The 62316-nt window shown below is 38.5% G+C and overlaps 3 protein-coding genes, 1 long non-coding RNA gene and 3 pseudogenes across 5 annotated transcripts; 3 read left to right on the forward strand and 4 right to left on the reverse strand.

Moving 5' to 3' along the window:
- Nucleotides 1-12675: 12675 nt before the first annotated feature.
- LOC147509202 (uncharacterized) lies at nt 12676-13752 on the reverse strand. The gene has a single exon (XM_086597734.1). The coding sequence runs from the start codon at nt 13750-13752 to the stop codon at nt 12676-12678; it is 1077 nt and encodes a 358-aa protein (XP_086453860.1).
- A 474-nt stretch (nt 13753-14226) lies between these two features.
- On the reverse strand, nt 14227-16584 carry LOC147509203 (uncharacterized). Its single transcript, XM_086599198.1, has 3 exons — nt 16302-16584; nt 15327-15875; nt 14227-14652 (listed from the first exon to the last, which is right to left on the reverse strand). The coding sequence occupies exons 1-3, from the start codon at nt 16405-16407 to the stop codon at nt 14228-14230; spliced, it is 1080 nt and encodes a 359-aa protein (XP_086455324.1). The 5' UTR covers nt 16408-16584; the 3' UTR covers nt 14227.
- A 186-nt stretch (nt 16585-16770) lies between these two features.
- On the reverse strand, nt 16771-21136 carry LOC147509204 (deoxyhypusine synthase-like; annotated as a pseudogene). The gene is made up of 9 exons (XR_015218426.1): nt 21112-21136; nt 19854-20997; nt 19605-19772; nt 18945-19163; nt 18668-18754; nt 18063-18168; nt 17756-17991; nt 17335-17481; nt 16771-17220 (listed from the first exon to the last, which is right to left on the reverse strand). The product of XR_015218426.1 is annotated as a deoxyhypusine synthase-like (transcript).
- Nucleotides 21137-21267: 131 nt separating this feature from the next.
- LOC147509205 (deoxyhypusine synthase-like) lies at nt 21268-23862 on the forward strand (annotated as a pseudogene).
- A 10454-nt stretch (nt 23863-34316) lies between these two features.
- Nucleotides 34317-35285, reverse strand: LOC147509206 (uncharacterized). The gene has a single exon (XM_086597736.1). The coding sequence runs from the start codon at nt 35283-35285 to the stop codon at nt 34317-34319; it is 969 nt and encodes a 322-aa protein (XP_086453862.1).
- Nucleotides 35286-42978: 7693 nt separating this feature from the next.
- LOC147509207 (uncharacterized) lies at nt 42979-45834 on the forward strand. Its single transcript, XR_015216520.1, has 3 exons — nt 42979-43132; nt 43221-43341; nt 45397-45834. It is a non-coding gene; the product is annotated as an uncharacterized LOC147509207 (long non-coding RNA).
- Nucleotides 45835-54407: 8573 nt separating this feature from the next.
- On the forward strand, nt 54408-55364 carry LOC147509208 (uncharacterized; annotated as a pseudogene).
- Nucleotides 55365-62316: the final 6952 nt, after the last annotated feature.

Consider the following 62316-nt stretch of genomic DNA (forward strand, 5'->3'; position numbering starts at 1 on the left):
AAATTGGGATGTTGTGAGTCTTCAAAAATGAAAATTCCAGCGAGTGTCACTGTAGAAAATATAGAAGAAAGTATTACCTTTGATTCTGAAAATGAAAACAGGGTTCAAATTTATGTTTCATTGGATTTGAACTCTCGAACTTAACTGTTTTTAATGAGAAATATCAAGAACGGAGAATTGGGAAGAATTGAAGAAACTGGATGGAAATTGTGATTTGGTAAAATGAAAACAGGGTTTAAATTTATGTTTCGGTTGGTTGGCAAAGTATTTGGGAATATCAGGAACGGGGAAAGGAGAAGACGAACGAACGATTTACTTTTTTTTTAATTGGAAACCGCGAAACGGTGTCTTAAATGTTTTAATTGTGAAGTCATTGAGTTTTATAGTTCTGGAAATGTTTTAAATTACCGATTTACTCTTCAAAAGTGAAGTGTAGAAAATTTTGTGGGTGAAACTTTTGGGTACCCTTTTGATTTAAAAGATTAGGTTAAAACCAAGGATATGGGAACTAATAAATGGCTGGCTAGTTTTCCCATTATATATATATATATATATATATATATATATATATATATATATATATATATATATATATATATATATATATATATAACCATGCAAAATAGTACCATTTGTATGTATATATAAATTAATATATAATTCATGACCAGTTAACTGCATATATATATTTACAGTCGTATTCACATGATTCATGCATATTACTAACCTAATACGCAAAATATAGTCCATTAACTACAACATAATAACTACATACATGTGAAGCATGCAAAAATATTTAAAATTTGGAACCTGCAAGCTTCCCGCAAGTCCACCAAATAAAAGAAACGTGCATAACAGACCAAATGTTTCACAGTAAGCTTAGTGATTGTTATAGCCTAGTTTCCAGGTCCTAGCATTTGGAACCTGTCAGTACAACCAAAATCGGAATGTTTATCAATAGCAAAAATGCGGGAAATTTAAAAAAAAAAAAAAAAAATGAAGAAAACAGAAGAAAAAGAAATATATGAAAGGATGAGCGTGGGGGTTTCCCTTTGAGCAATTCAGGTTACAAGCTAATGTGTCCTTGGGTCTTTAGAATGGCAGCGGCGCCATTTGATCTTAGCACTTTTCAGTATTTTTAGAAATTTACTTACTATGTGCTAAAACTCAATAATTCCTTACTCACTATTTTTCTTTTAGAATGTCAATCTAGTTCGAGTAGGGATTTCATTCCAACTTCTAAGACAAGAATCTAAATGATCACAACTGAAATCTACACCTTGGAGAACTAAGTGAGAAGGATTTGATAGATAGACTTTTTTTTTAACACAAGTTATCTAAAATTTGTAAGTTTGTTTTGTAGTTAAATGAAAGAGAGAGAAAGATAGGGAAGGATTAATCCTACTCATGCAAGGCCTAGCTACAAATCTTTTAGAAACAGGTCACTACCATCTCAAATCCCTAACATAATATACCTATCTCTAAACATATCATGCTAGCATGTGGAATTGAAATGATATTTCATCTCTGAAATATCATTCCAACTCCTTGTTCTACTTTACAACAGTTGATCAGATATTTGTCAATCTCTGTCATTTTGGGACAGGATGAAAAATAGAACCTAAATCTTTTAAGTAGTGATTTTGGAATCCTAAATTTGTAGCCTGGTCCTCACATGAGCATCATTAACCCTCCCCTTGGGAGAGCTTTAGCTCATGATCCTAGGATTTGATTAAAACTAAAAGTAAGATAAGTAAAAAAAGATAGAAAGAAGAAATGAATACAAAGCCAACTAATTACCTAAGGAAAACAGAAGTTTTTATTCAAGAACTAGAAGGTATAGTCCTCCATTAACAAGTTACAAGCTTTTTTTCTTAAAACTAAAAACTAAAAACTAAAAGTAAAGACATGGAAGTAAATGAAAAGTAAAAGTCAAGGAAGTAAAAGCTCGCCAATTCTCAAAATCAACCCCCTTTACGTAAGAGAGCCTTTTTCTCCTCTCCCACGTAAAACACTCTCCTCTCATTTATTTTTCACTTATCCACAACTAATCCCCATTTGACACCTTTCATTTTTTTAGATAAACATCACCTAAATCCAACCAACTCATTAACTTCATGCAAGGTGTCAAATTTGCACCAATTATTTGCACCTTTGTCTTGACTTGCATGATGACTCTTCAAATTTTATGGGCCCGCCTAATGGGTCCACGTGCAGTGTCCAGTGGTAGTCCGGTCTTTTGGCATTTTTACAACTTCCTGCCTATGCGTAGAGTTCGTCACATTGATCGTCGGAGCAGCTCACTCGTCACATTCGGAGTCCTGGTTCAAGAGATATGAGCTTCGGAAGTTTGACGCTTCTATGCACGTAATCCCATTTCTGACTGGAGTCTGTACTATTTGAGTCTTTGGGCTTTAGTCCGGATTTATTGGGCTTCACATGGGCTTGATCGGAAGGCATGTGTATACTCCCTATTCCGTGCTTAAATGCTGGCTTTATCATAATTTTTACAATAGTTGCTCCAACCTGCAAAAAACACGAAGATGCGATTATTTCATGATTATTAAGCACAAAATTGACCGAAATGTTATGTCTCTACAAGTTTTTATAATACAGTTTTGGGTGCTTATCACCATGCCAGATCATGAAGAAGATATATACAAAACCTTACTTCAAGCCAAACATCAACAAGGTGATCGCAATACCAGAACGTCCATACTACCATTTCCACAAACTCCACCACCATGAGACCAATGAATGTTGGAGCCTCAAACACTACCTCCAAGACTTAGTCAAAGAGGAAAAACTAAAAGAGTTCCTGCCAGAAAGCGACCTCAGGCATAAGCTGGATGCCAACCGCCACAGAAGCAGGAGCTTGAGCCATGAACGACCTGCTAGCAGAAAGAGCAGGAGCAGAACAGCCCGACTATCTAAATCTCCAGGTCGGTTGAGGCACAACAGGAGACAGCACTCCTCCGACCATAATGAGGAAAAGATAATCAACATAATTATAGACACCTCCAACAACGAAACCTCAGGTCGTGAAAAGCGTAAGCGGGTAGAAGCACTGCAAGAAATCTACCACCTCTCCCACAAAGCTAAGGTGATCACTTCTACCAGCTTTCAAACAGCAACAACCGCAATTTTATTCACCGAGGATGATCTAGACAAGGTGTGCCTACCCCACAATGATGCCCTGGTAATGCATGTCAAAATTAATGGGTGGACAGTCAAAAGAGTCCTCATTAATCCAGGGAGCTCCTGCGACATCCTTTTCTATCAAACATACAAGGACATGCACCTGCCAGACTCAGTGATGATATAATTAAATGCACCACTCTATGGGTTCAATGGAAACCGTATTGGTGATATTGGAGACGTCATCTTACCAGTCTCCATTAGAGAAAAAGATGACATGGTCAAGACCTTAACACATTTCAACGTGATCGATGTCAAGTCATCCTACACTGCCATCTTAGGACGTAGGTGGATCCACAAGCTAGATCCAAGCAGTTCCATCCACTTTGCACCAAGTGCTGCGGTTCTCCGGACCCCGAGGCATCATGGAGTTTAGAAGCAACCAACTAGAGGTTCATCGATGCAATCAAGTCAGCGCAAAAACCACGGCCAAACCTCAGGTTGTCCAAACAAAAGAAAGCCTAAAGCTACAAGATCATCAAGCTTCCATCCCTCTAGCATCAGCAACAGAAAAACTCAAGGGGAAGCAAGCACAAATTGAACCAAGAGAAAAAGCCAATCTGGGCACAGAAGATGACCCAAAATTTGTTTATGTAGAGGCTGATTTAGACCCCAAGCTCAAGGAGCAACTTGTGAAATTTCTATCTCTCAATAAAGATGTTTTTGCTTGGTCATATATCAATATGCCAGAAATCGCCCTCAGGTCGCTTGCCACAAATTAAATGTAAATCAATCCAAATATAAAGCCTATCAAACAACGACCTAGGAAACTTGCACTCAAATTTTAAAAAGCCATAAACGAAGAGATAGAAAAGCTCAAAAATGTTGGATTCATCAGAGAAGTCGAGTACCCAACCTGACTAGCTAACATCGTAGTCGTTCCTAAGAAAAATGGCAAGGTACGACTCTGCATAGACTTCATCAACGTCAACAAGCATTGCCCCAAGGATAGCTCCCCCTACCAAGGATCGACATATTGGTAGATCAAACTTGCAGACATGAACTCCTATCGTTCATGCCCGCATACAGTGGGTATAATCAGATACCACTAGCAGAGGAAGACCAGGAGAAGACGTCCTTCATAACCGAACAAAAAACGTTCTGCTACAACGTCCTACCATTCGGCTTGAAGAATGCTCGTGCGACCTACCAAAGACTTGTCACAAAAATGTTCAAAGATTTGCTGAGCGACACTATGGAAGTCTACATAGACGACATGGTAGTCAAAAGCGAAAAGGTTGGCGATCACATTTCTCACCTACAAGAAGCCATTGAAAGATTACGCCAAAACAAGATGAAGCTCAACCTAGCAAAATGCGTATTTGGAGTAGCCTCAGGGAAATTCTTAGGGTACCTCGTTTCACAAAGACGAATTGAAGCAAACCCAGAACAAATACGAGCTTTCCTTGAAATGCCAGAGCCAACTTCCAACCAACAAATTTACAAGTTATCTGGTATGGTTTCAGCCCTCAACAGATTCATCTCACGCGCATCCGACAAGTGCAGACCATTCTTGCAAATACTCAAGAAAGGCGCAACATTCACATGGACAGACGAATGCCACAAAGTTTTCAACGACCTGAAAGCTTACCTATCAACTCCGCCCGTCCTGTCCAAACCAAATGAAGGAGAGACACTGGGGTTTTACCTTGCAACTACCGACTTTGCCATCAGCTCGGTCTTTTTTCACAAAAACGAGGGAATCGAAAAGCCAGTCTACTTCACGAGAAAGACATTGGCAAATTTAGAAAAGCATTACTCTCCGATGGAGAAAACAATGTTGTCTTTGTTGTACTCTACTCAGAAGTTCGGACCTTACTTTCAGGCTCACAACATCAAGGTCATAACATATGTACTCATCAAACAAGTCTTCAGTTCTAACAACAAAACAGCCCGCATGGCCAAGTGGGCTGAAGAGCTCGAAGAGCATCACATCGAGTTCGTTCCCAGAACGTCTCGCAAAGGCCAGGTCGTTGTTAGTTTCCAAGCTGACTTCCCCATCGAGGATGTCAACTGGGAACCTGAGCCCATTACTTTATTCCATCAACGAACCACCCCAGACACATGGCACCTCTACGTAGATGGAGCGTGCAATAACAGCGGTAGTGGACTGGGGGCTGTGTTAACTTCACCAGAAGGAACACAGCTACAAAAGTCAATCAAGATCGATTTCGCAACATCCAACAATGAAGCGGAATATGAAGCATTAATCACAGGCCTCTGCATGGCACAACAACTACAAGTCCAAAAACTCAAAGCTCACAGTGATTCACAGCTAATCAAGCAAATCACCAAAGAGTATGTCACAAAAGGAGCAAACCTAGCCAAATATGCTCAGGTCATCAATGACGTCATCAGCTCGTCAAAATATTCTCCTTGGAACACATTCCCCGAGAAGATAATAGACATGCAGATAGTTTGGCTTTCTTAGCCTCGAAAACCCAAGAGGCATGTCCCAGCACAGTCTACATTGACATCCTGGAGAGGCCCGCCTACCAACAAGAAAGTGTCAACAGCCTCACAGACTTTTAGCCCTCATCCGAAGAAGAGATCACTCAATCTTGGATAGGCCCATTTATGAAATTTCTCTTACATGGTGAGCTCCTATCGGAAGCAAATAACGCTCGTGCCATACAATTTCGAGCTCCCAGATACACCGTAATCAACGGACGCTTGTTCCGTGAATCTGCAGGAGGACCCCACCTACGGTGCATAACTCCACGAGAAGGCTAACTCATCTTCGACAAAATTCACAAAGGCAAATGTGGCAACCATGCAGGAGCAAGATCTCTGGCTCATAAAGCAATCGCCCAAGGATATTATTGGCCAGGCATGCACATTGAGGCAAAGAACTATGTTCTCAGATGCTACCAATGTCAAACATTTGGACACAACCATCTAAGTCTAGCACGAGAGTTGATCAACATAGCCAGCCCATGGCCTTTTCATATGTGGGGGCTAGACATTATGGGACCATTCATCACAAAAGAAAACATTACTCAAATACGTCCTAGCAGCCACAGATTACTTCACCAAATGGGTTGAAGCAATCCCACTAGTTCAAGTCAAAGAAGTCCATGTCATCAATTTCATATGGACTAATATCATCACAATATTTGGTCTACCCCACACCCTTGTCATGGACAACGGAACCCAATTTGCTGGCATGCAAGTCAAGGCATTTCTACAAAAATGGCGCATCACTCAAGCATTTTGTACACCTAGATATGCACAAAGTAATGATCAAGTAGTAGCCACCAACAAATCAATCAAAGAAAATCTCCAAAAGAAGTTGGAGAGCAAAAGAAAAGCCAATGGCCAGAACAACTCGAGAACATTTTATGGGCATACAGAACAACAGCCAGAGCCAGTACCAATGAGTCTCATTTCACACTTTGCTTCGGAACAGAAGCAGGCATACCATCAGAACTCACAATCACAACCATATGATCCGACATCGTCGAATCAGGAGAAAATGACAACATCTTAGCCAAAGAAGTCGATGAGAAAATGACAGCTGCAATATCCCTAGCTCGGTACCACCAAACGATCCAACGATATTACAACAAGAAGGTCGTCCCACAATCTTTCCGAGCTGGCGACCTAGTCCTCAAAAAGACACTAGCTCCAGCCAAGCTTGACCCAACATGGGAAGGCCCTTACATTATTCACAAAGTCGTTGGAAATGGAGCATACTGGATCAAAACTCAGCTCGATAATACGCTTCCCCGAATACAGCTTTCCTCAAGCATTTTTATCAATAATCTTTCTCCAGATGTATCAATCAATATGAATAAATTTTCATCAACATTGTGTGTACAAATGTCATCTTTGCATTACAATACCACGCATCTTGCACTAGCTACCCGATTTGAGACATCAAAGTATCAGGTCGTACACTAACACCAAAGTTAAGTATGACTCAATTATAATTACCACACAGTGGTTAATTACCAATCAAATCCAACCCACAGTCCCCCAAAAGGACCACAAATCAACTTAACACCAACGTCAGGGTTAAGCATGATTCAACTGTAATTGTCACGCAAATTATCAGTCAAATACAAACAAACATAGGGGACCCCCAAAAAGACCCAAAATCAACTTAAGGCCTTTAAAAGGGTTAAGTTCGGCTCAATTATAATTACCACTCAAAGGCTAATTATCAGTTAACAATCAGTAAGAAGTTCCCCCAAAAGGAATGACTCAATCAATGCACACACCTAAGGAAACGAGGAAACCTAGGTGATAGATACGCTCATCTATCAGGTCGTGAACCGAGCAATTACGACCTACAAACATCAGACGATCTAGCATGGTTCAACAGGTCATCAAATAACAAAACACAAAGCAGGAGAATCAATCACCACAAAATTCAAACACAATTACCGACAAGTAAGTAATTTAAATAATTTTTACTTAAATACAATTTTGGTTAGATACTAGAGGCCCCCAGATTATCCTGGAAAAACGACCTTAGCATCCCCATCAAAAAATAGGAGTTATCAGTATAAAAAGGAGTTATAGCTCAAAAATTTATCCACTATCAATCAAAACTACAAGAAGAGCACAATCACTTAACACAGGGAAGATTCTCCACATTCAAAGGGTCCAGTGGGCCGCCCTTTCACCAATAGGGCCACCAGCTGGATCACCACTGGCATTCCAATGGGCTTACACATGAGGATTCCAATGGGCTTATGATAAATAAAGAACGCCCACTCTAAAGTCCAGTCTGCCATTGGGTTTCACCTATACGCCTCAAAATGTTCAATTTTTCTGTGTCTTCATATGGTGGGCAGCGTTATCCACCAAATGGCTGTAACCTCAAGTAAGAAAAGAGGTGTGTTTATTCATTTTTCCCATTACATTGTTTTCTAAAGAAGTCTGAGCGTACATTATTTCTGAATCCAGTAATGGCAAATATACTCCTATCCATCACCCATGGCATACATTTTTTATGCTTAACTTTTTAGTAATAAATCATCAATTGAATTGATACCGTGAATAGAATATCCCCAATATCATTAGTATACAACTATACATTGATATTTTTCGATAGATCACACAAAAGTCACAAATTTACTGTTGATATATCAAATATATATATCGTGAGATATCAATATGAATGGCTTAATTCTCAATAGATATTGCTGTATATTGTTCTATATGACTGTATTTTGTACTATGGTGTGTGGTGTGGAACAAAATAGTAGTGGAGTAAATTTAGGAAAAAAACATTTTTATTACTTCAATGACAAAGATCCCTATTACAAGAACAATTTCGAACTCAAAATCCATAGAAATGAACCTAATTAATTGGTACATAAAATTGTTCTTGGACGACTGGCTTCTTCAAGGGCATTTTGGCCCTCCTTCCTGAGTCTTCCAATCATTGTAGCAAGGACATTCCTCCTTATTCCCGTATGTACCAGAGGGGACACATAGACATTTGTCGCAACACTGGTTGCAGTAGAGCAAACATGGTTTCTTGTGCGATGTGGCAGAACATCGATACTCACATGCCCCTGCACATTCTGAAAGTAAAATATCAAAGTATTAGATCGACCATCACAAAACCACTTCGACATGATTATGATCTTACATGTACGCTCTAAAGAGGTTGGATATAGCTCGAGGAATGGAAATTATCCTAATAATGTATATGTATACCCACATTTCACGTAGGCTACATATATCTAAATTGTAAGTAAATCAAATCGTTGAGAAAAACTTCACTAGGATTATTCGTAAGTTCTTGTGATCATGCACGACTTATGTATTATCCGGATCCATACATGGAATTTATCATGTAGCTAGCATACTTTTACTGAAATTATGAGAGTTTACAGGGTAATGGGTCACATACGTGCTTGTGTGAGAGATCCTTCTCCTCCAGCCTGAACATTTCACAAAAAACAAAAATATAATTACATTTAGATAAAGAATAAAATAAAAATAAGGCACCAGAATTTACAAATGGTTAATAATTGGGGAAATGCTAGCTTCGTTGCGTATATGCGAATATGCAACTTTACCAAAATACAGTCTCATAAGGGATTTGAAATATCTAGTAGAGTATATTGGAATCACAAGACAAAATATAGTTGTTTTTACAGTGGAATACTAAAATATTATAATGTTAGTGAATTTACAGCAATTCTGCAAATTTATGTCAATATTTTCTTTAAATTTTGTTCTTAAGCAATTATTGAACCTTTCAATCCTTCATATATCCAACCAGAAATGCGAGAAAGAAAAACATAATATAAGTAGAAGCTCACACTTGAGAAGCCCATTGACAACAACAAGGTAAAGAAAATAACCAAAGAAAAAGTAAGCAATGAGAAACCAGCCATTCTCTCTTTGTTAATTGGATAATTGGAGAGCTAGTGTATTCTTGTTGTTCTAATGAGCATTATGTCTCTGTAGGCTTATATAGATGTTGAGAACTACCAACCTTCATTTTGCCACATCTCCATATGAGACTACTTACCCAGTATTGCAATATTGCAAATTTGCAATCTATGCTTTAAATGCTAGAATCTTAGGAATTAGTATTTCACTTTTTATAGATATTTACCATTTACATGGTCGCCCAAATTAGCCATGCTTTTTGCTTTAATGGCAAGAATCTTAAGAATTTACTATTGAGATATTCACCATTGCAAAGGAGCACAACTTGCAAATGGTGAGTGACCTGGTAAGCAGCTTTATGCAAAGGGTGTACTAGTAGAGCACCAAGACACCACCTATTATAGATTCCACAATTGATGTACTTCGGGAGTATCACAGAAACACCTAACCAAGGCTAACTATATATATGCTAATGGGGGTTTTTTTTTTTTGAACTAGATTAAGGGTTATGGTTGACCCTGACCTGTATTAAAATCTCATATAAATCTTTGCATCTCTATCCTCTTTTACATATACGCTAAGTTTCTCGTCAAGAGGAGGTATGAAAAAGTTACAAGATTGATGACTAGATATGCTAGCTAAATAGTCAGTAGCCCTGTTCGATTCTCTGTAAACATGAACCACAGACGCAGTGCAGGGGCCCGTTCATGAAGAAAGTACCAGGTTTAGGCAATACCATGGTGGTGGTTCCTTATCTGTGAGTATTCTTATAGCTCTGAGAAAGTCAGTAGCTACTATAATCTCAGACTTGTTTATCTATGGGCACCCTTGCAGCCCAAGCAGAATGCCCTTTAGTTCTTGGTAAAGTACCAACCTCAACCCTCCTTCACTTAAAACCTCCCCTTCACTGTCTCTTATCACCCCTGCTGCACTACATCTCTCGTCTGTCATTGAACCATCAGCGTTCAATTTCACTACATTTTCTGGAGGCTTGGTCCATATACATGGGATCGGATCCTTTCTCTTGTACTTTGCTTGAAGCCCAAGTCTTTCAATTAGAATCCTTCCCCTCATTGTGTCATCAATCTTTGTAATTTGGCTTTGTAGGTTTGTTTTCATTTCTGAAATCAGGTTGTTCAGCACCATCGTACAAGATAATAAGCTAGTGTTCCTGAATCTCTTTGCATTTCTCTCCTTCCAAATATGGTCCACCGTGGCACAAACGAAGGTTTTCAGTATCTCTATCTCGATATCATTCCTCGTGCACAACTTCATAAGGATCCTCCATTCTCTCTTTGAATCTCCTTGAATTCTCAGCCCCAGCTGATTTTTTATTCCTTTCCAAACTGCATTTGTGAACGAACACTCAAGAAAGAGATGTTTTGAGTTTTCTCTGGAGTTGTGACAGAAACAACACTTCGATTCCTTTAACACCTTTTTCTTGATCAGTCTATCTTGGGTAGGTAGACTGCTTGACATGAGTTGCCATGAGGAGAAAGAATGTTTTGGAACCACCAGTTTTCCCCACACCATATTAAACCACATGACTTTCTCTCTAGGGATCCTTAGAGCATTATAGGCTGACTTTGAACTGTATATCCCATCTGGTTCTAAAGTCCACACCACTCTATCCTCCTGTACATGATTGTATATCTCTGTACTTAGAATCTTTCTTTTCAACTCTTCCTCCGGCAAACTGTGGACATTAGAGTTCCATACTCCATCTGTGATCAAGTCACTAACTTTGGCTTCCAAAGGTAAATGCAGTTGGTTCTTTGCAACTGGATCATTAATAAGAATGTTGTCACTGCACCGTGGCTCATACCATACTTCTATGTTTCTCCCATAACCAATGATATATCAGATGAACTTTGAAGCCACTTTTCTTATCTGTAATATGTTCCTCCATAACCAAAAGCAATCTTTTGGTACCTTCATATGCCAGAACTTCTTTCCTTTAATGTGTTGGTTCCACACCCACTTAGTTCATAGACTCTCACCTTTAGTTACAATCTTGTACATGAACTCACAATAGGAAGCTTTATTCCAGATTCTAAGATCCATGATATTGAGCCCACCCTCCTTATTTGGTAATGCAGTTTTGAGACAGCTTGAGTGGTGCATGCTACTATTCTTAGAAAAGCCACTCCATAGGAAGTCATTACAAATCTTGGATACTTGATCAAGCACTGTGACTGGCAGTACAAATGTTATTGCCCAGTATACATGGAAAGTTGTAAGCACTGAGTGTATAAGTCCAAATCTTCCAGCATGGGATAGGCATCGGTTCTTTCAGTTTTGAATTCTGCAAGTGATCTTTTCTACTATAGGGTAGCAGTCTTTATTGTCCAGCCTAGTGGAGGTGAGTGGCAATCCAAGGTATGTGACAGGTAGCTCAGTGAGAATCACTCCCATATAATTTGTCAGATGCTTGCTCTCTCCTTCATTCATGCCACCAGTGAGGAGAGTGGTTTTCAAAGAGTTTGCTTTTAGTCCAGTGGGTGCTGCAAAACTCTCAAGAACATGTTTAACAGCTGACATAGATTGAATATTACCTTTGAGGAAGAGAAGTAAATCATCAGCAAAACATAAGTTGAGGACTTTAGTTTTCTTGCATTTGGGGTGTGGTTTAATCAATCCCTCATTGAACTTTGTCATAAGAAGACAAGTGAGCATCTCCATGATGAGAACAAAGAGATAAGGAGAAAGGGGATCTCCTTGCCTGTGTCCCCTCTTTCCTTTAAAGAAGCCTTCTGGCGTGCCATTGACAAGAATGGAGAAATGAGTAGTGGAATAGCATAGACTAATCCAATGAATAAGCTTGAGAGGGAATATGAGTCTAAGCAGCATCTCTTCTATAACTTTCCAACACACAGTGTCGTATGCTTTACTTATATCCACTTTGAAAGAGCACATAGTGGATATGTTTTTCCTGTTCTAACTTCTGAGAAGTTCATGGGATAGTAATAAGTTGTATTGGATGGTTCTCTCTGCTATGAAAGCAGATTGATTTGGGCTGACCAATAAAGGCATGATAGGTTTAAGCCTATTTGAGATAACCTTCGCAAAACATTTATAAGATATGTTGCAACAAGCTATAGGTCTGTAGTCAGTGATTTTTTAAGGATTTGGGATCTTTGGAATCAAACAGATGAAGGTAGAATTCATACCTTTTGGCATAGTGTTTGAGTGAAAAGCAAACTTGAGGGCAGCAATGAAATCACCACCAACTATACTCCAACATGTTTTATAGAAGAAAGCATTATAACCATCAGGTCCTGGTGCCTTGTAGTTGTCCATATCAAATAGGGCCCTACGGATTTCTTCTTCATGTATGTCCTCTTCCAGAGTGCAGACCAGGTTAGGCTCCACTACATTAGAAACATGGAGATGTGGGATGATTGATTCATTTCTAACTATTTTATCCTCTCCCAGCAGTTTTGTATAGTGCTCAACTATTTTTGGCTTGACATGATCACCTGTTACCTTTAGACCATCTTCATCTGTCAGAGTCCAGATCTTGTTTCTTGCTTTCTTTTCTTTCAAAATGTTATGAAAGAACTCAGTGCATCTATCCCCCTTAACCATCCATGTACAACTAGATCGCTGCCTAATATCTTCGTATTCCATTTCCAACAGATCCCTGTAAGCCAATCTGCTTGCTTTCTCATTTATCATCAGTAGACTATTTGTGGGATCACCCTGTAACAGCAATTGGATTTGAAAAAATTGTTGTATGGCTTCTTCAGTCCTTTCAGACAACCTTGAAAAGTGTTTCTTTGACCACCCCTTCAGAATAAGCTTCAAGTTCTTCAGCTTTGAGTAAAGAGTAGTGATGGGGTTACCAACAGATTGTAAGCCCCATGCCTCTCTGACAATATCATGGAAGCCAGGATGTAAAGCCCATGAATTACTGAACCTAAAAGGGTATGCTTTGTGACTTATACTGAACCAAGATAAAATCATTGGTGTATGATTTGAAACACCTTGAGGAAGGAATTCAGCTTCAGAGGCCGGGAAGCTAGTGCTCCAATTCAAATTTACTAGGCATCTGTCAATTTTGGAGCATTTCCTACCATCTCCGTCAGAGTTATTGGTCCATGTAAAAAAACTTCCAGAAAATTGAAGGTCCACTAACTCACTGGTATTCACACAGTTAGAGAAATCTTCAATGTCTCTTGGGTGACCAGGTCCCATGCCTAGTCTTTCATTAGTGTATAAAACACTGTTAAAGTCTCCGCACACACCATGGCAGTGTGATGTTGTTCTTCAGATTCATAATCTCATTCCACAGTTGAACCCTTTCATTTCTTCCATTACTTGCATATATCAAAGATAGATTAAAAACTTTATTGGTGGGCAGCAACAACACTTCACAATGTAACATTTGCGAAGTTTCCTTGAGTAAGTTTACAGATACAAAGCTCGAGTCCCAAAAGAACCAAATCCTGCCACTAGGATTAGAATCATAATTGTGTAAGTGAGACCAAAATGGACAGCATAAATTACTAATACTGATAAAATTCTCCCTCTTAACTTTTGTTTCCAACAAACTAAACATGCATAGGTTATTCTCTACTCTAACCTTATTGATCTCAGTTGCTTTCGCAGGCTTGTTAATGCCTCTCACATTCCACACTCCTAATTTAATCATAAAAAGGATGGGGGTTTGTTACCTCTTTGTAGACCCCCTGGGCCTACCTCTTGTTTTCCCTCTGCCTCGGTTATTACTAGAAGAGCTGTTTTGAGGTGAATGGCTCTGTGAAGTGTTGTTTCTGCTTGTGCTTGCTGTAGCACCCCCTTTTGCAGAGGTGGTTTTCCCTTTCTTCCCTTGCAGGTGATCAGTAAACACTTCTGTATCGGCTACTGGGTCTTTAAGTATTTGTTGTATGTGTTCTTCTTCTCTGGCTTCAACAAATAAATCCCTTTCAGCTTCATACACTGCTACTTCTTCCACCTCTAAAGTGGTATCCCCAATCGCATTGTTCTGATACTCATGGACCTCATCAGTTAGTCCTGTAGATCCTCTGGCCTCAGCTAAGGGAGTTATTGCGACTGCTTGACTTTCCAATCTGCTAGCCATAGGTGATGGACCTTCTGCATTGCCCACATATGCTAATGGTTAGTTGTGGTTATTATTTGTTTTAAAGCTGAATAGGTAAAATCTTAATTTGATAAAAGTTATAACAAAAGACTCCGTATAGGCTGGTGGCCAAGGCACAGAGTTTATATTAACATGGTTCACCCAAATTAGCCACGCATTTAAGCTTTTAAAGGCAAGAATTTTAGGAATTTTGCTATTGAGATATTTACCACTCAAAAGGTAGCTCAAATTAGTTTTGAAGGAGGCAAAAGTTGTATACACATGATTTGTAATAACAAAATTACCATTTTCTTTGATTGATCATGAATTAGTTGGTATCCCGACTCCCGAGGTTGGACGTTGGAGCCCTGAGTTCAGGTGCCCTTGAAGCAGCCCGTTTCAAAGCTACATTTTCTTCACAGTTACAAAATTTTACTGTTACTTTTATTATTTAATTTTCTCCCCCTCCTCTACCTAGGTTTCAATTTTGGAATCATGTCTTGGATTAGGCTCAATCTTTGTGGTTTAAAACAGAAGAGCTGAGTACATTCTAGACAATGATTGAACATAACTTTCAATGAACAACATTGGTTCAGATTACAACTTACAAATTTATCTTGAGTTAAACACTTAATTGGATATGAAAGCAAAAGATGCATGGTATAATATTTCTAGGAATCTCCCCAACCTTGCCTTGATGAAGACTTGAACCTATAGACTGCATAGACACCAGCAACCACCACCAAAGTTATTGCTACTGCAACATTCACAAGCACCCTTTTAGGCCTAGTGAACTTCACAGCATAGTTACCAATCCCAACATCGTAACTTCCTGAGCTGCAACGACCACGTTTTGTACCATTTGCCGACGTTCCACTCACCTTCTCCTGCCCAGTGGTATTGCTTTTTGCCTTGTTATCCTCCACACCAAGGCCACCAGCTACCTCTTCAGGAAATTTGTCTGTCTTTATCTCGTTTCCTGTCTTTGGAATGGTTGGAGGTTCTTTTATTAGTGTTGGGTGATCTAGTAAATTTATTCGAGTTATTTTCTTTGGTAAGACAACTTGAAGAACATTGTCGATATGCTTGGCATGAATTTCACTGACGTTGCAACCTTTTGGGATGCGGAAGTTCATGCTAAATCTGCTCCATTTGTTTCCTTGAATTGGACGTTCTCCACTGATCCTCAGGTTGCCAAGATTGTCAAGATGCACCTTCAATTGTTCCTTTCGGAAATCTAAAGAAAAATTGTCAAGTTAAAAGATGTCATGCATTGAGGTCGGTCTTCAAAGTTGCCAATGTACTTGGGCCCAGTCAAATATCTATACGGGGAGGAAAAGGGAAAATATATATACATTTTGAAATGTGGGCAGAAAATGGTATTCACCGTGGTCTTAAAACAAAAAGTTAAATGGGGGATTCAAATTTAATTGCGATGATTTTGCTAAAATGTTATGAAGCATTTGACTTGTTACTGTTACTGTTAAGATTTAAGAACTTGTTAATAACTTGTCATAACAATAACATGAACTCAGTTTTGTAATCATTTGTGCCGTAGATCCGACTTAGAAAAACAGGCGAAAGTTTGTGACTCACCCGAAACAAATTAGAAGATAACAAGAAAAAATTCAATAAAATGTTTTAAGAAATATGGAAATATTACCAGGAAGTTGGATTTCAAGAGTATTTGCTTCCTCTGTCACCCAATTAGCAATGGGTTGGAAATTTTCATATGAACGTGGATGAGTATATTGTGCCTTTGAATCCATGACAGAGAAAAGTCCCCTTCAAATAGTTAAGTTTATGTGAATTTGTTTTAGTATGATAGGGAGAGGCCACTGGTGGGTACATATATAAGCAAGCAAAGGCAAAACTACAATTTGATATCTTTGCTGTTTTCCTTTCAATGAGGACTTTGCTCCGTTTTGGACTTCTAAGAGATTGGTTGTTTTGGAGAAATGAGAATAATTCCTTCTTACTTTATTAGGATTTCGGTTGATGATATTCCTTTTAAGAGACATGGATCATCTCCTTCATGGGGCAAACTCAAAATCCTTTTGTATAGTTTAAAATATTTAGATTCCTTATCATACACAGTATGGGCGCATGGTTGGCACTTTGCAGTGTCAAAATTTTGGAAATATTTCTGCTCAGTCAAATTTCCTCTTGCCAATTAGCATAACCAACTTACATGAATTGTCCAAGAATTAAAAGTTACTAGTCCTACTAAACAGGAGATCTAGAACCAAAGCACCATAAAAACAAAGCAGGAGCTCAATATATTCAAACAACAGACAACAAAATAGTAAATGGCTAAATAAATACGACAGGAACTTGGGGAACTTAGTATGACATGTGCTCTAATGCAGTTAAGGATGTCAAATAATTTCCTTTGGACTCTGCTAAATACAATCAGTAATATTAGCAACTCGATATCACTCGAAAATTTTGTCTTGGAACCAGTGATCTAAAAAATTCACTCTTGTTCCGTCTGAAATTGTTGAGGTCAAGAAGGATGACAACAATCCCATCATTTAAGTCAAGTCTTTTCTTCCCGCCAATCCTAGTTGCGAAGGACTACTCTGCAAGAAAGTTTCAACCAAGATTATCTTTAAAACAACTTTCTAGATATTATAATATTATAATGACACCTGCTACATTACCATGTTGCTATACATCAGCCAAATAAAATTTACCTTTTTTTATGCTTCAGGGTCAGCTGTTTTCTTTACAAGATGAATGTCATAATTAGGCTTCAAGGTTAAATGCATTTTTGAGCAAATGTTTCTGCAACCAGTAAAGGGAAGGCAATAGTTGCATCGCAATGTACCTGCTCAACACCACTAAGGATATCACAATCACAATCAGCACGTTGACAACCAGCTAAGAACTTAAAAGTAGCCCAAAAGCGAATAATCTTTAACATTCGATAGAGTTATGGAAAAATTTAGAGAAGTTTCAATGAGGTGTTGGGCCATGTTACATGCATAATTTTCTCCAAAGAAACAGAACAGCAAACAAACGTGTGTGTATGTGTGAAACCAACATGTAAACTAAGTATTCAAGCAATTAAGAATTTTATATATAAAAATGAGCTTAGACCAACAGAAGGCGTACTTTAACTGTCTTGGCAGATCCTCGTAGTTTTCCCCACGATACAGCCTTGTCGGGTTGCGCTCCAGAATCACTCCCATCAAACTCTTGCGCCGTGTTTATGAAGACAGCATAATCTGCACCGTTGTGCATCATATTGGCATTACATATATGATGCTTAGATAATCCTCCTCCAAGAATGATCATGCCTGTCTTCCTATGATTTGCATGGACCGCTTCCCCATTCATGGCTCTTATATCTGCCAAAAAGTTAAGCATGTGTAAGATTTCAGAAAACGTATTTGATTACAGTGGGAACCAATGTGCTTACCTTGCACAATGTCAATAACCAAACCAGGATTGCGAAAGGAATGAAAGTATAACATATCCCCCAATGAACCGTCTATGATGCCCGGGCAGAAAACTGGAATACCATTCTGGTGAAGTTTCAACATGGAATATTATTATAAAACGATAAGCAAATAAGAAAATCAATCCCCGGCAAAAAATTCCAATAAATGAGTGGACATTAGGGGAAAAACACAAACGCCAACTTAGTTTTTGAAAAAAGCAAAAAGTTATCTAGACAAGAAGGGACATCACTAGTTAATTAGAAGTCAAATTACCAAACAACAACAAAAAAAACGACCCACATATCATATTAGATGAAGATGGTGATACATAAAATAGAATGTTGAGGTATGAATGAGACAATTCAGCAGAGGAAAAGGCTGAACTTAATCATGAGTAGCAAACTCAACTTTTCACTTTAATTAGTATAGATATGCACACTTCTACAGAACACCATGACAAAAGTATTACATTTTAAGAAAAATTCTAATGTTCAAAAGGAAAATTTTATTCTCTCAATCTCAAGCTTCCAGTTAAATTTGTTTCACATAATTGTTATGAAGCTTCCCCAAGTGGTATATTTACCTTGTACGCCCAGAAGAGATATGAACTTTCATCATTTATTTCTTTCCCCAAACGAGCGATGACCTTGGAGGGGGTCCAAAGTAGTTTCTGTAGAGAAAAGAAACGAAGCCATGTCATTACCAAAAACAAATTTATGTAGTATAATAAAGTGTCGTACAGTGTACATATAATAAGGATGGTATTGAGAGAGAGCATAAGGCTGAATTGATGACAATACTAACAACTCAACATCCATTAGTTGCAGAAAGAAGTCAGCTAGAAATTAAGTAACACTTACCTCTGTTTTTTGCTCTTCTAACATCTGATAAAAAATTGGGATAATCTAATCCTCAAATTTGCAGTAGTTGTCATTTGGCACCAACAGGTTCCCAATACAATTTAATCCTTTTGATCATAAATGAGCTCCATCTAGATTAAAATCACCCTTATATGTGTGAGCAAGACATTTAATAAAGTCCTCCTCAATACCACCGGCAGTTGTAACCACTACTTCCACCTAAAACCAAAGTCCAAAGTAATTCAGCTTCCTCGTCTTTGGTGATAAAAGTTAAACAAGGAACAGAATAAATTTTTTGTAAGCTCTTGATTTGGGAAAAAAACATATGAGCAATATGAACATGAAATATCACTAAGATCGTATTTAAACGGTTATAGCTGCACATACTCTTCAAGCTTCAAGAGCCATTTCTGTTTCGTAGCCATCACGTGTTATTAGCTCCATTATACCAACTTCTATTATACATTTGCACATCCAATTTATTCTTTTTCATCTCACATGTTAACTTATCACACAGTAATGTTTACCATAAACTCTTTCCCATGTTTTAACAACAACATTTTCTTATATTTGCCAAACGTTCCATTAAAAATCACCCAACGACAACTTGACACTATAAATTAAACTGTACATAAAGGGCATGTTGTATTTTGAACTTACCATACGATGGTGAACAAGATAACGAACGGTATCACGAACACCAGAAGAAATAAGATTTGAAGTAAAGCCCAAGAATATTTTACACTTTGTAGACTCTCTAAACTTCATATCTCTCTCTTCTTCACTATAACCTTCCACCAAAGCTTCATCTGAAAGTCTCCAACCAATCTAAACAAACACACAAAAAAAAAAGATTATAACTTTAAACTAAAAACAAAAAAACAGAACATACCCATTAAAGAAAAATACCATTTCATTGACTACTTCAATTGCATCACCAAGATTAGAAGCTTGGAAACCAGTTGACACCATTGATTTGAGAAGCTGAGAGTAATTAACCCCTTTGTTGAAATCATAACCTTGTATCTTTTGACATTTTGCTTCGAGTGTTTCTGACTCTTTGAACACTGTTGAGTGTACTGACTCCATTACTTTTGAGGTTTCTCCTTCTTTTGATGTTTCTCCCATCTTTTCTTTTACTGTCAAGAACAAAGTGAGGTTTTAAGCTGAGTCCAATGACTCAGGGGAGAAGAAGAATACGCAGGGGCAGTTCCATCAATTTAAAATTTTACTTTTTCATTCTGCGCTAGATGTAGTGGCGTAGTTTGTTACAGGAAAATATTGGACTCAGTATTAGAGCATTCCCAAACCAGGTGAAAAAGAGGGGGATTTGAAAATTTTCACCTCCTTTTGGTTCAAAACCAGTTCCATAGGCGAAAAAAATGGTGACTATTTTCCCAAGTCATTTTCAAGGTGAAACTTTCAACTGAGATAGTGGTTTTGGGACAGGATGTTGGATTCTTTTTTTGTGTATGTGCGCGTGTATTTTTTTTAAATGGTTTTTTTTTGGGTCTCGTATGATTTTTCGATTTTTTTTCGGTTTTTTTTAAATTTAAGACATTTGGATGTTTTGTATTCCTAACATCCCGTCCGAAATTTTGCATTTGCATTGGGCAGAACAATCTCAACAACATCCACTCATCCGAAATTAATATTCACATTTGCATTAGAGCATTTGCAATTTGCTTTTCACCAAAAGCGGTGATAATAGGGGTTTTCGCCACGCAGTTCAAGAAATAATAAAAGGGGAAAATATTGACTTGAATGCAAATGATGTTCTTAGAGCCACTATTATTCACCTCCGACGGGATGTTAGCATTTCCTCTTTTTTCCACCATTTTGGTGAAAATCAATTTTTATGAAGTCTCAATCCAATGCAAATTTTGAAAAATAATTTCGGACGGTGTTGTTGGATTTCGTCAGGGAAAAAAAAAAAAAAAAAACTTGGCGGAAGGAGGAATGAAACATCTCTTCAAAATAAAAAAAAAATCGAAAGCCACTATTATTCACACAATCCAACATCCCTTTTCCACCAAAAATGAAAATTGGGAACCTAAAGGTGAAAAATTTGAACTTTGGTTTTAGGGGAAGTAGTGGGAATGAAACAACTCTTTCTGAAATTAAAAAAAAACCAGGAGGACCTTATTAAATGTCTTATTGGGAACACAAATTACTTTGAACTTTGGATTTTAATCTAGATGGATTGAGGGAGGATTTAAATTCAAAAGGATTTTTAAATCGCATTTACATTGGGAACCTTTTGTTGGTGCCAAATGACAACTACTACAAATTTGAGGATTGGATTATCCCAATTTTTTATCAGATGTTAGAAGAGCAAAAAACAGAGGTAAGTGTTACTTAATTTCTAGCTGACTTCTTTCTGCAACTAATGGATGTTGAGTTGTTAGTATTGTCATCAATTCAGCATTATGCTCTCTCAATACCATCCTTAGAGCATTTCTAGGTGGCTTTATATTTGGTTGCATTCCTTCAAATTTGAAGAAATACGTCGGAATTTGCCGAAATTTCATCTCTAGGTGGTAGCAAATCCGGTCGCATCACATGCTTGTTCGCATTCTTGTTCGCAAATTTGGCAATTTGGATGCGGAGCGACATTACCAATGTCGCTCCAATTTTTTGTTGACTTTGACCAGCACCACGCGCCAGTAGTACTGTCGTGTGCCACTACTAATGTCGCGCGAGTTATTTTTTTTTACCTTTTTAATTTAGTGCGACAGTGGGAATGTAGCGTGAGTTTTTTTTCCAACTTGGGGGCGACATTGGTAATATTGTGCGACAGTATCAATGTCGCGCAAGGTAGCCCTATTCCAAATTTGCGACCACCTAGAATTGGTCGAAATTTGCGATCAGTTTCTTCATACTTTTTCTTAAAATATGAAGAGTATGCTACCACTACCTAGAAATGCTCTTATTATATGTACACTGCACGACACTTTATTATACTACATAAATTTGGTTTTGGTAATGACACGGCTTCATTTCTTTTCTGTACAGAACCTACTTTGGACCCCTCCAAGTTCATCGCTCGTTTGGGGAAAGAAATAAATGATGAAAGTTCATATCTCTTCTGGGCGTACAAGGTAAATATCCACTTGGGAAAGCTTCATAACAATTATGTGAAACAAATTTAACTGGAAGCTTGAGATTGAGAGAATAAAATTTTCCTTTTGAACATTAGAATTTTTCTTAAAATGTAATACTTTTGTCATGGTGTTATGTAGAAGTGTGCATATCTATACTAATTAAAGTGAAAAGTTGAGTTTGCTACCTATGATTAAGTTCAGCCTTTTCCTCTACTGAATTGTCTCATTCATACCTCAACATTCTATTTTATGTATCACTAGCTTCATCTAATATGATATGTGGCCATGTGGGGTCTTTTTTTTTTTTTGTTGTTGTTTGGTAATTTGACTTCTAATTAACTAGTGATGTCCCCTCTTGTCTAGATAACCTTTTGCTTTTTTCAAAAACTAAGTTGGCGTTTGTGTTTTTCCCCTAATGTCCACTCATTTATTGGAATTTTTTGCTGGGGATTGATTTTCTTATTTGCTTATCGTTTTATAATAATATTCCATGTTGAAACTTCACCAGAGTGGTATTCCAGTTTTCTGCCCGGGCATCATAGACGGTTCGTTGGGGGATATGTTTTACTTTCATTCCTTCCGCAATCCTGGTTTGGTTATTGACATTGTGCAAGGTAAGCACATTGGTTCCCACTGTAATCAATTACGTTTTTTGAAATCTTACACATGCTTAACTTTTTGGCAGATATAAGAGCCACGAATGGGGAAGCGGTCCATGCAAATCATAGGAAGACATGCATGATCATTCTTGGTGGAGGATTACCTAAGCATCATATATGTAATGCCAATATGATGCGCAACGGTGCAGATTATGCTGTCTTCATAAACACGGCGTAAGAGTTTGATGGGAGTGATTCTGGAGCGCAACCCGACGAGGCTGTATCATGGGGAAAACTACGAGGATCTACCAAGACAGTTAAAGTACGCCTTGTAAAGGGGTGTTTTGGATTTTCTATTGGGACCGAGTTCGCTTATGAGCGAACTGCCTACGTATCCTCTTGTTGGTTTTCCTTTATTCTTTTTTTTGGGAGAGAGGAATCAGGCCCGACGTAGTTCAATCAGGTGGTATTTATAGGTTTAGGAAATGTCAATCTAGAAGGCACGTGTGTCTATGGTACACGTAAGGTGGAGATCCTTGAATGAGTGTTGAAATTTGGTTATATTATAAGTCGTGTGTTGATTGGGTGTTGGCGAGGTTATCCATATTTCCCGGTGGTGGGAAATACAATCAAGATTTTGGTAATGATTACCCTTGGTGGTGATCATTACCCGAGGCATTCTGCCTTTAGCCAAGTGCTCGTACCGAGATATCTTCGTTCGTACCACCTACCAGAAAGGAGCTATTCGTAGGTCGTTCTTGGAGGTCGATGCATTGAAGTCGCGTATGCAATGTTTCTTAGAGAGCTGCTTCATAGATCGGTCCTGGAGGTCGTTGTATTGAGATCGTTTACGTTTCGTATGCAATGTTCCTTAATGGGGATATTGCTCCCCTACACAGCCCCCTCTCAGTAGATTGGTTGTGTTCGTGCAAGCAATCTGCTGAGAGAAGAATCAACACTTGGGTGAAGTATGATCGAGCTATGGTGATCGTTCTGACTGAGATGGCGCTGAGTTCGAATCTTGTAGCATGATGGTTTTGGCGGGAAAGAAAGATTAGGGCGTGGGTGGCACGTGACAGAATCCTAGCAGTTGGAAAGGAGTCGTGTCGCCGCGTTATTCGGAATCCAGGGAAAGACAGGTCCTTAGACACGTGTGTGGGCTATATGATAGGCCGTAATCATAACTTCTTGGGAACTGAACAGGCGATTGTGTAAAATCAAATTTGGGATAACCAAAAGGCATTTCTAGGTTTCTTCTTCCCTAAAAAAAACGCGAAGCTAGGGCTCTGCGGTGAGTGCTTACATTCGCTTTTGCTTTTCATTTTCACTTTCTTTGTCTTCGTTCGGTAGGGTTTGTTAAGTGGGTAGGTCAGTGTTAGGTTGTAGGGTTTAAGGTTGGGTAATTTGAGAAAAAGGAAATACTACAATGTCGGATTCTGACGACACTCGCTTAGAAGAGGTTCGAGAGATTTCACTGAGCTGCGGAGAGTATGAAGAGGAGAATGAAGACTCGTTGAGTGGTGGGGATGGTGGTGGGTTGAGGTGGATGAAGAAGTTAGGGTAGAGGAGGTTAATAGTCGATCGGGTGGAGACGATGACGTGGCTAGTACGTCGGGTCGAGGGGAGATGACGCCAGCAGGTGAGTTACCCCTAAGGGCGGTAGAGCATCGTGCTGCTAGCTCGTTTCCTGAGCTGCGAGCAGCTTATGGGATCAATGTGCCCGACACGGAAATATCTGAACCCGGGCTGAGTGAAGATGTTAAGTAGTGAGAGGTACAATCCTCGAATGGTGGAATAATCATCTATGAAGGTCGGTGAGCCGTACATGCGGATGGATTCTCAAAATTGGTTTGTGACTTCTTGAGTCACTGTGGGAAATCTCCATGCTAGTTCGTTGGTAACACCTGGCGATTATTTAAGGTGTTCGACCTGTTGAATGCCAGTGGTGAATACCACATAGGGGTGTCTGACATAATAGAGCACTACGTAATAAGGCGGTCTGGTAATCTGAATTTTAGCTTGCAAACCATGACGACGTGTTCTGCTGTGCTCGATGGTGTAAGCAATGAGGCACGGACGAAGAGGCCGTTCTTTGCTAGTTGGCAACCACTTTGTGCTAGTGGATGTAGGTTTGCGAACTAGGATGTGTAGCCTAGCCCGGTGGGTAGGCTTGTCTTGCTGACACTTTAATGGGTGTTTTAATCGTTGTTCTAACCGGTTCATCTCTTTGTTTTGTTTGCAGAATTTCTGCGGCGGAATTTAACCGATCAGCGGGGAGATAGAAAGGTTCGGGCGGTTGAGTCGAGAAGAAAAGCGTGCGAAGCTTCCGGAATTTGCTCATTTCTTTGAGGAAAAAGGAGGTGCTGCGATCCGAGAAAAGAAAGGCTCAAAAAGAGCGAGCTCTAGGTCGAGCGGGCGGGTGGTGATGGAGAAGCGTACAAGTGATCTGATAACACGGGAGGACCGAGATCGGGCGCGTGGCGTCCCGAGGCGTCCTCCTGGCGGTGGTACTGTAGGGGCTGGTAGTTCGAGCTTTCGTTCTGAAGGGTTAACAATTGATGCTCCTGTGGAGCTGGAGACGGTAGCCTTCACTACTCGTCCCAGAGGCAGATCGGAGAAGAGAAGAGCTGAAGCGGCTGAGCCAGAGGGGGCTCGAATGGCTAAGGTTGTGCGACACGCCCTGGGGGAGAGCTCTAGTGGGGGGGGGTGGTGCTAGCGGTGGGCGCCGGAGTCGGGCGAGGCCTGAGCAGGTCATGGACTTGGCGACCTTCGGTGTGGGATCTAGTCCGTCTCGGCGAGGGGCGGGAACCGATCCGCTAGCTGCAAAAGCGAAAGGCTCCCGCAAGGCGAGTGGGAAGGCTGTTGTGAGTGCTGATGACCTGGAGGCCCAGTTCGTGTATTTAGATGAACACGGAGGGCAACGAACGATAAAGCGTACTGACTGCAGTTTCAGGTCGAGTAAGGTAGCAGCCTGCTTGCTGGAACAGATCGCGTTAGATGGCAATCGCAAGGAACTGGATGAGAAGGGACTGGCGGATAACATACGTCGGATGGAAATCGCGCGCAATCCGGATGCGTGGTTTTGTTGTCCTTTGAGATAAGCGTGTTTTGTTATGTTCGTTGCTTTGATTTGTTTATATACATGGACTATGGCAGCTTGTCGCTGGTTTCCAAAAGTTGAAAGAGATTGCCAGCTTGATTATTTGAAAACGGATAGAGAGTCCGTGTTGAAAGCCGCCGAGGATTTGAGAAAGAATGCGGGGACGCCGCGAAGATGGGCGTGAGGAGCTTGAGGACCTGCGGAAGGCTCATGAAAATCTGAATCTGGCGAAGATGCTGAAAGATACTGAAGCTGAAGATCTGAGGCAAAAGCTAGAAGGGGCTGAAGGGAACGTTCGTGCCGCCACTGTGGAAATTGGAAGGCTGAACGATTATGCCCTTCACTGCAAAAAGGTTGCTCAGGACGCTACTAAGGCCTATGATGATCTGGATGCGGACTTCGGAGATCTGGAAGCGGATTACAAGGCTTTGAAGGAGGAACACGCACTCTGCACGTCTCGTACCTTAGTGGAACAGGTACGAGGAGACGGTGGTGGGGCGATTGCCTCCTCCTTGATCATGCTAGAGTCCGTGGTGTCTGAAGCCGAGCCGCTGCATTGACGATCTTGTTACGATGAGTTTGGAACCGGATGGCGATCGATCGTAGTGGACGGGAGGGAGGCTGAGGTCGATGAAGCTTTTGAGGCTGCAGAACTACCTGTGGTGCCCGGGGAGGGCGAGTTGTAAATTTGTTGATTGTCTTTTATCAGCTTATATGCTGCGATACAATAGAAGCGGGTTTCTGGGGTAACACAGGCGATTCGCCTTTCTTGCATTTCTGTATTCTGTTTTGTTGAATGAGTTGGTATCCGTACTAGTTCGGGTAACCATATGAAGTTAACTTTTTGCGTAGCGGGTTGGATTTCTGAGTAGTCAAAGCCAATCCGGCTAAAAGAACGGCGTATGAAAGTCTTTGTGTAAAGAAGGTCGTTATTTGCTTTCTGCGATGTTTGCGACTTGTTTCTCTTTGTGCGTTTTGTATCGATGATAGCGGATCGCTTTGATGGGAATGCCACGTGTAAGACAAATGGCGGCTCGAGGGTATAATGATGGCGGACAACTTGGGCCGGCGTTTGGCGTCTCAAGGTAATTATGGCGTGGTTTTGAAAAGACGTTTACTTGATAAAGAAACCGCTCGGAATACCAAAGGTGTTTGAACGTTTGTTCCAGCTTCTCTTCTTCTTCGCAGACTGTGCATTTCCACTACCGCTGCGTTGAAAGGTAACGTTGTTCTCCTCTTTTGAATATGTGTTGCTAAGCATAATAATCGCTTGATCTTTAACCGATTTGTGTTCTTTGTTCGTAGGTGTAATTATGGCAGAATGCAGCAAACGGAGTAAGGGAAAAGGGCGTTTGAGAGAAACTTCTCCACTGGTCATGGAGGAGATAGAGTTCTCCCCTCACGTGCATGGAGACCGTGGAAAGCGGAAAGCTGCTTTGGTGGGGGCCAGAAGCAACAAACGACCTAGGAGGGCTAGTCGTCCGGCTGGTGGCGTTGTGATCGTCGCCATTAACGTCTTTGGTGAGAACTTCGTTCAGCGACACGGGGATGTGGGGAGCGAGTTCTACTATGTGGGGAAAACGGGGAAGAAACGCATAGTGAAACGTTCAGACTGTAGTTTCCACTCCGCCCCATAGCGAAAGTAGCTTCTTTGCGGGGCCGTCTTTGGATGGTGATAAAGGCGGAGGTGAAGGATGAAAGCATGGAAACGCTTCTAGGGACGATGGATATGGCGGCTTGTCTGGTAAACTCGTGATTCAGTAGGTGCTTATGTTAGTTTCGAATGTCTTTTCGGTCTATTGACTTTGGTTGTGCAGTTTCTTGCGGGGTATGATAGGCCGAAGAATCTTTGTTCAAAGCAATTGAGGCTGATGATAACTCTCATGTGGTCATGTATATATCACGCGGGCTCGCGTGGAGAGCTGAGAAAATGAAGCTGGAAGTAATGACGATGAAATATCGTAACGCTTATTTATTGCAGAGAACGCCGCTACGGTGATTGCGGACTGGACCGAGCTAGATAAGGAGGTGGTTGCGGATCGCTTATGCCAAGAAATGCCAAAGGGTTAAATTTCATGAGGCAAAGAAAGCATACACCCGGCTTGTGCGAATATGCCGTATTTGGGACGAAATATCATGTCTGAAGAGAGCGGGTGATGGGTGAGCGCAAGAACAAGGTATCGCGGGTGATCTTTGAGGTCTAGCGACACGGTCGGGCGATAGTCGCGACCCCCAAAGATAAGCATGTTTTAACCGATGTTTGATGATGTACTGTATTTCTCTTTGTGGGAATTTGTGATGATGTGTTGATTTTGCCTCTCTTATATGGGAGTAAACAATAGAGCTGTACTTTCGAGGGGCTTGCTCGAAAGCGATTCGCTACACCGGGTACCGGTGAACTGGTTTCCACGGAAGTGGCAGTTCGTTGTTTTGTTTAATACGTACCGATCTGGATTTTCTGGGTAGCCCCAGCAGATCGGTAAAACGAGCTGTAATGGCTATGGCCAAACACTAGTATGGATTGGATTTAGAACGCATGTCTAATGTTGATTGTTTGCATCGATTCTCCTGCTTACTATGCGCGTGGTTTGTAGTTCAATGCTCAGCGCGCAGAAATGTTTTTCATGTAACTGTTACTATGCTTCGTTTGTCACCTTGTTTGTAAGAGAGAAGTGCTAGGAGCCTGCTTAGAGGATATGACTCGAGGTTGAAGAGTTCTTCGTTTGGTGTATTCTCTCTGAATTTATAAGTAATGCTGTCGGGAATGTCTTGCTTAGGCAGGGCGTGTTAGCGTATAGAAGCGTAATGCCCATTGGTATTGTACTCATGTGGTCGACCCTATAGCATAGGTGTTCGACGAGTGATAAGTGAAGAGACTGTGGAACCTGTAAGCTCCAGAGAGTATGATGGTAGAGAGAGCATTCTCGTGTGGTCGAGTCTAGTAATATAGGTACTCGACGTAACAAGAGTTGAGGAGGCTACAGAGCCTGTAAGCTCTAGAGAGCTGTATGCTCGCGGAGAGCGTTCTCGTGTGGTCGATCCTAGAAATATAGGTGCTCGACTTAACTTGACTTGGAAAGGCTGTAGAGCCTGTAAGCTCCGAGAGTCAGATATCGCTGAGGCGTTCTCGCGGTGGTCGATCCTAGAAATATAGGTCCTCGGCGTAACAAGACTTTGGAAAGTTGTGGAGCTGTAAGCTCCAGAGATCTGTATGCTCGCGGAGAGCATGCTCGTGTGGTCGATCCTAGAAATATAGGTCCTCGACGTAACAAGACTTGGAAAGGCTGTGGAGCCTGTAAGCTCTAGAGAGATGTATGCTCGCGGAGAGCGTTCTCGTGTGGTCGATCCTAGAAATATAGGTCCCTCGACGTAACAAGACTTGGAAAGGTGTGGAGCCCGTAAGCTCCGAGAGTGTATGCTTTGAGGAGGCGTTCTCGTGTGGTCGATCCTAGAAATATAGGTCCTCGACGTAACAAGACTTGGAAAGGCTGTGGAGCCTGTAAGCTCCAGAGAGCTGTATGCTCGCGGAGAGCGTTCTCGTGTGGTCGATCCTAGAAATATAGGTCCTCGACGTAACAAGACTTGGAAAGGCTGTGGAGCCTGTAAGCTCGAGAGTCAGTTATATGCTTCGCTGAGAGCGTTCTCGTGTGGTCGATCCTAGAAATATAGGTCCTCGGCGTAACAAGACTTGGAAAGGCGTGGAGCTGTAAGCTCTAGAGAGAGTTTGTATGCTTTCGCGGAGAGGCGTCGCTCTCGTTAAAATGGCGTCTTTTTGGCCGGAGGATGGCGGACCCGAGAAGCGTGTTGATTATCTATCTTTGTGTAAAATTTGTTTGACTTGTCAATACAAGTAAATAAATTATATTGTATTAGTTAACACAAGAAACTTAAGTTTCATTAATGTGAACAAAAGGATATACAACATGAATAACGTTACTGGTAAAATTTTTTCAGTAGATAGGTATTCCAAGGTCGAGGCAACATCTTCCCCTCTTGGGTTTTTAGCCAGTATGCTCCATTGCCGACGACGCGTTCCACGATGTAGGGGCCTTCCCATGTGGGTGCTAACTTGGAATCGTCTTTGCGTCTTTTTTCAGCACTAGGTCGCCCGGGTTGAAAAGACCTAGGATGCAATCGCTTATTGTAGGAGTTCTTCGAGTTTGTCGATAAGATGCAACTCGATGGCGCTAAGTCCCGCTTTTCTTCCAACAGTCGACTTCTCGTGCTAACACGAGTCGTTGTGTCTGACTTCGACAAGTTCGATCGAAGTCTTAGTATTTATCATTTCGGTGGGAATTACGGCTACGTGCCATAACATAAGGAAAATGGTAATTCGCCCGTCTTGGATCGAAACGTGGGGTGCGGTGAGCCCATAGAATATTCTCCAATTGATTTGGCCATTGGCTCTTATTCTTTTCAATCTTTTTCTTCAAGTTTTCCAAGATTGCTTTGTTCTTTACCTTACGCGACCATTACTCTAAAGCGCATTGTGGAGTAGAAAATCGTGAACGATCTTCCACTTGGCTAGAAACTCTTTAACCGTTACGCCTTTGAACCGAGGCCCATTATCCATTACTAATGTATCGGCAAACCAAATCTGGTGATGATGTGAGTCCGGATGAAGTTTTCGACATGTGACTCTTTGGCGTGTGCTAAAGGAATAGCCTCGACCCACTTGGTGAAGTAGTCGGTTGCAGCTAAGACAAAGCGGAAGCCCGTGACTTTTACGTGGGATGAACGGTCCCATGATGTCCATGCCCCACATGTGGAATGGCCATGGGCTTGCTATCTTGATCGGTTCAGCGGCGAGGTTGGATGATATTGCCAAATGTTGGCCAAATGTTTGACACTTGACACATTTGAGGGCGTATCTTTTAGCACATAGCTAGTAAATCCACATTCTCCTTCATGGATCGCAAAAAAGTTCGATCACGTCAATTATTCGTGGATTTTAAGATTCAAATTTTCAACAATAATACTTTTTAAATATTCGGTCCAATAAAACGCTAACGGTAAAAAATACGATATATCGTGTTTAAAAGCGGGTATATCTGAATATATTTCGCTAAAATTCGCTATATATATTTTACATTTAAATTTTGATATATAAGTATATAACGTTTTTATTTTTATTTTTACAATTTTATTCATGAAAAAATAATACAAATGTCATTTTATTTGCCAAACTTTATAATTCGTGAATTTTTCGCGAATAATTCATGGGCAATTATAAGCCCGACCCAAAACCGGTCGCAGTCACTAAAGAATTAAACCGTATCATTCCGAATTATTCGTTTTATTCGCCAAACCTTATAATTCGCGAATAATTCGTGAATAAACTAATACAATTACTAGCTATGCTTTAGAGAGACCGGGGCCAAAAATATCCTTGTGAAATGGCCTTATGGGCCAAAAGAGCGACCACCGGCATGATTTCCACATTCTCCTTCATGGATCTTTGCGAAAACTATTCGAGTAGTCTTGTTTTCTTTGTGGAGGTGATGCAACGCAAAGTGTTTCTGAACAATTTGTTATGGAACAAACAATAACGCGTCGTGCTTTATAGGGGATTTGCTTTAGCCTTGATGCGGCTCCTCGGGGGGGCTTTGTCTTGGATATAGTCGATGATAGGCTGCATCCATGTTTGACTCAAACGGCTGGTGAGAGAGGAATAGGTCGCTTATTGTCGGGTGTGCTCGACTTGGAACTTGAGCGGTCGATCGATCGACTACTTCTATGAGTAGTTGTCTTGGGGTGCGGCTTCGAGTGCGGGTTGCTAGGTAAGCTAAAGCTTGTCCGCATGACGGTTTTCGCCATCAAGAAATGATGTATGTGTACCGCTTAAAAGAAGGCAATAATTTATGAACGACACGAAGATATTTTGAAAGATTACCTTCATGGGTAGTGTACTCTCTTTTGCAACCTAGCGAACAAACCGGTGCGAGTCACTAAAGACTTGGAGCTCTTTGACGCCGGAGCTGCGCAATAGATATCTGAAGTCCCCTAATCGGTGGGCCTCATTACTCGCCTCGTTATTGGAAGTTGGATGCGAAGTCGATCGCGAATCTTTCGACTTCTCCATCACCGTTCCATCGGGTGAAACTAATACAACCCTATGCCGCCCCACGGTTGCTAGAACCATCTACAAAGAGAGACAAGGTGGACTTGATGTGCTCTTTCGAATCACGGGAGGTCGGTTTCTTGTTCCCAATTGGGATCATCAACGTGGAAATCCGCTAGAAAATCGGTGACGACACATCCCTTTCGAGAAAATCCGGGTACGAACTCCGGTGGTGTTCACCTAGTTCTTCGCCCAAACCGCCATTCGAGTAGTCTTGTTTTCTTTGTGGAGGATTTTCTTCAATGGGAGGTCGGTAAGAACTTTGATTTGATGCTACCTGAAAGTAAGGCCTGAACTTCCGTGCGAATATAACAAAGCAAGTCACGGCTTTTTCGTGGGAAGGAGTAATTCTTTTCGTAGAAATTCGAAACAAAAAGTGGCGTCTTGCTTGTGAAGTAGATCGGTTTTTCTGAATTGTTTTTTTCTTTGAAGAGAACCGAGTTGATAACTTTTAAATCGGACTTCGCCGGATAGAGCTATTAAAAAATAGAAAGAAAAAGTCTCTCCATCTACGGGCTTGGCTAAGATTTAAGGCGTGGTGAGGTACTCTTTGAGTGTGGCTTAATGCATGATGGCACCGATCGCTCCATGAGAACCTATATGTTTCGCCTTTTAAGGAGTTGTGGTTTAGGAATGGTCTACACTTATCGGATGCCCTTGATATGAATCGGTTGGCTCAACCAACGGCGACCATGCCTAACAATTTCTGTATTTGTTTCTTCGACTAGTCCACTATTGTTATCTCTTTAAATCGTGCATGGATCGGGCATGTCTAAGAACGCTTCGGATCTGGTGCGGATTCACGCCGATCCCTCATTTGAGACACTTGATACCCTAAAACTTGCGGGAGGACGGCTCAAAAGGCATTTCTCTGGATTTAGCTTCATGCCCGCTCGGGCGTAATCTAGAGAACGCATTTGTTCAAGGTGGGCAAAGGTGATCACCGGCTTTTTGCTTTTGACGACCATATCGTCGATGTAGACCTCCATGGTGTCGCCTAACATGTCTTGGAACATGTCGGTGACCTAAAAAGCGTTGATCGTTGCTTCGCGTTTTTCAGCCGAATGGGAGAACGTTGTAGTAATAGATCTATTTTTGCTTTGTAATGAAAGAGGTCTTCTCTTGATCCTCCTCTGCGAGTGGGATTTGGTTGTACCCATCGATGAGTTGACGCGTCCATGAAGGAGAGAAGCTCATGACCACAGGTCTGGTCGACAAGTCGGTCGATGCGAGGTAGGGGAAAACTGTCTTTTGGAGTGGCCTGATTTACATTCGTAAAATCGACGCATATGCGAACTGTTCCGTTCTTTTTGGGTACTGCCACAATGTTAGCGATCCATTCCGGATAGTCTACTTTTCTGATAAAACCGACTTGCTTTAGTTTGTCGACCTCGTCGTTGATGGCTTTTTGAAAACGCAGGATATAGTGGGTCGTTGTTCGGACTAGTCTAGCATTGGGATTAACATTTAATTTATGGCATCGCATTGCGGGATCTATTCCGGGCACATCGATATACGACCAAACAAAAATATCTTTATTCATAGATAAGAAATTTACAAGGTGGGTCCTGATTGTGGGGTCGAGGTTAGCCCCTACATATACAAACTTGGGGTCGTCTTCGATGCCTAGGTTCACTTTTTCTCTTTGTGCCGCTGGAGGTGATGCGACTGATGGCAAAGCGCTGCTTGGCGATTTGCTATCGAGGGAGGTCTGAACACTTTGTGGGACGACATGACCGGTTGCCGGTGGTAGCGACTTGCGGCAACGCCGGTGAGGGTACCCCACCTGGGAAGTGGGACCTGAATGCATGCACATTGATGGTGTGGCTGCGTCATCATCCGTATGCCTAACACGAGGTGAGGCGACCTCGATACTTTAACCGACGGACAACTATGAATAAGTATTTGTTCGGTGGATCAATCTTTGGAGATCTTCATTTTGGCAATTATTTTAATGGATGTTCGGGGGACTTGTTTTGCGCGGTATTTTGCATTTGAGAGAAAATCTGGTTTGCTAGAGTTTATAGCGTTCTTCTTGGCGGTTCAGGCTGGACTTCGGCAACCAAGTCATGTGCCATTGTGTAATTGGTGGGTTCATGTGTGGCGGGGGTCGGTTCACGGGCAGTTTCACTTGTTGACATGATCTGGTTACAATGGTACGCTTCAAGTTGATTGTTTCTAAGTTCCATCATTCCTCGAGGTCCTGGGAAACGGAGAACTTGATGCAAAGTTGACGGTACCGCCTGCATCTGATGGATCCAGCGTCGTCCGAGTATGGCATTGTATGGCGACTTGCTGTCTAGAACGCAGAACCGTGTATTGCAGGTGATCTTTCCTTTCTAGATCCCACCGACACTGGAAGTATAATATCACCAATGGGATCGGCCCGGGAACCATTGAACCCATAAAGGGGGGCGATCGGGTCTACGAGGACGGACTTGGGAAGATTCATCTCTTGCATGGTGTGGTAGAACAAGATGTCACAGGAACTGCCGGTCGATCGGGGCGACGCTTATTTGATCGGTCGCTAATTTTGACATGGACTACCAATGCATCATTATGAGGAAGGCAGACTTTGCTTAAGTCGGCCTCCGTGAAAGTGATATCGCCTGCGCTGCGACCTGAACCACGCGGGGCGTGAGCTGCCTGTGAAGTGAAATGATAGACTTCCTGAAGAGCGCCGACACGACGTCTTTTCTCTCTAGATGAGGTGACGGAGTCGTCCGGGAAAGTAATTACGTGAATAGTTCGATCATTGTCACGATCGGATGAGTGCTGCCTTCGCTCGTGGCGCGAACGATCTCGTGGGCGTCCTCTGCTGCGAGGACGAGCTTGAACCTCTTGGTAGCGACGGGGAGGTGGAGATCGACTACGGACTCGGCGAGCCATCAGTTTGTGACGCAAGTCGCCGTCGGGAATGCTAGTGTACTGTTTTATATGGCCAACTTCCACTAGATCCTGGAGATAATGTTTAATCCCCCAGCATGCATCAGTTTCATGGCATTTTGCGTTGTGAAATGCGCAAAATGGCTTGTCAGGTCGATCTACTGGTTGCCTCACATCGGGTTGGAAGAATGGAGCTCGCTTAATCTTACCCAGAATGTAACTGGGGGAGCGTGTCAGGATAGCGAACTCTCTGCTGTTGTCTGACCGGGCACTGGCTTTTGGTACAAGAGACCTATGGCGCTTCTTGGCCTGTGGAGTACGATCTGAAACTGCTGCCACCTCCTGGTTCTCGTCTAAGCCGTGGAGTTTCAAAGATTCCTGCAACTTGATGTACTTGTCCACGCGAGCATAGAGTTCGGACAGTGTCTCTGGGCGTTCCTTCATCAACGACCTGGAGAGGTCGGTGTTACGCACTCGGCAAGCATTGGAAAAGGCCAGTGTGGCGAAAGATTCTTTCAAGCCACTTTCCATGCATAACAGTTTGGCTTTGAACCGTCCTAGGAACTCACGAATAGTTTCGTCTTCCTTGAATGATAATTGAAACAAAGAATCAAGATCTGCCTTCTTCACTTTGTTGTGGACGTCTTGGCGAACAAATCGATAAGTTGTTGAAGGTTTTGATAGAATCGATTCGATTGAAAGAACCAATCAAAGCGCCATCCATTGAGATCTGGGGGAAATAATTGCGATGGAGATGATCAAACTCGGGTGAGCTGTAAAGTGCCAAACTCTGAATGTAGCGAGCCACATGCTGACCAGGGCACGTGCTGCCATCATACATGGGAAAGCGTGGTTGGATAAAGTCTTGTGAAGAGGGTTTATTGAGGACCTCTGCGCTGAACGGAGACGCGCGATATTTCTAAAGCATCTTGTGCACAATCTGTGTCGAATCCTTCTTTACGGCGTTCTAACCAATCCTTTGTGATAATTCGTTAATATGTTGATTAACGTCGTTGACGTCGTTCTCTGCTCCATTACCGACTTGTTGTTGCTGGTAACTATCCACTTGAGCTCGTAAAGTAGCATTTTCCTCCCTGAGCAAGGAAATGCTCTCGTTCGTTATTCCCAACTGGTGGGCAAGGTGCTGGACTTGAGCTTTGAGGCTGACCATGCTTCGTGGGCTTGAGAATTGGTGATGTATGAACTGATTTAAGGTGGTTCTCAAGTAATCGAAACCACAGACGGCGCCAATGTAAAGGGGTGTTTTGGATTTTCTATTGGGACCGAAGTTAAACGAAGTTTAACCGCCCACGATATCCTCTTGTTGGTTTTCCTTTATTCTTTTTTTGGGAGAGAGGAATCAGGCCCGACGTAGTTCAATCAGGTGGTATTTATAGGCTTAGGGAAATGTCAATCTAGAAGGCACGTGTGTCTATGGTACACGTGTAAGGTGGAGATCGCGAATGAGTGTTGAGCTGGTTATATTATAAGTCGTGTGTTGATTGGGTGTTGGCGAGGTTACCCCTATTTCCCGGTGGTGGGAAATACAATCAAGATTTTGGTAATGATTACCCTTGGTGGTGATCATTACCCGAGGCGTTCTGCCTTTAGCCAAGTGCTCGTACCGAGATATCTTCGTTTGTACCACCTACCAGAAAGGAGCTATTCGTAGGTCGTTCTTGGAGGTCGATGCATTGAAGTCGCGTATGCAATGTTTCTTAGAGAGCTGCTTCATAGATCGGTCCTGGAGGTCGTTGTATTGAGATCGTTTACGTTTCGTATGCAATGTTCCTTAATGGGGATATTGCTCCCCTACACGCCTTCTGTTGGTCTAAGCTCATTTTTATATATAAAATTCTTAATTGCTTGAATACGTACTTAGTTTACATGTTGGTTTCACACATACACATACACATACACATACACACATGTTTGTTTGCTGTTCTGTTTCTTTGGAGAAAATTATGCATGTGCATTGTTACGAAACATGGCCCAACCCCTCATTGAAACTACACTAAATTTTTCCATAACTCTATCGCATGTTAAAGATTATTCCCTTTTGGGCTACTTTTAAGTTCTTAGCTGGTTGTCAATGTGTTGATTGTGATTGTGATATCCTCTGTGGTGTTGAGCAGGTACATTGTGATGCAACTATTGCCTTCCCTTTACTGGTTGTAGAAACATTTAACCTTGAAGCCTAATTATGACCTAGGTTACATGGACACGGCAATATCTAAAAAAAATGTGTGTCGACACCGTGTCGGCACAGCTAAATGTGTGGAAATTCAGCAGAGCACGAGTAAAGAACACACAAACGACTATAAAAAGTAGTAAATGATGAAGAACCTGTTTTTGACGATCTGGTTTTCTTTGATGAAGAAGACACGACTGGTTTTCGACGATGACGATCTATTTTCGATGATGAAGAAGAACCTGGTTTTCTTCTTTCTTTGGTAGGTGTGGTTGGCGGCTTCCAGATCTATTTTTGAGGAGTTTACTGGGCTTGGGCCTTGTTTAAAAAATATCCAGGTAACGAGACATCTACATGTGGAAGGAGTTTTGTGATGACAGAAGAAGAGCCCGGATATCTAATTTATCTTGATTTTGTACAACAAAATAAAATAAATAAAGAAATGGCAACTTATTGATGTCATATTGCATTTTTCAGTTACTTACTTCCATCTTTGTTTTACTTCCATCTTAATTACAATTAAGTAGCATTTATAGTAGTTTTGGTTTAATACCGTACTAAATGAATTTTATATATACTATTATTCAAATTTAATTGTGTTTATATATATATATATATATATATATATATATATATATATAAATATTTTATATATATATATTCAAATTTATATATATATATATATATATATATATATATATATATATATATATATATATATATATAATGATCATGGCCTCTTAAATTCATCCAGGTATTTTTCTTACGCATAATACCCCTGGATGAATAATTAAATCAAATGCCTATTTTGTCTTTTTATGCCTTTATAAATTTTTAGTATCGATATTGTCCTTAAATTAAAATATTGCTTAACACCTTTGAATAGGAGCAATCAGTCTTTTCATGTGGCGGTATATTAAAAAACCAATTCCACGCTATTTTGAATTGTACGTCTTACTATAAATGGCATTTAATTAGCAATAATTGGGTTATTTAATAAGACGTTAAGAAAATGAAAAGTCTAACGCAGGTGCCGACTAGCAAAGTCGGTAAAATCTTTGGGTGATGATACTAGAGGTCTGGGGCTCAAACCCCGCCAGCATCAAAGAGTTACTGATCTCATTTAAAACAGACTTGCCAAAAAAAAAAAAAAAAAAAAAGTCTAACAAGAGAATACGAAGCGATTCTTTTTCCTTCGTCTCCCATCTCTTCTGCTTCTCATATATTGTTTTTCTCATTACAATGAAATTACTACTCTCATTCTTTTAATTTTGGGTTTCTCTCCGTAAGGAAAAAAAAAAAAAAAAAAAAAAAAAAAAAAAAGTAACCAAAAAATTGAGTGTAAAACCAATTAAAGAAGAGCTCGGAGAAGAAAGTGTCATGGAGGAAGACCACTCTTTATCTCCTATCTACTTTTTGATCTTATCAAAAGTAAGTTTCTGATCCTATTATTATGTGTTCATCTCTCTCTTTATAAAAACCAATGACATTAAATATGGAATCGATGTCTCTAGCAAGCTGATTATCAGTTAAGATACTGTTTGATCATCAATCAGTTAGAAATACAAAATTGGGTATTAGAGTTGTAGTTGTGAATGGTGTTTATTTGAATTCCATTGAAATGAGTATCTTTAATTGATATTGTAGATTGATGACTGCTGAAAATTTAGTAATTTTTCTTTCTTTCTGTTGTTTGAAGAGGATTTCAGTTCAGGACAAGCAGATTAAAACTTCAGTTGTGGTAACACATGAATCATTGTACAAACTTCCAAGCTTAGAACTATGGTTAGTCCATTGTCTCACTATTTGACTACTTCAATTCCACTGAATTTCATAATATGAATATGATGTTATTACAAACAAAATTTCTTCAGTTCACCGCTTTATTTTGTGCAAAAATTTGCTTTATGGTGATTTCTGGATTTTACAAGACACATTTTTACGTTGAAGAGGGCATAGTTTCTACTGAATACACATTTTTATTAGTGTGCATTTCTCGGAGGCCTTCAAATTCATTGGGAACGGGTTGGAGATCAAATTCTTGCTACAATTGCAGGAGGTACAATATATCTATATATATATATATATATATTATATTTTATGTTGTTTGGATGATAAAATTTTGTTTGAGCTATAATATGTGTGGGGTTGTTAACGACTTTCTTATAGGATTAAAATGGCAAATGTTTGTTTATTGATTTCATATCCAGAACAACTCGCATTGTCCTCTTCTTCAAGCTTTAACCATAAGATTTTAGGCATCATCTTTGATTGTTGGTGCTCAGATATGCAGGTGTTTAAAGATGGAATGGTACACACAAAGTATCAATACATGTAGGATGTGTCAATGGCTTTATGCGGGATGTTAAAATACAATATGTACGAAGTGATTTTCGATTTGCTTATGGTAGTTGCGACCTCGCTTTAAATTTACACTAGATGAAAGAGTGTGAATAATTGTTTTTGAATATGAAGCAGGTAGATGATGACTTTTTTGGGTGCCACATTAATGAAGCAAGAATTTTCTTCATAAGCAAATTTTTTCATAGAACTGGTAATGGATTCAAATTCTTATTATCTATCTGTTGCGGTGGCAACTACTATTAAATGATTTTCCATATTAACCTTTTGTGTTTAAATAAATCTTCAACTGATCTTATAATGCATATATGTTTTGCATAGACTTCTTTACCAACACTTTTATAATTCCCGAGATCTACTTGCTGTAAATATATGTTAATTAAGTTCAACAACCAATAGCATATGTTTAGTCATGTTAGTAAATGATATCCCGAGCAATTTGCTGCTTAATTCAAATTATTTTTCGCTACAAATAAGCCAATTATGTTTCTTGTATATTAAAAACCACTTTCTTGCCTACCTTTTTAAAAGTCAAAGAAATATGTCAGAACAAAGCCTAGCTACTATCTACATTTTGTGTATTACAATCACTATTTGTGTTCTTTGTTTATTTACATAATGTCACTTGCCTTTATGAATTTATCGAAGGAGGATTTCTATTTCCGCTTTTAGTATATTTTTTTTAGTCAGATTAACTCAAATAGAAGTTTGTTGTGGGGTTGCCTACAGTTAGAATTGTGATTTATGAAGGTCCATCTATGGGCATTCATGTCTTACTTTTTATCTTATGGTTGAGATAAGACTTCAATGTGTATGCTTCAATAAGCACAATTGGTGACAACCTTGGTGGGTGTTTGCTGACATGAGGGTGTAGTAGCTCTTTTAAAACCTTGGTGGGTGTTTGCTGACATGAGGGTGTAGTAGCTCTTTTAAAATTGCTTTAATTTTTTTTGTGTATGACGCTACTAAACTCCTCAGTTGTACCAAAGTTTGGGAGATTTTATGCATCTGAACCACTAATTAAGTTATTCTTTGTAACACTACGAACTTTTTTGTTTATAGGGTTTAGCTCAAATAGTTTACTGAATAGTGAATATTGTAACTAAAGATTTAGTTTTATTGACATTTAGCAATGATCGACTCTCACAGTTGAATGGGTCGATTTTAGTGATGTTCACTTCAACCGAAGATTAGTTCATGTTTAAGATCAGTTAGTTAAGTGTCCATTTTTACATTTAAGGTCATTTAAGTACCTTCATCTTCATGTAGTAGTTTTGCTTCTCAAGTAGCGGTACACTTTTTCCATACTAAATATGCTAATTTCTTTTCCAACGATTGGTTTCTTTTCGGGCATCAACATGAAAGGATCATCTTTAATATTCTTGAACATTTTTCAACAATTGGTTCCTATCTTATCTTGGCAAGAAGTAAAGGTCCATTAAATTTCTTGTAGCCATTGAATTTGGTTGCAATGGATATCGCCGCTGATTCTCAATTACACAGAATAATGATTCTCAATTTTTTTTTCTCTGCTTAAATTTGTTTCTTTCACTTTTAGGTGTTTGCTACATGAAGTTTCGAAACTGAATTTCAGAAGACTAATTCGGGTGAAGTATAAGTTTTTTTAAAGTCCTATATTGGATTCCCTCAGTAGGATATCTTTGTTCTTCCCCAAATAGTTTGTGTAACTAATTACATCGTCGTCATGAATCTTAATGGGTAACTGAACTGAATCTTAGTTCAAATGGTTTATTTTGTCATTTCAGATAAAATGATTGCAGTCAAACTGGTATATGATTTGGAAGGGAGCTTTGTTCTTTCCAAACCAAATCAAGGGCTTCGTTATGTTTTTGTCGAATATTCATTGGGTACTGACGATGATGTCTACTCAAGAGGTTAGCGTATCATATTCTTGAAGTCCATTATTGGTGGAACTTGGTATCCATGTTTCTGTTCCGTCCTGCGACGAATGTGTTAGGGACAAAAGTTTCTCCAAATTTTCAATCGTTCCATCTATTATCTATTAATTGTTTAACTGATAATAAAAATGGCTCTTACTCAGTGAACCCTTGGGTGTAGCTTAGGGGATTTATTCAATCATCGTGTGGTAACATTGTTTTGGTTAGAAGAGTTTCAAGTAACCGGAACGGCAAGATAAATTATCACTAGGACGTCAAAGGTTAGTCGTAGATGTCAAATAAGGTTTGTTATGGAATGCAAGTGGCTACATATTTTTCAACTATTGTCAATTGAGATTGGTTGTTATGAGTTGTGTAGTAGTCCCTATTATGGGGTGAGTGTTTAGTGTTTCCCTATATAGAGCATTTAGTAATAGGTATTACTTATGCTTCATTTTCTTTCAAATTGACCATTGGCTTATTTCAGGAATAGCTATCTCTCATAAGTCATAACCAAGTAAGGGACCTAGATTAATAATTTTTAGTTGGTGTTATTGTGAAAGGGTTGTTGTTAGAAGGCTTCACTTCAATACTCTCCTGTCCTCAAGTGCTATTTAACCAAATAGAGCCAGTTCTTGCTATTATTGGTAGCATTTTATCTGACAACTGTTTTATAGGGCTATGGGCTTTCCTAGCATGCATTTATTAGGTCACTAAAGTTGTAGCCTGCAGGAATCCTATTCTAATTTACACCTTTCAAACTCATGGAGCCTTAGGTTCAAGTGTAGTGTACAAACTACAAAGAGATCGATCTAGCAACTAACAATGATGGTGTAGCAAAACTTTTTAGCATGACAATATAAGCGTGTAAACTGTAAAGTATGCAAACTCTTTTTTTCATTTAGGAAAGTATGCAAACTCTTTTTTCATTTAGGAATGTATAGTTGTGTTGCGTGCTCTTCTTTTCCATCCCTCTTCCCACGTACTTCCCACACCCACCAAATTCAAAGGTAAATGACCAACTGCATCCAGGCTGACATGGTTGTATCATACAACTTCTTTTTAGTTATGTGCTTTTTTGGTAAAAATTTATGTAATAGGGGGTTAAGGAACATATATCATCCCAGTTCATACTTAATATATCTTAATAACTCCAAGTTCTATATTCATTCTTTTCTTGACTTTATATTGATTGTTTTCACGTTTGCTCAAAACGTCTGTTGTGCTACAACGCTTGGTGTACTTTAAAACGCCTATGATCGAACAAAACAATTAAGCAAATTTTCAGGTCTGTTTTGTGCAAGTATAAGTTTTCAGCAGTGTCTATTAAAAAAATATTGATTTTGGTTCTTTGCCAAATACCCACCATCAGTACAGTAGTATTTGAATATCATAACGGAAGCAATTTTTTTTTTTGCTTGAAATATCGGAAGCTACTTTAAACATGTTCGTTGACTTCGTTCACTTCTTAAATTAATAACTTATGGCTGAGTTTTTTTTTTCTCTAAGACAAATGTTAGATTTTTTTATTATAATAATACCCTCTATCGAGCCCACACATAATCAGCATGTGCCGAGAATAGTGTTGTGACAGAAGAGCTAACCAAATCTTTTGGATGGGATACAAATGATTCTTCCATGCAGCATGACGTGGAAGAACTCAATAGGGTTCTTTGCGAAAAGCTTGAAGACAAAATGAAGGTATTGTATTGTGGTTTTATGCTGAGGGCATGTTTGAGATGGTCCAAGTTGCTATGAGGTGTTATTGTGGCCTTTGGAGGTTTTGTGAGGTAGTATGAGATATTTGTTTATTGATGCAGGGAACTATTGCAGAGGGTACCATATAGCGGTTATTTGAAGGGGATCTCATAATTTTTATTCAATCCATGAACGTGGATCACAGTTCTATGACGAAGGAGTCATTTATGGTATTCTTTCTAGGCTAAAGTCAAAACTTTATAAGTTTAGAAAATAAGGGTTTTGTTCTTACATAAATCTGAAAAATGTGTGTGGCAGACTTTCAGCTGGATGTTAAAGGTGCAGTGGTCTGGATGTTTATGCTTCTCTTGATAAGTTTGTTGGAGTTGAAAATCTTGAAGGTGATAACAAGTACCATGCTGGACAACGTGGTTTACAGGTTGGTTGCTATCCACATGCCATATATACTCTTTAGCATTTACATATTATGTGAAATATAGCAATGTTGGTCAGTTTCCTACTCTATACGTGGGGCGTAGATATGCATAGCAACAGAACTTTGATGTTTACCATGGCTTCGATTAGTCCCAAGATTTAGTTTAAGTAGTTATTGTGGTTCGATAGCATTTGTGACGATGGGCATAATTGAATGTATTACTAATTGAAGAAAAATGCGAATATAGACTATATATTCTATGTATTCGGAGGTATTACATTATCCTTGAGCACCTCTTGATACTTATTCACCTAGATTAGTTAGTACATATTTTCTTTTCCAGAGTATTTGACATTGGAATGATCGCATGGGCTTTTCAGGATGCTAGGAAGTGTGTCTCGTTCCTTGATTTTCCACTCATACTTTAATAAAAAAAAAAAATGAGGTGCCAATTTCAGAATCTTCACAAAAATCGGATTTGAGTGTTTACAAAAAATTTACCAAAAGCAAAGAGAATGGGATGGGTCATTTTTTAATGATTGAGGTTGAATTGTAGGTTCATTGATTGAATCCAGGTTGAGAAGAGCTTGAAGCTATCATTTGGGTACAAACATTAATATTTCTGTATCTTTCTAACTTTTTTCTTTTACTCAATACAATTACCATTAAGGAAGAAGCTAAAAGGTGGGCTGAATTGTATGTTGTTATAACCTTTGACCCATTTTTTCAGATTTCTACTTGCTCTGGTGAGTTGATAATTGTCCGTACATGTGCATGCTATTGTTAGCTATGCCTGTTATATCCTTCAAAAATCAAATAGATATTAGTGATCTGCTTTAGGTATATATTTGTTGCATTTTCTATGGTATTTCATGGGCTTGAACATCAATTGTTCATCCCCTTGAAGCAGTAGTTTACAAAGATTTATCAAAAATGGAGAGAAAGGAAAATGTTTGCTTTTAATATATGAATAGGGTTGAATATAATTGTATGTAGTTATATGTTTTAGCCATTTATAAAGTTTTCTAGCTACTTGCATATGGGGCGTTGATAATTGTCTTTGATATGCATCATTGATGAGAAAGTTTTCATATTTTATTGAGTTTGGTATTGTTAGTTATATATGCATGATATATCTTTAGAAATCTGCTCTGGTAATATTTATTCCATCAGCTATGGTATTTCATGGGTTTGAACTTCAAAAGTTCAACTCCCCACACCCTATCTGTACATATTTGAAAAGATACTTAATTGTACATATTTGAAAAGTTCATTTCCCCACACCCTATCTCTTAACTGCACATATTTTGGTTGCTTCATTTTACTTAATTTTATCAAGGATTGGTGGGTTTGAACTTAAAAAGTTCAACTCCCCACCCCCTTTCTCTTAATTGCACGTATTTTGGTTGCTTCATTTTACTTAATTTTGTTAAGAATTGGTAGGTTTCTTTATATTATCTCCTAGAGTTACAAGTGCTTAGGATGTATAAAGGTAAAGTACTCCTCTCATTTTCAAAGAGAGAAAGCCGTTTATCTCATCAATGGTTCTCACAGACCTTTTTTGCTTCCATTTTATGATTTCAACTCTTTAGACTATTCATATTTCCAATGTGGTTTGTTATAATGGGTTTTAACTTTTTGCTTCCTTGATACCTCACACTTGCATATTTATTTGTAGTGTGATTTAATCAAATAGTGGGTATCTAAGATTTTTGAAGTTTTTGTGATATAGGTTTTTGGTTATCCCTCCTTATTATGAATTTTATGGTTTCAAATGAGAACTATTATACTAAGCTTCTACCCCATGAAACAAAGAAACTATAGCGCACTGAACCTTAAGTTTCAACATTCTAAGATTAAAAAAAATTATATGCGTTAGAATTTCTTGGTTTATTTCATAATTGACCATCATATTTGTGTGTCTATATTCGTTTTTACTATCTTGCGCTACTTTTGTTTCTCCATTCACTTAGTCCCTGATTCATATATTTACACATATTCATAAAAAAAAAAAAAAAAAAAAAAAAAAAAAAAAAAAATTGGCTGAATTCTTTGCAGGTTCCACACGCAACAAAACTTATACAAACATGATGTGCATCGGGCTCTTTGGTGCAAACCGCATATAACTTCAAAAGAGAGTGCCTTATCCCACAATTTAGAGATTATTTAAGGGGATGAAGTTGAACTTTGTATTGGATCGGATGGTGTGAAGTATAGAGATGTTTCTTGGAATTAATACTTTTGCCACCACGGATGAGCTGAGGGTACTAGGTATAGTTGTTAATTTAACGAAAAAATTAATGTGTAAGTAGATAGGGCAGTTTTGGTTTAGTCCTCAGGTAGGTCTGTTGTGGTTTACTCCTTTTAGAGATTATACAAGTACCAAAAATTTCATACGATTTTTGTGGAATGTATTTGATGTCTAAACACTGAATCTAGCTTATGGTAACTAATACTCATACTATTGCAATATGGAAACAAATTTGACATTTTTTTAAAGGTTTGTGTTTATGACAAGTTTTTGTTGAACGATTGTAGGATTTTTTTTCCCTCATGAATCTATATGAATAAGAAGTTTGCTTGGTGAAGGCAGGGGCAACTTAACTATGGGGATATTGAGCAACTCTGAGTTTCTGTGTACATCTTTGTGTCGACCTTCAAATTTGTTCACTCAATAGTCTTATAACACATAATTGTGTTCCACTTTCCACCTCTAAAACCACGTGACATTTTCTAAGATTATCTCATTTTGTCACTCTATGAACAACATAACAAGTGATCATATCCTAAAAAAATTATATGTACATGCTGCATGCCAGTTTCAAAGGAAAATTTCAAAACCAAAATTATGTTCAGATACATACTCTGATACTCTACAATATGAACTCTTTGTTGTCCATGTGCAGAGCACGTGTATTTTTGCTAGTATATATATATATATATATATATATATATTGTCAAATTGTGTTGATATATCTCAAAGATACCAATATTGTACATACGATAATATATTAAATTGCACAAAAAATAAAATAAAATTCAATTGAACTATTAACAAATTAAAATATAGGAAAACAACCTAATCATAAATCATTTAACTTATTATTGGTAAAGTGCTTTGAATTGATGTCATTTTAGCACAAACTCAATTTGAACCGTTCTATTAAGTTTATTTTTCTTTCCTTTTTTTTTTTTTGTCATTTATCGCATGCAATTATTTGTAATTTTTTTGCCAAACAACACTAATTCACTTGTGGATTTTATTGGAAAAATAGACGGAGGTCTATTGTACCCTAGTATACACCTTTTAGAATAGGGCGATTGTGCACAAATATGTACTTAACACTTATTATTAAAAACAAAATGAAAAAAATAAGCAAGAAGGAGAAAAATATAACAAATTCATCAAAACAATATTAATTCACTTTTGGAATTAATTATAAAATTTTGAAATAGACTAAGGACTATTGTAATAATATTGCTATTATATGTGTACCATGGTATGCACATTTTAGAATACGGCGATTGGGCACAAATATGTATTTAACACTTGAGATTTAAAAAAAAAAAAATAAAATGAAACAGATAAATAATAGAAAAGAAGACAGAAAAAAAAAAAAAAAATCATCAATAAATATTAGTTCATTTTTGGATTTGATTAGAAGTTTTTGAAATAGACAAAGGACTACTATAATAATATTGTTATACTATGTGTACCCTAGAATAGTGTTGTGGGGCACTATTATGAATTTATTGACACATATTATCAGTAAAACAAAACAAACATATTTATTTAACAATATTAATATTCCTCAAACAATATTAGTTCACTTTCAAATTTGATCGGAAATTTTAAAATAAACAAAGCTTTGAAGTACTAGGGAATAGATATATAGACAAAGTTCTAAAGTAATGTGGAATCAATACATGGACATCTATACAACCATCTCACTCAAAAGATGAACTTGCAAAGTGAGTTGAGGCCAGGTTTTTTTGGTATAGATGATCTTCATATATTTATGTGTACACTTATGTAAAAATTGTAGAATAGTGACGAGGGACACTAATATGATAAAGATTATATAGTTTTCAAATATCGGCTCACCAATGACAACCCATTAAAGGTTTTTGACACTTGAAACATATAATTGAACGTCTCACCCCTATAGATTATGTTCTATAAGAGCATCTCCAATGGGGGGTGTAAACCGCATAGATTGGAAAGTTAACACTCAAAGTATCAAAAAACTCTATCCAATGGGGGTGCTAAACCGTAGATAATAGACTATTAGTTGATAGAGGAGGTGAGGAATTCTCCATCTCGCTATCAGTTGATAAATAGCCCGGCGATACTTGAACACACGTTTGAACAAAATAAATGTTTGGACGTCACTTGGAATGTCATCCCTAGTGGCTTCCCTCGACTCCATGTTTTCTTGATCTACGACTCGCTCACACTGAGTGTTTTGTTTTCGACTAATCTTGTTCTCCTTTAATAATATATTATTTGCGTAATTTAGTCCCATCTTGATTAAACGGTATTGTTAATTCCATATTATAACTTTTATCATTAACTAAATGTTATTATGGATTATAAATTGGCAAAAGAAAATCATTCAGCCCTTTTATCTTCTACAAAATTAAGTAGAAGATTATAACCTATTTAGTGACACCTCATCATAATCAGTAAGGTGTAGCGCACCGTATCATCTCACAAGATACGGTTTCTCACTTTCTCAGGACCACTCACTTTCCATATAAATAGAAAGAGAGAAGAGATAGGGTTTGTCACTACCCACTCACTTTCCATATAAAATTCTCCAGCTTCACTAAAGGCAACATAAAGACAACATTAAAGCTCAAACCGACAAAGATGGAACCAAGTGGGGGTTAGATTTGTCACATTCAAAGGCATTAGCCTTCTTACATCTAGATTTTATTACCTGAAGATCACCGCATACAAAGATTTGTCACAAAGGTAAACGTTTAAAATACTCTTAGATCCCTCCAATTTTAGTAAAGTTCCCTCCAACTTTAGTCAATAATAAAAATGTTGAATTCTTTTTTGTCTGTTGCCATTTTTTCAAGTGAACAAAATGCATCCACCAAAACAACGCAAGCACAAGGCAAGTAAACCACAAACTCCACTGTGGGAGTATATCGAGAAACTTGGAAAGCAGGATGGTGGGGGAAATAACAGGTGCCGCTATAAGTTTTGCAAACTAGAATTCACTGGTTCATATACGAGAGTGAGGGGTCACCTTCTACGCATCCCAAGTTATGGAATAGAAATTTGTGAAGCTGTAGACAGTGATGTTAGAATAGTTGTATCAATATAGCAACTAGAGTAGAACAGAAGGAACAGTAGACAAGGACAGAATTAACAGGTAATAACCAAGGCGCGGATTAGGTTGTCCTTAAGGAAAGATTTTGCCCTTTCCAATGGTGCAGAAAGGCAGCAATGACATCTTCTTCACAGGATTCAATGGTTAACAGTAGTCTGACTTTGCACTAGAACAAACTACCCTTTAGAACACTAATATAACTCTCTCTGGAGGCTACAGGGAGAAGATAAGAAGAATAGGATAGGTTATAGTTTTTGTTTCTCTGAGATGGGTTTCTGATCTGTTAAAGTCTATCCCCTCTATGGACTCACAGTCCTATTTATAGAGGTTAGGTCGGTCTCCTAAACAAATAAGGAAGAGAGACCAACTCCTAATAGAACACCAAAACTTGCTGCTCAAGAAAAAAGCAAAACAAGTTTAGGCAATTAGTCAAACCACTACCCACAACAGTAAGCCCAAGTCCAAGCCTGAACCCCCGATGTGGTGGATAACCAATGTGGGACTATCTACTATGCACTAAAGTGGAGAGAACACTATTTGTTCATCTCCTCCACTTTGCACACACACACTAATATTTAGAAATACACAAGAGATTCCAACAATCCCCCACTATTTCAAAATACTAATAGTCCCCCACTATTTTGGAATAGGATATTACAAAAGAAAAGGGTTAACTAAATGCTAGAGAGAATCGAAAAAATAATGCATAAGATACTGGTACTTTACGGGCTTGAACCAGTCATAGGGTAACATGTCTTATAATACGTGAAAGTGGTGGATTAAAAAATCTTTGAACCAACATTCCCTTGTAGTAAAATAGATCACATGCACCCACATTGCTCTTTCATTATATGTCTGTTCTGCGGTGTTGTGCTTTTTTGGCCCTTGCGCTGCCTGTGTTCCATGAATGCTCTAGAGTACTTGCCCATATACTCATAAGAACCGACCCAGTTCTACATTCACGTAGGTGGATATCCATCAAGTGTACATTGTAGTTAAAATACACTATCTCATTATAAAATGGACTATGGATTCCAATAAGAGTAAAATAACTCATCCTTACTCATTGCAATTCTAGTTATACAAAGTATACTATAGTACCATCTCGCCATAGGGTGGGACGTCTCATAAATAAATAAGACGATAGTACTGCAGGACGACGAAGTGACTTGTTTTTCCCTTTGAACCTACTTCATGGGGATCTCCAATCACATAGGTAGGGTTGCCGTCGGTGCCCTATATATGGGCATAAGTCTCATCCCCCTCGACGTATAACCACTTGCCTCCAAATAAGTGGTACGGTAAAACATATGGCCAAAACTAAGTCCGACCTAACATAATCTCTAGCAGCTGCTTGATTAAGTTATATTTCAAACTTATGTGTATACATTTCCCATTGCACATATATATTTTTTTTTATGTCTTAACTATTGCAATGAGACAGTTGCAAAACATAGACACATCAGGAGGCTTTTTAGAGCCAATGGGATGAAGATTTGCCAAGAGGTTGCTAACCTACTCAACATCATCACATGCCTTTTATAAGGCGATTAGCTTGGATAATATCCAAGACACTTAATTTTCACCAAGGGTAAACACATAAACATTACTGGATCCAATTTATAACACATTACCCTTCTAACAATGATGGAAATCTACTAAATATAAGTTCATAATCAATGGCTCCGCTATAGTACTTGGATAAACTGACAATATACATCCAATATTTCTTATAAGAACAATGGGTTATCAATTCAGTATGCCATTAATGTAGGCAATGTCATGTCTCACATATATAATTCATCAAGTACAATAGGCTACCAATGATATTGACATATTTAGTATGAGAAAACACAAGTAGATTATTTTTCATAAGATGAATATTTTCCACAAAAGGTGTTAACGCATGCTTACTATCAGAATACCCATACTTTTCAATGAAAAATATTTCTACTACGTGCTAAAATAATATAATAAGACCAACATGAGTTATAATTCCTATATTCACCAGTCATTCAATTCTGTAGTGCCCGAAATTCCCTTAGACCATCCGGCCGGTCTGGTTTAAGGTACGCTATAGGCTTCAACCATATTCAAACGTCAACATTTTGACAATTGAATATAGCAGTTACAGAAATGAGTTTAACAACATAATGAACTATCATTTTCAATGACGGTCTATTATGTGTTTCAAATAGGAATTTCTCTGTCTCATCCACATTCTCAATACTAGCACTCATGATATTAAATCATCTAAACAAAGAAAGATTAACACATATGCCTTGCTTTACTGTAAAGAAAAGACACACTTTTATCAACAACGGTACTTTGACATCCATATGGCACTAATATGTTGTTGAATTGCTCATGCCATTTATAGGCACTTGAATCAACTCATACAAAGATTTAACTAAATTGTATACCTTCAGCTCATCACCTGGTACTACTTGGTATTGTAGTTCTACACAACTACTCAACTAGAGTATTTAGAATTCTGTAGAAGAAATTCTAGTTACATGAGCAAGGTTTCAAAGTAGTATATAAATCTTATCTCTGATTGAAACCCCTTGGCTATTATTATTAGCCTTGTATTTTGCAATACAACTATCACGTTTTAGTTTTCTCTTGAATATCCAATTCAACCTATAGATCCCCCAATAAAACAAGAGTCCATTTTAGAGGAGTTGTACGTATCTTTCAAAAAGGACACTTCTCATAGACAGACAACTTCCTTATAGGTTAATGAATTTTCCTCAAGAAACATATAAACGTCATCACCATGAATGGTAGATATACTCACTGATAGTCTTCCAAATTTCTTGTTCAGAAATTATGGGATTCTCGTATGTAGTTCATTATGAACATTCAACCACTCTATGCCAATTTCACAGAAAGCACAACCTCAAATAAAATTAGCATATAAGACATTCAATAATAGTGTGGTATCTACAAGATTGTTATCACGTATGACAACTAAAAACAAACATCACTATTATGAGTTTCACCAATGAACATCTGCTAGATAGTTCTAGGTCTAAAAAAAAAAAACTTCTCTTAGATTCATTCACAATAGCCTTGGCAAGACACCCCCCACATTTTGAATCATTTTTTGGATAGCCCAATACCTTTCGATACTTTGTAGTTCAGTGTTTTTCCAATTATCTTGTGAGGTAAACTATGGTAAAACAGTGTCATACATATGGGTCCCCCCCATAGTTCAATGGTTACTCAACATAATCAAACTTACATGCAAAACACATTATACCGCTACAAACATTAAAAGAAACACCAACAATAATATACACTCTTATGACAAGAATATATTTTACTCAAGTCTATGATTATGGATCATATTAAATATAGTCATATTATGTTCATGCTATCTATATGAAAGAAAATCCACAAGTGATTCAAATGAATTTTAAAGAATAGAAGAATTAGATGAAAAAGGTTTTACCTAAGATAATATCATTATCATTCTTCTTTTCATCATTCAACATTCCAACTTACATAGAGAGACAATCCACGCACTTGTACATCACCTTGGCTATTTATTCATAGTCATAGGAGGATAATGCCTAATAAGACAATCCACAAGCGTTACATCTCCTTGTCTAAACTAGTCACTAGAGAATATTGTCTAAGAAGACAATCCATAATCTTACATCTCCTTGACTAAATTAGGTTTAGGAGGATATTGATTGTTTTCCATATTGTTTCCTCTCGTAGACAACGATGCTCATTACTTAATAATATATGACATGGTTAAACTTCATGCCTATGTTAAATAATGTATTCATGCCAAACATGGTTAATATCATATTATAGGTTCAAGAAAAGTAAACTTTAACTGTACCCCTCACAACAAAAACTATACGATATTTAAGCAAATCTAGCCATTGAATATGCAAAACAACTGAGGACTTCACCTCCTCTTTTTACATGAGCTCAAGCAAGATAGGATACCCTATCAACAATACCTCAAGTACTACCACAACATCTAATGGCTCAACCTATTAATGTCTTAAACTAGAAAAATTTACCAATAAACTATCATCAAGTTCAAAGTAAATCCACGATGATTAATATCCAAAACTAGCATGTTATACAAGTTTAACATATGCTATATTGGATATAAGCTACAAGTTACTTCATCTAACATGTATTTTCACAATAGTATAATTATAACCATCGTCTAACAACACGTACACTCAATAGAGGTAAGCAATTATGCATTGAATACATTATAATTATTATCCAAGATTTGAGTGTGATTGATATTAAATATCTTAAGGTCTCTCTTAGACCATCTACATACATCTACATATGTACAAAGAAAAATAATATCAAACTACTTCTAGTCAAACCAATTAATATCTTAGTGATAAACATGTATAATTTGTTGACTAGGTTATTAAAGAAGTTTAAGCTTAGGGATTTCCCTCCTAAGAAAAACTAGCATGCAACTCAAGGCAAAAATATCACCATATAATCAAACCAAAAGAATTGCAAAGAGTGAAAGAATACGATATCTAACCGATTGAAAAACCGGATTACCATATTTTCCTCCTTTTAGAAAAAACAGTTCAAAAGAACTGTAATTCTGAACCAGCTCAGCATGAATTGGGTATCAAGCCTTATACCACTGAAAAGCTCTTTGAATCAGCTATCCAACACAAAAAGCAGATTGCAAAACCGAGCTCTGAGCTGAACGTTATAACAGTGTCCGTAACGAGCAACGCAGCCGTCAAAAAGACGAATTTTGACGTTTTTCTGGATAGAAATCTCAAATTTGTCTCCCACAAACGTAGGAGAAAGGTCTACAACTATATAGGGTTTGATAAACCACAAAAGATCAATTAAGATTCAATCTTTAATTGGTTTCCCTAATAAAAACGAAATTATCAGAAAATTTCTAAAGTCATAACCCAATAACACAAACAATAACTCAAAGTAAAATACTTATCTTTTGATTGCCGTATTTAAAACACTCTCCTTTGTTCTACAACGAATCTTTCCTTAAGATTCTTAGAATAGTTGTATCAACACAGCAACTAGAGTAGAACAGAAGGAACAGTAGACAAGGACAGAAGGACATAATTAATAGGTAATAACCAAGGTGCGGATTAGGTTGTCCTTAAGGAAAGATTTCGCCCCTTCCAATGGTGCAGAAAGGCAACAGTGGCGTCTTCCTCACAGGATTCAATGGTTAACAGCAGTCTGGCTTTGCACTAGAACAGACTACCCTCTAGAACAACAACATAACTCTCTCTGGCGGTTACAGGAAGAAGAGAAGAAGAATAGGATAGGTTATAGTTTCTGTTTCTCTGAGATGGGTTTCTGATCTGTTAAAAATCTATCCCCTCTATGGACTCACAGTCCTATTTATAGAGGTTAGGTCGGTCTCCTAAACAAATAAGGAAGAGAGACCAACTCCTAATAAAACACCAAAACTTGCTGCTCAAGAAAAAAGCAAAACAAGTTTAGGCAATTGGTAAAACCACTACCCACAACAGTAAGCCCAAGCCCAAGCCTGAACCCGAGTCGATGTGGTGGATACCCAATGTGGGACTATCTACTATGCACTAAAGTGGAGAGAACACTATTTGTTCATCTCCTCCACTTTGCACACACACACTAATATTTAGAAATACACAAGAGATTTCAACAAGTGATACCTTATAAAAGCTCTTAAAAATCCAAGCTGATGTAGATGCGAAGGCAATGGGAGTTGATATGCAATCAATCCCCCTCTTGAATGTCGATAACTATGGCTTGGTAAAGAGAAAGGGTAATGGAGGTTTGGGTGAGTTATTTAACATGCCTGCAAGAGATAAACTAGATCATCTAATTGCTCGTGCTTTCTTTGGTTGTGCTATCGCCAACAATGTACTCCGATCACCTCTGTTTAGGGAGGCTATCCAGTTTGCATGTGATAATAACCTTGTGGGCTATATACCACCAACTGCTGATCGCCTTCGAACAGTTTTGCTGCAGCAGGAGAGAGAACACATAGAGAGTTTGCTAGTTTCAACAAAAAATGGTTGGAGAAGGACTGGTGTCTCCATTATAAGTGATGGGTGGACTGACAACAATAGCAGACCACTCATTAACTTCATGGATTTTTTTGGAAGCAGACCTGTCTTTTTGAAGGCAATTGACGCTTTTGGAAATTTGAAGGATGCTCCATATATTGCTGGTCTATTCTTAGACGTAATTAATGAAGTAGGACCATCTAAGGTAGTTCAGATAGTTACTGACAATGCACCTGTAATGGCTGCTGCAGTGAAGATAGTTCAAGATACTCACCCGCACATATTTTGGACTCCATGAGTATGGCACACATTGAACTTAGCATTGAAAGATGTGCGCAACCCAACTCCTAGAGATGTGTCTAGATTTCTCCATTGTAAGTGGATCAAAGAGCTGATTGTGCAAGCTAGAGCTGTCAAGATGTTTGTTGCAAATCAAAACACTATTTTGTCGATTTACAAGAAGTATGCAAAATTGAAGCTATTGAGTATCGCTGAAACAAGATTCACTTCGAACATCATTATGCTTCGCCGATTATATGAAGTCAAATCTTCTTTGCTATCTATGGTTTGTGATGCTGATTGGAAATTTTACAAAGGCGATGATACGAGAAAACCTCAAGCTGTAAAAAAACTCAATTGTAGATGATAGTTAGTTGGTGGGAAAATGTGGCTTATTTACTTGAGTTTATGAATCCACTCATTGGCTTGCTAAGGGTTTGTGATACCGATAGACCATCGTTGCACTTGGTATATGATATGTGGGATGTAATGATCGAAGAAGTAAGAATGGTTGTTTACAAGCATGAAAATAAAGATGTAGCTACTGAAATAAAGTCAGACTTTTACACTGAACTCCATGGTATTCTTGTAAAAAGGTGGGACAAAAGCAATACTCCCCTCATTTGTTTTGCACACTCCTTACATCCTAACTTTTATAGTGACGAGTGGTTAGGAGGAGGAAGTGGTTTGCAGCGTGTGGCCCCACATCGTGATGGGGAGATATCAACAGGGCGTAATGGTTGTTTTGAACGCTTGTTTCCAAATATTGATGAAAGAAAGAAGGTCAAAGAAGAATATGAGAGGTTTTCTGGTTGCTTGGGAGGCTTTGCAGATTGGGAGTCACAAAAGGATAGGTATACTGAAGATGCTTCAGCTTGGTGGAACAATTATGGATCAACTGCACCTGCACTTGCCATTTTGGCGGATAGGTACATTTTAATTTACGTTATCTTTTGTTGTTTTTGAGTGTAGCGGAAGACTAATATATTTGTTTTACGTTTTTATACATAGGTTGCTGAATCAACCTTGTTCTTCTTCTTGTTGTGAGCAGAATTGGTTAACATACGGTCTCATTCAAAGTATAAGGCACAACCAATTGGACCCAAAGCGAGCGAAGGATTTGGTTTTTGTCCATAGTAGTCTCCAACTGTTATCAAGAAATAATGAGAATTACACCAAGGGTCCTATAGCTACAAAGTATTGGGACGTACTTGGTGATGAATCAAGCATGGAAGGACCTACTGAGTTGGAGATGGCTAATCTGAATTTCTTTGAGACGGTTCCTCCTCAAGATGAGGAGGGGACATCGACTTAATGAGAAATTCCTTCTCCTTTTTTGGGACTTTTTTGTCTAAGGTATATATTTTGATTTTTTCTATTTTCTATTTTCGATTTTTTGTAGAATATTAGAATGATAATAATCATAATATTAAATATTTTAGTATCTAAAACAACTTTTTTGAACTGTTGCAGAGCAAATTTTTGTGTAGGAGAATTGTTTGACAAACTACACTTTGGTCATGAAAGATATGAGCTCTCTGTCTATTTTTTTTGGATGTGCGACACATTTTGGGCTACAAGATTAGTGGATTAGGTTACAGATTATTTGCAACTTGTAATTCTCTTTGCTTGCATATTTTGCAACTTTGTAAGTTCCTCAACTAGTCAACTTTGTATGCTCATTTTATATTTCTTAGGTTACATTGACCCACGCGTGTCGGTGTCCGACACAATACGGGGTGTCGGATACGGCAAGCTGTGGGAGTTCAACACAGGGACACGGATAGGAATAATTAATTAATTTTTTAATAGATATAACATTTATAAATTAGAAGTGTTTTCAGAAAATGAGAAAAACAGTGATAAATAGGGGGAAAAAGTATTGCATACTAAACAAATATTAAAGTGATAGAAATATAAAATGAGCATACAAAGTAGAAACAACCAATAAAAAATGTGTACCCAAAATAATCCGTTTTGCTAAAAAGAAAAAAAAAAAAAAAAAAAAAAAAAAAATTAGGGTTCTCATTGCCAAACGCGTGTCCCTTTTCCCCAAACCTCAAAAGCACCGACCTTTATTTCCATATCTTATTAGAAAAAAAAAAAAAAAAAATCTTCCCATCTCATCTTATTAACATTAACATGGAGAATTGTAAAGACTTTTTTAAATATGTTTCTCTATATTTTTCTCATTTTCTTTTCATGGATGATGCTTAAAACAATATGTTGCTTCTTAATTCTTTGAAAGGGAAATAAAAAGATGAAAGGGGAGGGAGGGAGAGAGAGACGAAGGGAAGATGCATAGCTTGAAAAAGATCAGACCCTGGAAGCAAGAGTTGGAGTTTTAAATTCTCAGATATGGAATTTTTTTTCATTTTTCTTTCCATTCATTCTTTCTTCTTAGTGAAATTCAGGGGTTTGTTTTTTATTTTGTTTGTGACTTTTTTTCTAATTCGTGTCCAACTTTTTACTGGAGATCTTCTTTTATTGCTTTCTACTTCTGTATCCAATTTTTTTGCAAAAGAGAATATTGGTGCTATATTTTTGGCAGCATTTCATGGTGTTATTACCTAAAAATTGGCTTCTTTTGTTTTCCTCCAGATTTAATTGGCGACAAAATTTTCTTTACTAGTGGTTTGTCGAATTTCCCCGCATTTAGCTGTGTCGAAATGTGGATCCATGTCGACACACATTTTTTTAAGATATTGTCATGTCCATGTAACCTAGGTATCCACGTGTCTGTGTCGGACACATATTGTATGTAACATACCTCAATTTTTGACATTTCGCCATGTCCAACACTTCATATCCGTGTCGGATACGGACACACGTGTCCGTGTCAATGTAACTTAGGTTTTAAGCTTCTTTTACGTAAGGGTCTGTGTACATCGTGTGCTAGGTTGTGTTTTTTTCACATCCTGATACTTAGTTGGGCCAATCCTTAATTATGTCTAACAAGACACAAAACCTAAAAGTGCTTTAACTAACAAAAATCAAAAAGAAAAGTTTAAACAAAAAGAAAAGAAAAACCCACATGTCAGTTGATAAGCACCCAAAATTGTTATACTAAACCCCGTAGAGACATAGTGTTTTGGTTAATTATGTGTTTAATATATAATTATGAAATAATTATATTTTCGTACTTTCGCATGTTTTTGTCGTTAACGTGAATATGATGATAAAACATGTATCGAAGTACGGGAATATTGGAATACTTGAACTCTTTCCACTCAGCCCCAGTGAAGCACAACAAAGTCTGACTAGAGCCGAAGATTCCAAAGGGACAAAACCAGTGCAAAACGGGTCCACATATAAAGAAGCAGCAAACTTTCGAAGCTCACATCTTTCAAACTTGGACGCCGACTTCGGCTAGTGAACTGCCATAGCAACCAGGGAGACGAACTCTACGCAAAGACATAAAGTTATAAAAATGCCAAAATCGGTGCCGCCACTAGACGCACCATGTGGATCCACTCTACGGGCCCAAAAGGCATGACGTGTCAACATAGACAGGTGGCAAGTGATGGTCACAATTTTGTACCACCTTGCAAAAGGAAAGGACGGAACAATTCAAAGTTTGAATTGATTTCACAAAGGACAAAACAAAATTAAAACATAAAAAGACAAAGTTATAAAAAAGTTTGTTTTTATATGAAACAAAAGGAAAAACCTTTGGAAACAAGGTTTGGTTGTTTTGCCAAAAGAGGAATTAATAGACTTTGGCTTCACGAGAGGAGACCAGGCTATATATATGAGAAGGGGTCTTTAGTTTTGAGTTGGCCAGTTTTAGTTTTTAGTTTAGACTATAGTCTATAGCTTTTATATTCTGGCAGTTAGTTTCATCCGTATTTTCTCCTTTCAGTAGTTTTCCAAGCTTCAGTACTGTAAGTCCTTCTTCATAATAAAAGTCATTTCTTTTCAAGTTTAATTCATGTTCTGCATTTACTTATTTATTGTATACAACAAGTTCAATTATTCATCCAATGACCATGAGCTAACCACCCCCCCTCAGGGGGAGGGTTATGATGCTCGTGTGAGGATCCGGATTGACACTTTAATGTTCTAGACTCACTACTTAGGAATTAGGTATAGATTATACATCCGGTCCCAAAATGATTGAGACTATCCAAGTTTGGAGTGCTGATGCTCTAGAACAGTCTTGCGAGAGACCCAAAATGTCTCGTAGCGACTCTATGGTGTCGGTCGATGACTCTACGATTTGTCCGGTGATGTAGAATCAAACCAGGAGTTGAAATGATATTCCAGAGATAAAATATTAGTTCAACTCCTTATGCTAGTGAGATACGCTCAGAGATGCGTGCATCTCATTAGGGATCGATACTCGACATCGTCTCGGGTTTGTCTATGAACTCGAGACGGATTAGAGCTGTAGTGATGTGGTAGTATAACTGTTGAAATTGATTCTTGTATGAGTATGGTTAACTCTTTCCCTGTTTCTCAATCTCTGTTTATTTACGTAGAAATCAATCGCTATTATTTTACGTTACTCGCATTACCGTTAAATTATTTAAACCAACTAAATAACCTAAAATCCTACTCACCATAAGCTGTAAATCCAGTTGTAAACCTTGCCGAGCCCTAAGGTATGGAAGATCCCTTACTCGACCTATCCTACAAACCCACGTGAGTAAGGTAACTTGACTAAACAGACGACTAACGGACTTTGGACTGCGGACTTCGGACTGTGGACTATCGGACTTAAGTAAATCAAATCACAAATTACCGTTTATCAAATGGCGCCGTTGCACGCCGAAGGACTCTGGACATTTAACGTAATAACTGGAATACATCACGTAAAACCCCATCCCCTACCCCCTCACCTTTTTTATTTTCATTTCTTTTGCAATACTAACGTGTTACGTAACTGTTTGCCCCAACCTTTCCTTTTCTACTAACAGATATCTGTGAACCAGATCGTGTTTATCATTATTTAGCACAATCTAAGTATTCCGTAGGAAGTTGAAGTACTGACTTGATATTACAGTTTCGGACGAGACTATAATAGTAGCGCGCAAGACTGACCTGGAGTATCAACACTCCGGTTTTCAGGTACAAGCCAGTTTCCTTCTCAATACTATTTTGGACTCTCTATACCTGTTATCCACAATCCAATAAGTTCACGAGCTCAGGAGTTAGTTCGATCGTTATACGAAATCGCGGGACACCAAGTTTCGAATTCTTAAACTCCTCAAACTTTGTTGAGGATATTATTTGGTTGATTGTTATAAACTGTTTACCTCGCATATTTGTGTGTTGGCATGACAACTCTTTGCATGTATAGAATTTTTCCTAAGAAAATATGGTTCGTCATTACATATTCACGTTAATACGATTAAAATGGTTCGAATATATTTGGATGTTTGCGTAATCTCAAAGCAACTGCTTAGATTATTTTTGTATGTGTATGTTACATCAATTCACGTATGTGGTATTCATTTGCATGAGTTCGTTCTCAATATTCTCCTAGCTCGCATATAATTGCACGTATCGGTATCTCTAGATTATTGCATGTGTAGGACGTATTTTTATTTACGTATAAGTAATATATAGTTGCATGTGTAGACTTCCTGTGTAAAATTAGCATGTGTTAATTGTATGTTTAGTCTTCTATTTTCGCATCTCTCGTCTTTAATTGCATGTTTCGTAATCACGTCTCTATAATACATTAATTATGTACACTAAAAAATAATAAATAAATAAATAATAAATAATAAATAAAAATTAAAAATTAAAAATTATAATAATAAAAATTTCATCATAATCATCTTAATAATACCCCGCATAATACACCATCATAAATCATCCTCCTATTCTATCAGTGTCTAGCAAACTTGCGAGAATGAGGTTACCTAATTAAGGATTGTGCTAGCACGAACAACCTCCCTCAATTCTCTCAAGTGACCTGGCTGCTGGAATATTCACACGTTATCCTAGCCTACCTGCTCAAGTTAGCAACAGCTCAGGAAGATGTGCTTGACCTCCTTCCTTCCTTAATTCTCAATTCCCCTGTCATAATTCATTCCTTATGAGCCTTTAATTAACATTTGTTTTGTATGAGACTACCGTTTGGTAAACATAAGGAATTAGAACTTACTTATCGTCATCAGAAATACAATAAACAACTACTTCAGTTATCTCCTAGACATAATTCTTCCTCCGTAAACCAACCTAGTCAAGTATCTCCGTTGCCATTATCTCCCTTAGTTATGGCCCAGGAAAATCCCACAGTCGAGAAACCCCTTTCGGAATTCTATACTATCTTACAGGAATGACCTGCTTCCTGCATTAAACTCGATGAGATTGTAGGTGATTTTCACATTCCGCCAAACATTTTCGGTTTGTTTTCTGTTTACCATGGTCTAGACTATGAAAAACCGTACAATCATCTTCATCGGATGCAGCAAATAGTCACCACTTTCCGCCATCCAACCATTACCAACAAACAAGTCTTGCTTAGGTTGTTTCCCTTCACCTTAGCTGATAAAACTTCAGTTTGGCTCGCAAGCGAAGCACCCCAATCCCTTGCCACATGGGCTAAGCTCGTACAAGCATTCATGATAAAGTTCTATACTAAGAAGAAAACTACATAGATGCTTTAGAAGATTCAATTCTTTCGCCATCATCCCCAGGAATCCTTTACGGAAGCATGGAGCAGATTTACAGATCTGCTTCTCGAATGTCCCCATCATCAACTCGACACCGTTGTCTTAGTCCGTTCATTCTTTAATGGTCTCTCTGACCATCAAAAGGAAACATTAGATAACATGAACGACGGTTGTTTCATGGACAAAGGCGCTACTGAAGCATACACTTTTCTTGAGAAACAGGCTTCACGAAGCACCCATTGGGGTAACACTGATTCTTCCAGATCTTCTAAAGACACTCCTACCAAAGTTAAGTCTATGTTTGAGGTCAAACCCAATTCGGAATTAAAAACTCTGATCAAGTCCCTAACCAAAAAAGTCGATGCTCTTTTGGTTCAAGAAAATGATCAAAAACCCAAACAAGTCATGGCTGCCAATTCTTATTGTCCTTTGGCATACGAGTGCCCTCCCTAACCATCTGAAAAGGCTTGTGCTTCCAACATCCCTAATGCACCTTGGTGACAACATTCGAATTTGGCTTGGGGCCCCCTGCCCAACAACAAGCTCCTCCGGGTGTCAACAACGCTCTTGTACGACCACCCATGAACTATAATTCCTACCGTCATGGAAATCATCCACAATTCCAGCAAGGGCAAAGTCATTTTCCCAACAACGCAAATATAGGGTACCAAAACAACCGCAGCTGATGTTCAC

Source organism: Coptis chinensis, chromosome 3 (genome assembly GCF_015680905.1).
Source record: "Coptis chinensis isolate HL-2020 chromosome 3, ASM1568090v1, whole genome shotgun sequence".
In the NCBI taxonomy this organism is placed as follows: Eukaryota; Viridiplantae; Streptophyta; class Magnoliopsida; order Ranunculales; family Ranunculaceae; genus Coptis; species Coptis chinensis.

Bases quoted from the DNA above. Each gene is read 5' to 3' on its own strand.
- LOC147509202 (XM_086597734.1), bottom strand. From the start codon at position 13,752: ATGGGACCTGGTCACCCAAGAGACATTGAAGATTTCTCTAACTGTGTG.
- LOC147509203 (XM_086599198.1), bottom strand. From the start codon at position 16,407: ATGGATTCAAAGGCACAATATACTCATCCACGTTCATATGAAAATTTC. The intron at 15,876-16,301 runs GTAATATTTCCA...ATTTTTCTTTAG, and splicing joins TCTTGAAATCCAACTTCCTG to ATTTCCGAAAGGAACAATTG. The intron at 14,653-15,326 runs GTTGGGGAGATT...TGGGCAATGCAG, and splicing joins CAAGTCTTCATCAAGGCAAG to AAGGTCCATCACCTATGGCT.
- LOC147509206 (XM_086597736.1), bottom strand. From the start codon at position 35,285: ATGGAAAGTGGCTTGAAAGAATCTTTCGCCACACTGGCCTTTTCCAAT.